This window comes from Elephas maximus, chromosome 25, assembly GCF_024166365.1.
Source record: "Elephas maximus indicus isolate mEleMax1 chromosome 25, mEleMax1 primary haplotype, whole genome shotgun sequence".
NCBI classification, from domain to species: Eukaryota; Metazoa; Chordata; class Mammalia; order Proboscidea; family Elephantidae; genus Elephas; species Elephas maximus.
In genome coordinates this window covers 68,706,764-68,770,444 of record NC_064843.1, presented here as the reverse complement: position 1 = coordinate 68,770,444, position 63,681 = coordinate 68,706,764, and the positions used below count along the sequence as shown (strand labels likewise).

The 63,681-nt window shown below is 41.0% G+C and overlaps 1 protein-coding gene and 2 pseudogenes across 1 annotated transcript; all 3 read left to right on the top strand.

Moving 5' to 3' along the window:
* Nucleotides 1-7,941: 7,941 nt before the first annotated feature.
* On the top strand, nucleotides 7,942-19,448 carry NANP (N-acetylneuraminic acid phosphatase). The gene is made up of 2 exons (XM_049869630.1): nucleotides 7,942-8,516; nucleotides 14,881-19,448. Exons 1-2 carry the CDS (start codon nucleotides 8,427-8,429, stop codon nucleotides 15,535-15,537), a joined length of 747 nt encoding a protein of 248 aa, XP_049725587.1. The 5' UTR covers nucleotides 7,942-8,426; the 3' UTR covers nucleotides 15,538-19,448.
* Nucleotides 19,449-47,145: 27,697 nt separating this feature from the next.
* LOC126067299 (tubulin alpha chain-like) lies at nucleotides 47,146-51,960 on the top strand (annotated as a pseudogene).
* Nucleotides 51,961-56,751: 4,791 nt separating this feature from the next.
* Nucleotides 56,752-61,574, top strand: LOC126067298 (tubulin alpha chain-like; annotated as a pseudogene).
* Nucleotides 61,575-63,681: the final 2,107 nt, after the last annotated feature.

Genomic DNA, 63,681 nt, shown 5'->3' with positions numbered 1-63,681 from the left:
TTTTTTTTTTGATGGTACTTCTATTTCTAGCTTTTTAAGGAAGCACCACATTGATTTCTAAAGTGGTTGTACCATTTTACACCCTCACCAGCAGTGTGTAAGTGTTCCAGTCTCTCCACAACCTCTCCCACATTTATTATTTTGTGTTTTTTGGATTAATGCTAGCCTTGTTGGGGTGAGATGGTGTAATGGATTCAATTGTGTCCCCCAAAAATATGTGTCAACTTGGTTAGGCCATGTGTGGTTGTCCTCCATTTTGTGATTTTCCTATGCATTAAAAAAAAATAAATAAATAAAAAAATAAATCATAATCTCTGCCTGTGGTTAAAGAGGATTAGGGTGAGATGTTACACCCTTGCTCAGGCCACATCCCTGATCCAATGTAAAGGGAGTTTTCCTGGGGCGAGGCCTGCACCATCTTTTATCTTACAATAAATAAAAGGGAAGGGGAGCAAGCAGAAAGCTGGGGACCTCATACCACCAAGAAAGAAGCACCGGAAACAGAACACGTCCTTTGGGCCCAGGGTTCCTGCACAGAGAAGCTCTTAGTCCAGGGGAAGATTGATGAGAAGGACCTTCCTTCAGAGCTGATAAAGAGAGAAAACCTTCCCCTGGAGCTGACACCCTGAATTTGGACTCTAGCCTACTAGACCATGAGAAAATAAATTTCTCTTTGTTAAAGCCATCCACTTGTGGTATTTCTGTTATAGCAGCACTAGATGACTAAGACAGGTGGTATCTCATTGTAGTTTTGATTTGCATTTCTCTAACAGCTAATGATCATGAGCATTTCCTCATGTATCTGTTAGCTACCTGAATGTCTTCGTTGGTGAAGTGCCTGTTCATATTCTTTGCCCATTTTTTAATTGGGTTATTTGTCTTTCTGTGGTTGAAGCTTTGCAGTACCTTATAGATTGTAGAGATTAGATCCTGATCAGATATGTTGTAACCAAAAATTTTTTTTCCAGTCTGTAGGTTGTCTTTACTCTTTTGGTGAAGCCTTTTGATAAGCATAACTGATTTTTAGGAGTTCCAGTTATCTAGTTTCTGTTCTGGTGTCTGGGAATTCTTAGTTATGTTTTATATTGTTTATGCTATGTATGAGAACTCCTAGTCCCCAGTTTTTCTTCCATGATCTTTATTGTTTTTGATTTTATATTTAGGTCTTTGATCCATTTTGAGTTAGTTTTTCTGCATAGTGTATGGATCGTTTCATTTTTTTGCAGATGGATATCCAGTTATGCCAGCACCATTTGTTAAAGAGACAGTATTTTTCCCAATTAATGGACTTTCAGCCTTTGCCAGATATCAGCTGCTCATAGGTGGATGAAATTACATCTGGATTCTCAATTCTGTTCCATTGGTCTATGCATCTGTTGTTGTACCAGTACCAGGCTGTTTTGACTACTGTGGCGGTATAATTAATACTAAAATCCGGTAATGTAAGGCCTCTCACACTGTTCTTCCTCGGTAATGCTTTACTTACCGGGGGCCTCTTCCCTTTCCATATGAAGTTGGTGATTTGTTTCTCCAGCTCATTAAAAAATGTTGTTGGAATTTGGATTGGGATTGCACCATATCTATAGATCACTTTGGGTAGAATAGACATTTTCACAATGTTGAGTCTTCCTATTCATAAGCAAGATATGTTTTTCCATTTATGTAGGTGTCTTGGTTTCTTGCAGTAGTGTCTTGTAGTTTTCTTCGTATGTGTATTCTACGTCTCTGGCTATACTTACTCCTAAGTATTTTATCTTCTTGGAGGCTATCATAAATGGTATTGATCGGGTGATTTCCTCTTCAACATTCTCTTTGTTGGTGTAGAGGAATCCAACTGATTTTTGTACACTTATCTTGTATCGTGATCCTTTCCTGAAATCTTCTATTAGTTCCAGTAGTTTTCTTGTGGACTCTTTGGGGTTTTCTGTGTGTAACATCGTAACATCTGTAAATAGGGATACTTTTACTTCTTCCTTACCTATCTGGATGTCCTTTATTTCTTTATCAAGCCTAATCACTCTGGCTAGAGCCTCCAGCACAATGTCAAATAAGAGTGGTGATAAAGGTCATCCTTGTCTGGTTCCTGTTCTCGAGGGGAATGCTTTCAGACTCTCTCCATTTAGGATATTGGCTGTTGGCTTTGTATAAATGCTCTTTATTATGTTGAGGAATTTCCCTTCTGTTCCTATTTTGCTGAGAGTTTTTATCATGAATGGGTGTTGGACTTTCTCAAATGCCTTTTCTGCATCAATTGATAAGATTATGTGGTTCTTTTATTTATGTGATGGGTTACAATGATTGTTTTTCTAATGCCGAACTATCCCTGCATAGCCAGTGTGAATCCCATTTCGTCATGGTGAACTATTTTCTTGATATGTTGTTGAATTCTATTGGCTAGAATTTTGTTGAGGATTTTTGCGACTATGTTCGTGAGGGATATTGGTCTGTAATTCTTTTTTTGTGGTGTCTTTCCCTGGTTTTGGTATCAGGGTTACACTGGCTTCATAGAATGAGTTTAGGAGTATTCCATCCTTTTCTATGCTCTGAAATACCTTTAGTAGTAGTAGTATTAACTCTTCTCTAAAAGTTTGGTAGAATTCTCCAGTGCAGCTGTCAGGGCCAGGGCTTTTTTGTTGTTGTTGGGAGTTTTTAAATTACCTCTTCAATCTCTTCTTGGTGTTAGTGTAGGTAGGTAGTGTGTTTGTAGAAATTTGTCTATTTCCTCTAGGTTATCACATTTTTTGAAGTAGAGTTTTTCACAGTATTGTTGATTCTTTTAATTTCAGTTGGGTCTGTTGTGATATCACCCATCTTATTTCTTATTTGGGTTATTTGCTTCTTCTCCTGTTTTTCTTTTGTTGGTTTGGCCAGTAGTTTATCTATTTTGTTGATCTTTAAAAAAAAACCAGCTATTTGTGTTGTTAGCCCTTTCAATTGTTTTTGTGTTCTCTATTTAAAAAAAAATCTTTTTTTTCTTATTTTATTTAATTCTGCTGTTATTTTTATTTCCTTTCTTCTGGTGACAGAGTGCTACTTTTGCTGCTCTGTTCCTATTTGTTTGAGTTGTAGGGTTAATGTTTTGATTTTGGCTCTTTCTTTTTGGATATGTGCATTTATTGCTATAAATTAACCTCTGAGCACTGCTTTTGCTGTGTCCCAAAGGTTCTCGTAGGATATGTTTTCATTCTCATTTGATTCTGTGAATTTCTTTATTCCGTCCTTGATTTCTTCTGTAACCCAGTAGTTTCCAAGCAAGCTGTTGTTCAGTTTCCACGTATTCAATTTTTTTTCTTTGCTTTTTTTTGTTATTTCTACTTCTATGGCTTTATGGTCAGAAAAGATGCTTTGTAATATTTTGATGTTTTGGATCCTGTTAAGGCTTGCTTTGTGGCCTAATAGTGGTCTATTCTGGCAAATGTTCCATATATATTGGAAAAGAAAGTATACGTGGCTGCTATTGGGTGGAGTGTTCTGTATATGTCTATGAGATCAAGGTGATTGATTGTGGCATTTAGATTTTCCATGTCTTTATTGAGCTTCTTTCTGGATGTTCCATCCTTCACCAAAAGTAGTGTGTTGAAGTCTACTACTATTATTGTGGAGCCATCTCACTCTTCAATGCTGTTAGAGTTTGTTTTATGTATCTTGCAGCCCTGTCACTGGGTGCATAACTATTTAATATGGTTATATCCTCCTGGTATACTGTCCCTTTAATTGTTATATAGTGTCCTTCCTTATCCTTTGTGTTGGATTTAACTTTAAAGACTATTTTGTCAGAAATTAATATTGCCACTCCTGCTCTTTTTTAATTGTTTGCTGGATATATTTTTTTCTATCCTTTGAGATTTAGTTTGTGTCTCTAAGGTGAGTCTCTTGTAGGCAGCGTAGAGACAGATGGTGTTCTTTTAATCCATTCTGGCATTCTCGGTCTCTTTATTGGTGCATTCAGTGCATTTACGTTCGGTGTAATTATGGTTAGATATGAGTTTAGTGCTGTCATTTTGATATATTTTTTTTGTGTGTGTTGTTTTCTTTGTTCCACTTAAGTGTGCTGAGTAGCTGTTATGTATTTTTTCAGCTTTTTCATTGTGATTTTGTGTTTACTGAGTCTTTGTTTTTCTTGTTTTTTATTTTGATGTGTAGGATTGTTGGTTTCCTTTGTGGTTACCTTAATGCTCACCTCTGTTTTTTCAAGTTTAAACTAATCTTTTATTTCTTGATATCGCCTTGACTTACCTCTCCATATGAAAGATCTCTTACTACATCATTTAGTCACTCTTTTTTGTTTTAATATTGTTATTTTTACATACTGACACCTATCTTTCCCTATTTTCAGTGTTTAAGCTTTATTTTTGTTACTTCCCTATCTGAGTTGGTATCTGGTTGTTTTGTCTTGTGTTCTAGTCTTGTGTTGTCATCTGATGTTATTGATTTTCTACGGGAGGACTCCCTTTCATATTTCTTGTAATTTTTGTTTGGTTTTTACAAATTCTCTAAACTTCTGTTTATCTGGAAAGGCCCTAATTTTGCCATCATATTTGAGAGACAGTTTTGCTGGATGTAATTGTTGGCTGGCAATTTTCTTCCTCAAGGCTTTATGTATGTCATCCCATTGTTTTCCTGCCTGCATGGTTTCTGCTGCGTAGTCAGAGCTTAGCCTTATTGACTCTCCTTTGTAGATGATTTGTTGTTTATCCCCAGCTGCTCTTACAATTCTCTTTCTCTTTGGTTTTGGCAAGTTTGTTTATGTCTTGATGATTATCTTTTGGCATCTACCCTGTGTGGGGTTCAATGAGCCTCTTGGATAGATATAGTCTCATCGTTCACAATCAGAGAAGTTTTCTGCCATAAAATCTTCAAGAATTCTCTCTGTATTTTCTGTTATCCCTTACTGTTCTGGCACTCCAATCACTCACAGGTTATTCCTCTTCATAGAGTCCCACATAATTCTTAGAGTTTCATTTTTTTAAATTATTTTATCTGATTTTTCCTCAAATGAGTTGGTGTCAAGTGCTTTATCTTCAAACTCACTAACTCTGACTTCCATTGCCTCAATTCTGCTCCCATGACTTGCTATTGAGTTGTCTAATTCTGAAATTTTATTGTTGATCTTTTGGATTTGTTTGCTGTCTGTGGATCCTTGCAGCCTGTTATATTTGTCATTATGCTCTTGTATAACCTTCTTAAGTTCCTCTGTTGCTTTGTCTGTGTGTTTCTTGGCTTGGTCTGTGTTTTGCTGATCTCCTTCCTGATCTCTTGAAGAGCTCTGTATATTAATCTTTTGAATTCTACCTCTGGCAATTCCAAGACCTTATCTTCCTCTGGGAAACCCTGGTGACATAGTGGTTTAGTGCTACGGCTGCTAACCAAAAGGTCAGCGGTTCGAACCCACCAGGCACTCCTTGGAAACTCTATGGGGGCAGTTCTACTCTGTTCTATAGGGTCGCTATGAGTCGGAATCAACTCAACGGCAACAGGTTTGTTTTTTTTCTTTTTTGGTTTATCTTCCTCTGGAAGGTTTTTTGGGTCTTTGTTTTGGTCGTTTGCTGAAGCCATTATGGTCTGCCTCTTTATGTGATTTGATGTTGACTGTTTTCTCTGTGCTATCAATGTTATATTTATTTCATGTTTGCTTACAGCGTTCTAGCTTCTTGTTTTGTTTTGATATGCCCCAGATAGGTTGGTCGTGTGAACTACTTTGATTATTGGCGTCTTTGTAGCTCTCACATCCTGTCACCAGGTGGTTAGGGCTGTTACTAGGTATGTGAGCCCATTTACTCTTCTTGTGTGAATTCAGCTCAGGTGTTCAGGTGGTCAGTCACTGAGTGTGTGGTGCAGGCTCTCACCTACAGTCCTGTATAAGCAGGGGTGACTGAAGTAGGCACAGGTATCTCACTACAGTAGGGGGTCATGTGCTGAGCAAGGTAGGGGGCTGCTCTCTGCCTCTGAGTGTCTGGGTGGAAGCATGTCCCTGTTCCCTAGAGTGCACAGGTGGGTAGGTTTTGCAGCTGGACTATGGACATCCAATGATGTTGGCTGTGAGGACTGTGAGGCACCACTTATTCTTGGACCCCTGCTGCACTTGGCTAGATGGAGTGCTTAGAGCCACCAGTCCCCAGACCTCTGATGGGGGGTAGGTGAGGACCCTGCTTAATAGGCAGGGTGGTGTCAAATGTCACAAATATGCCACTCCCTCTTATAGCTGACGCAGCTGAAAATAGGCTTCAGATATATACCCTATTGTACTATGCTAATGAGGGCCTACATTGTTGAAATGGACCCACACAGGTCTATGCAGCGGTGAAAAGCATTCAAAGCCTGTGGATCCTTTATGCCTGTGTATTATAGGCAAAGGGCTGTGCCTGCCTCGAGTTCCTGGCTTAGGGGAGTTGGCAGATTATTTTTTCCTGTTTGTTAATTTGTTCCCTCTCCAAAGCCAGGAGAATGGTTCAGGGCATGCGACAGGTCCTACTTCTGGCCCAGGGGGTGCAGCAATCACCTAAGCCAGTTCAGGACCAGAGCAGAGTGGGGAGGGGGAAGGTAAATGGGAATGAGGTACTTCCCAAATGTGGAAAGGGTTTTTTTGATCCACGCAGTAGGTTAGATGCTGTCATGGATTGAATTATGTCCCCCCCAAAATGTACCAATTTGGCTGGGCCATGATTCCTGGTATTGTAGGATTTTCCTATATGTTGTAAATCCTTCCTCTATGATGTTAATGACGGAGGATGGGTGACAGCTGTTAGTGAGGAAGGACTCAATCTACAAGATTGGATTGTGTCTTGAGGCAATCTCTTCAGAGAGAAAACAAAAAAGTGAGCAGAGACAGGCAGCCCTCACACCACCAAGAAAGCAGTGCTGGGAGTAGAGCATGTCCTTTAGACCTGCGGTCCCTGCATGAAAAAACTCCTAGTCTAGGGAAACACTGATTAAAAGGCCAAGAGAGACAGAAAGACTTCCCCTGGAGTTGACACCCTGAATTTGGACTTCTAGCCTACTTTACTGTGAGAAAATAAATTTCTCTTTGTTAAAGCCATCCACTTGCGGTATTTCTGTTATGGCAGCACTAGATAACTGAGACAGATGCTTGTACTTATCCGTTGCCGATTGAGTGCCGCTGATCCCTGGTTCTGGTGGCTTGAGCAGACTCTCTGCCACTCAGTTTCTCTCAGTGCAGAACCCGCTTGCGTCAGCCGAACCAGCCTGCAGGGTGCTGGTGCCTGCTAGGTAAAGTCTGGCAAATCCTCACTGCTTCTGAACTGTCTCTCCCTCCCCCTGACGCTCAGTCTGACTCCTTAACTTTATCTTTGATGTTCAGGGCCCCTAGATTATATGCAATTGAGTCACTTGCTTTTTTTGGGTCTTTAAGTGTCTGAGTACTCTGCCATCCTGGCCCCACTGCAAAACAAACTTTTTTTTGTTGTACTTCAGGTGAAAGTTTACAGAGAAAATTAGTTTTCCATTCAATAGTTTGCACATAAAGTGTTTCATGACCTTGGTTTCATTCCCCATAATGTGTCAGCACTCTCCCCATTTCCATCCTGGTTTCCCTGATTATCTACACCATCCCTTCTCATCTTATAATCAGTTGTTCTGAGGAGTAGTTCCTCTCAGGTGTTACTGTTTATCTTTTGTGCTCCTGTATTGTTTGGCTGGGAGGTGGTCTCCCGGAATAACTTCAATTTCCACGTCAGAAGGGTGTTTTAGGGCCATAACCTAGGGGCTTCCTCCGGTCTCTGTCAGACCAACAACAACAACAAAAAACCCAACTGGCGGCTGCGGAGTCCGTTCTCACAGTGAGATACAGGTTTATGAGGGCTGCGCCCCAGCACTAACTATCCGCCTCACCACCGGAAAGCCAGGCAGCACAGCAAACAGCCCCACCTACAAAGGCAGAGCAAGAAAAGAGATAAGCAGAACAAGGATAAAAATAAACCTGCAGGGACTCAGTTCTGACTCACAGTGACGCTACAGAAGGCAGAGAAGAACTCCGCCACAGGGTTCGCAAGCCCGTAAATCTTCACGGAAGCCACGGCCACATCCTTCCTCCCCGCCCAGCGGCTGGTGAGTTTAAGCCGCTGACCTTTCAGTCAGCAGCCAAGCGCTTAACCGCTGCACCACCAGGGCTCCTCAGAACGAAGACACCGAGGAGAAAAATGGAGGCTCCGGCCCTCTGCAAACCGAAACCACTCAGAAGACGACCGGCGGAGGACGCCGGACGCCGGCTTTAGGGACTCTCCCGAAGTCTCGCGGGATCTCGCTGTGTCTGGCGCTCCGGGGCAGGGTCTGGAGACATCTCGCGGGAGTTCGGGCGAGTGCTCGGCGGGGCGTTCGCTGCCCTCTGCGTGCCCAGGCGTCTCCCGTTCCCGGTGCTCGGGCCCCGCGGCGTCTGCGGGCGGGTGGGCGCCCTGGGAGCGGCCCGCGGGATGGGGCCGAGCCGGGTGCGGGCAGTCTTCTTTGATCTGGACAACACGCTCATCGACACTGCCGCGGCGAGCAGGAGCGCCACGTTAGAGGTAACGTCCTGGGGGCGCGTCCCTGGGCCGGTCAGCGCGCCCCACGCCCACCCGCGCCGCCCAGGCCTGTGTTCCCCTCCGCCCGCTCCCAGCCCGGGGGCTGCGCGCCACCGACCCCCGCCGCCGACTGCTGGGCCGGCCCCGCCGTCGGGAGCGGCCCGGAGGCCCTGGTCTCTCATCCCATGTGGGTGCCCACGCCCTGCTGTCTCTCGTCCTTCGAGGCCTCGGGAGGCTGTGGGTGCCCACGCCTGCCCCCGGGCCCGAGGAGCGGAAGGAGGGTGCAGCAGGCCCCCGCGTGGGGCGACCCCCTCCGACCCGGTGGCGTGGGTTTCTTGCCTGACTGCGCCCGGGTCTGGGACGCTGAGTTCTAAAAGTTTGTTCCAGCGCTCTTGGACCCGGAAAGATGTCGTTAAAAATTACCACGATGGGAGAAAGACGGCCACACTGGGACACACCAGGCGACGCTGGTGACCAGGCAGGTTTGTCCGGTCGGGGACAGTGCCTGCGTCAGGCTCTCTGTGACTGACCTCGCAGTAGGGTCGTCGCCCCGCGCGGCGTTGGGGGGACCTTGAGGAGACTCAGATGAGGCCCCTCGGTTTCTTGACCTAAGAATTTACACAACTGTCAGTGGCAAGCCTGGCCGCACACCCGGTTTCAGAGTCAACCGGAGAATCTTCTCCGCAGAAACCACTCTTGGGCCTCCGTACTGTGGGTGTGGCCCTCAGTGGGTTTCTGAGATGACACTCAGAGCAGAAGTCTGTACTCAGGGCTCCTCAAACTCCGGTCCCACGCTTGCTTTTCTTTCTCTAACTTCAGCGTCAAGGAGAAAATTAGTTAATTCTGAGAACTCCCAGTGTCCCATCAGTTTTTGTCTGCCTGGATATTCAGCCTCTTCATCCATTCTTGGTATGTTCCCCTCAGATTGCACCTTCAGGTCTGTCTCCTACTTAAAACACAAAAAAGAGAGCCTACTTTGAACCTTTCTTCCTCTGCTAGATGTTACCTGTCTTTCTTGACAGCTGTTTTCCTGGAGAAGTCTATACCATATGTCATGTATCTACCTCCTATTTATTCCTAAATCCATTGCAGCTTAGATTCTGTCTCTTTGCCACTCAAGTGAAATGGACTTACCAGGTCATTAGGAACTTCCTAAAGTGCTGGAATTAGTGGATATTTGTGTCTGTCTTAATGCTTTTGGAAACCGTGCTGGTTTAGTAGTTAAGTGCTACAGCTGCTAACCAAAGGGCTGGCAGTTCAAATCCACCATGTGCTCCTTGGAAACTCTATGGGGCAGCTTTACTCTGTCCTGTAGGGTCACTATGAGTCGGAATCGACTTGACGGCAGTGGGTTTGGTTTTTTGGTAATGCCTTTACTAGGGCATTGGACATTATTGACTGCCTTTGACCTCAGTGGCAGTGCCCTGTGCTACGTTGCCTCCAATATCTCTAGCTGCCTACAGTACATATTTACCTGTGTGTCCTGAGCAGGCAGGTCCAATGTGTTGCAATTAAATTCTTGTTTTCTTTATGCTGTAGGCCAAGAGTTCAGGTTTTAAAATCAGATAGGTTTGAGTTTAAACCACAGCTTTCCCCATGCCTAGCTAAAAGCACTGAACAAATTACTTAATCTAAGCCTCAAATCCTGATTGTAAAACTTGAATAGTGACAGTCCTCAGTGACCCTGTCAGGTAGGTTTAATAGAATGCATGGAAAGTACATAGCATCCATTGTCACTCAGTGAATTGTACCACCATGCACCCTGTCACCCAGTCCATTCTACTTATTGGCACATCATTCGTATTGGTCCCTTCCTTGCACATCTGCTGCCCTTCTTGTAATAAAAGCTGGCCTCTTATCTGGACTTTGGAGTGATTTTCTTACTTATCTCTAGGCTTACCACTTACCACATTCCTGCCACAGTGATGTTCCTAAAACACAGATCAGATTGTATTTTCTCCCTGGTCTTTACACCCTCACTTATATCAGCAGTGTATTTTGTTCATACCTCTTAATGCACTTGTCAAGTGGTATTACAATTAATTTTTGCAACTCAGATGACTGCAGCTAAACAGTAAGCGTCTTGAGGAGGCATAAACTTTTAGTCTGACACGTAATAAATGTGGAATGAATGCTGACTAAAAAAAAAAAAAAAATTTTTTTTTTTTTGCTGACTAGATGGATATAAATCCTGGCTTCCAGATTTCCAGTGTAATGGTTCTACTACTGCCATTTTTATAAATATCCTATGAAATGAGTATGATTGTATTGTGTATTTTTTATTATATAAGAGACACTTAATCACATAAGAATATACCACCACTCATAAATTTGGCCTATTCAAAAGCGACATCCTAGCTTTCTTAAATCATTCTGAAGGGAGAATAGAAGAAGGGAAAGGTTCAGCCACAGCCTTGGGCTTGGAGAGAAGGGGTTATAGACTGATTCTATAGATCAATTTTAGTGTTTTTTTTTTTTAATCACCTGGGAAGGTTGTTTCTCTGCACCCTTTTCAGGCCTGTCTTTCAGTATCACTACTTGCGGCTCTGCAGAAGAAAGACCTGGTGATCTGCTTCCGTAAATATTACAGCCAAGAAAACCCTATGGGGCAGTTCTCTGTCACATGGAGTTGCTATGAGTTGATTCGGTGCCTAACAACAACTCAAGAACCCTTCTACAGAACTTAGGGTTTCTCAGTCAACAAAGCAGAAAAGACCTCTGCATTTGTGAGTTTATTTACTAGTGGGGATGTCGTGAACATGAAAAATGGATTTATAGATGTGCTAGAAAAAGTGAAGGGGGGCAATGAGTTGCAATTTTAAATAGGTTGGTCAAGTTAGGCCTCACTGAGGAGGTGATATTTGAGCAAAGACTGGAGCTAAAAATAACAGGAAGGCTGCTGGAATTGTTAGGCTGCATACAGACAATCCTCCTATTATGTGAGCTTGTGTTTTTATTCTTTTTTTTTAATTGTGAAAATATACATTCCAAAACAGTTACCAATACAACAACTTCCACATTTACAATTCATTGACATTAAATTTCTCTTGTTATGCCACTGTTATCGCTGTCTTTTTCCAACATATTTTACCATCATTAACATAAACTCAGTGCCTCCCAAACAAAAATTCCCCTTTTTCCCCCTTCCTCCCACTCCTGGTAGCCATTAATAATCCTTAAATTTTGTATATTATTTCATATAAATGAGATTATACAGGGTTTGTCCTTTTGCAACTGACTTATTTGCTGAACATAAAGTTTTTAAGTTTCATCCATGTTGTGACATGTATTAGAACTTCATTTCTTGTCATGGCTATGCAATAGTCCATTGTGTGTATATACCACATTTTGTTTATCCATTCCTCTCTTGATAGATATTTCAGTTGTTCCTACCTTTTGGCTGTTGTGAGAAGTGTAGCAGTGAACATTGGTGTAGAGGTTTCTTTTTGTGTTCCTGCCTTCACGTTTTTTGGGTTTATACCTGGAATTGGAATCGCTGGGTCGTATGGTAGTTCTGTGTTCAACTTTTTGAGGAACCTCCAAACTGTATTCCTCAGTGGCTGCACCATTGTACGTTTCCACCAGCAATGGATGAAGAGTCTATTTTCTCCACAACCTGTTATTTTCCATTTTTTTGATCATTACCATTCTAATGGGGTGAGGTGATATCTGTCTCATTGTGATTTTGATTTGCATCTCCTTAATGGCTAGTGGGTTGGTTTTTTTTTTTTTAATGGCTAATGATGTAGAGCATCTTTTCAAGTGCTTCTTGGCCATTTGAATGTCCTCTTTGGTGAAGAGCTTGCGTTTTTTATTTAGAATTCAGCTGTTTCACATCCAAATAATTGGTATTCAGAAAATATTTTTCTAAATCACAGTTTTATAAAGTAGTATGTGGTTCCCAAGCTAGCCCTCGAAGATTTTTTTAAATCACAATTCACTAAACTTTTTTTGTAGTATTAACTGTAGTTCTGGGTTCAGGAAGTAGAAGGTAGAAGAGTAGAGTTCCCTTTTTGTGTGTCTTCAGGTATAGCCTTAGAGTTTGAAGTAGATGAAGTTTGAATTTATGTCTACAAATCTATCCCCCATTTTTCACTATCTTAGGTCTCCTTTTCTCATGTCTGTAGTTGCCTGGTAGACTCATTCTACTCTGAATCCTTTGCAAGCCTACCTTACCCCAGGCACAAAATGTCATAGCACCACCAAGTTTGAGATCTTGTTCCTGCATTCCCAAATCAGTCAAAACTCCCATTCTCTCTGCAGGGTTTGGAGAGTCTGTATGTGAATGACTAATAGATTTTTTGCCAAAGATGTTAATTTTATTAAAATGGTACTTGTTAACCCAAATTAATCTGTAATTAGTTGTAATGGGGAAGTTAATTTAGGGGTGGATGGGAAAAAATTTCGAAACTTGGGAACAGTATGCCGCCCCTTTACAAGAATCTCTTCTTTAAAGTGGGCTAGTTCTCCTTTTTCAATTTCTCCCTCCCTTCGCTTTTGAATACACAGATTTCCTCCGAACACCAAAAATGAGCTCAATGTATAGCCAATTGCAGTAACAAGAAATTGGCTCTTTTTTGGGTACTCTGTTTAGTCGTGAGCCAGCTCCCACTTGAGCTTAAGTACTATGGAGTCCTAAGGGCACATGTCCTTTTACCGTGTAGCACTGAGGCTGCTAACATTTTTGATGCCCTTCCTGTAGCTCAAGAAGAATTCAATTGATGTTGCTAGAAAAGATGGTGAGATAACCATAAAACCCACCCAGTGCCGTCGAGTCAATTCTGACTCATAGCGACCCTATAGGACAGAGTGGAACTGCCCCATAGAGTTTCCAAGGAGCACCTGGCAGATTCGAACTGCCGACCCGTTGATTAGCAGCCATAACACTTAAGCACTATGCCACCAGAGATAACCATAGGGGTTGAAATAACTTACTGATTGTTCATGCTGTTTTTTCTGTCTGGAGTGATTATGGCTGCTAACCAAAAGGTCAGGGGCTTGAACCCACCAGTCACTCCGTGGTAGAAAGATACGGCAGCCTGCTTCCGCAAAGATTTACAGCCTTAGGAAACCAATGGGGCAGTTCTACTCTGTGTAGGGTCACTCTGAGTTGAAATCAACTCAACGGCAGTGGGTTTTAGTTTTGGTGTAGAGTGAGTATATCCTCTTGCCCATCCCCACCAACCAACTTGTCCGTTTGGTAACTCCTTGGTTTAAATGTTAGTTCCTCTGTGAGACTTCACCTAAATACTCTGCAGAACTATGTGTTCCTTCAGTTTTCTTTCCACAGTTCATGTTCACATGACTGTCGTTGCACTTTACCCAGCGTTTTATGGTGATTGTTTTCCCCACCAGGTGATGCCCCTAGGACAAGGAAACAAATATCCAGCACCTAATACAGTAGTGTAAAGGCAGGCTAGTGGGTTTGGAAGTAGTCTGGTATGGATTAAAATCTTAGTTCTTGCAGTTTTTATTATTTGGCTTTGGGCAGGTTGACAATTCTGACCTTCTATTTTCTCATCACTGCGAGAAACTCTCTTAGATAGTTGTAGAAAAAGGTTAGAAGTAGCATATATGAATATTTGGTGAAATGCTTGTCACATTAGGGTCCTTAATAAATGTTAGAAACCGGTCAGATGGGTAAGAACCTAATGTAATAAAAGCCAAGATAAAGAGCTGTGGTAATACGGGAGCGAGATTGCTTAATTCTGACGAAGGATTCTGAGAAAACATAACAAAGAAGGTGACTCAGAACATCTTCATTTTTTTTTTTTTTTTTAATCTGAAAAACTAGGCTTGGTCATTAAATCTCTGAAAGCACAATACATGATTGATTCTATTAGAGTTGTAGAGACATGTTTGTAAAAGTACAGAATTGGCTTCCATTTTGTGTGGTGGTCAGTTTAGGCCTTCAAAATGTGAAGTGGTTGTAGCTGAGAAAAGGTTAGATGAATTAGAGTTATTTTTTCTGGGAAGAGTGTAAGTAAGTTCTGAAATTTAAAATGCTTTACAAAATATAAGCACAAGTTTTATTTTCATGACTTCATGACCAGAATGAAAGATAGTGGATTTAAACTGCTGAATGAAGGTTTTTTATTAGCTATGTGTGAAAAATCTTCATGGACTAGAAATGATAAAAAAAAAAAAAAAAAAAATGAGTTGTCTAGAGAGGTTGTGAAATCTTCACTTTGGTATTCTTTAAAAATAAGGCCAGTTCCCACCAGAAATGGTGTGGTAATAGAGAGCTGCTTTGAGACAGAGAAGTGGAATTTGAATCTCTTAACCACCTTCTCTAGGATCACAACTTCTTAGGACGTGAGTATTAAAGCCATGAAATGTGTTAATGGAGTTATTTTCCTTTATTTAGGTGATAAAACTCTTACAATCAAAATATCATTACAAAGAAGAGGCTAAAATCATCTGTGATAAAGTCGAAGTTAGACTCAGCAAGGAATGTTTTTATCCTTCCAATACATGCATTACTGATCTAAGGACTTCATATTGGGAAGACGCTATCCAGGAAACAAAGGGTGGTGCGGCCAATAGGAAATTGGCTGAAGAATGTTATTTTCTGTGGAAATCTACACGTTTACAGCATATGACACTGGCAGAAGGTGTCAAAGCCATGCTCGCTGAGCTTCGAAAGGAGGTCCACCTACTTCTGTTAACTAATGGAGACAGACAGACCCAGAGAGAGAAGATTGAGGCTTGTGCCTGTCAGCCCTATTTTGATGCCATTGTTGTCGGTGGAGAGCAGAAAGAGGAGAAACCGTCACCTTCCATATTTTACTACTGCTGTGATCTCCTCGGAGTACAGCCTGGGGACTGTGTGATGGTTGGTGACACACTAGAAACAGATATACAAGGAGGCCTCAACGCAGGACTGAAAGCAACCGTCTGGATAAATAAAAACAGAATAGTGCCACAGAAGTCATCCCCTGTGCCCCATTATATCATTTCTTCTGTGCTAGACTTACCTGCTGTCTTGCAAAGTATAGACTGCAAAGTCAGTGTATCAGATTAAGGTACCTAAAAAGCCATGAGTAAGAATTTTTGAGTCAAATTACAGACTTTGAACTAAGGAAAGTTGAGACATTCCGTCTACTATGGCCCAATTCTACAAATAATTATACTCTTCTAAAATCATGATTTAATATGAGTCAGAATCCACTCGATGGCACTGGGTTTAGTTCTTTTGGTTTATTGCTTTTAAGTTTTGACAGCCAACCATTGACTGGTTTTTATATCTGAAAATCCAGATTGCATTAATACAGGTTACTTTTATTAGTATACACTCGTCCAGAAAACTTGAGAAAATACTTTTGTTAGTTTGAGACTTGAGATGTTTAAACTGTTTCATTCATCTTTTAGCATTTTGTCTGCATGAAGGTACCAAACAGGATAGCTTACACATGGATGTACAGGCATAGATTTTATGTTCTGGCTTAAAAGTTGTCAGGTGCTGTTGAGTTGGCTCTGACTCATAGTGACCTTACTTGTAATAGAGGGAAATGCTGCCCAGTCCTGCGCTGTTCTCACAATCATAAACTATGTTTAAACCCATTGTTGTAGCCACTGTGTCAGTCCATCTCATTGAAGGTCTTTTTCAGTGACCCTGTACTTTAACAAGCATGATGTCCTTCTCCAGTGATTCCCTCCCACCCCCACCCCAATGACGTGTCCAAAGTATTTGAGACGAAGGCCATCTTTGCTTCTAAGGAGCATTCTGGCTGTACTTCCTTCAGGAGTGATTTGTTCAATCTTTTGGCGGTCCATGGTATATTCAGTATTCTGCACCAACACCACAATTTGATGAATCAATTCTTCTTTGGATTTCCTTTTTCGGTTTCCAGCTTTCTCGTGCATATGAAGCGATTGGAAAAACCATGTCTTGGGTCAGATGCAACTTAATTATCAAAGTGACATCTTTGTTTTTTAAGATTTTAAAGAGGTCTTTTGCTGCAGATTTGCCCAACGCAATGTGTCGTTGATTTCACTGCCGCTTCTGTGGGCATTGATTATTGATCCAAGTAGAATGAAATCCTTGACTCCAGTTTCTTCACCATTTATCATGATATTTGTGGGCCAGTTGTGAGGACTTTTGTTTTCTTCACGTTCATTTAAAAATACTTAGATACACAAAGACATACATATAGTAGAGATTTATTGGAGTAAATGGGATCTAGTTAATATGAAATAAGTACTAAGTCACATGCAAATCTAGGCATTTTATGGTTAAATTACATTTCTTAAAAATGTATAAACAATATTTTTGCCTACTTTAAATTTATACTTATATGAGGAAGCCCTGGTGCCATGGTGCTTAAACTATGACTGCTAACCAAAACGTCGGCAGTTTGAATCCAGCAGGCGCTCCTTGGAAATCATACGGGAAATCTACTCTGTCCTATAGGGTGCTATGAGTCGGAATTGACCTGACAGCAACAGGTTTTTTTTTTTTTTTTTTTATTCTCTTAAGAATTTAATTTTTCTCCATGATTTTTTTCTCTCTTCTCTTTTTCTGTGTATACATGACAGGAGCCCTTGTGGCGCAGTGGTTAAGAGCTATGGCTGCTAACCAAAAGGTCAGCAGTTAAGTTCTACCAGTCACTCCTTGGAAATCCTATAGGGCAGTTCTACTCTGTCCTATTGGGTCACTATGAGTCAGAATTGACTCAACGGCAACAGGTTTGTTTGTTCGTTTGTTTTTTAGTATACATAACAGAACCTTCAGTAAAAAAAAAAAAAAAAAACTGTTAAAATCAACATGTGCTCCTTTTCCATGACATTTTGAACTCTGTCTAGGGTGAGCATGTAGCTTCCTGGTAGTCTTTACCTCTTTTGAAAGTATTTTTACTTTCTTTTCCTAGGTACATAGTGGGGTTGAGGGGAATAGACTGTCTTGCTGAGGGTAAGTGCAAGCCACATGGCGCTAGAAGTAACTTGTCCTGTGGATCCGTGAGAGGGGAATTGCCTTGGTGCACCCTCATAGGATGAAAACTAATCAATTTACTTTTGCTATGAACCATTTCCAGTACCATTTTAATACACTGGTGACTCCTCTTAGAGTTACCGTCTGACTTATATCTCCTGTTTTTCACATTTTCAAAAATATATCTTTGTTCACAGATTTCTGTATTTAATTTAGTTTGAGCTTAATGGCAGAGTATCTTGCAACCAGAAAAGATTTATCTCCAGACCATTAGGATAGGCAATCTCATGACTTCACCAACCGAACTTGGAGTAAAATGGTTAATCAAGAACAAAAATAATAATATGCTTTGAGGTTTGTGTGTTTTGCCGATAAGAAACTACTAATGTAAAATGTTAGACTCTACGTTGGGATATGTAATAGGTATGACCCTTTCGAGATCAATACACAGAATCAGGTTCTAGATCATGCCTGTCAGTGAACTTAATTTTTTTTAACCAGTTGTTTTCTGTATACTGCCAAGAACAGGATCTCTGCCATTGTATGATTGCCCTGTTGGACTTATTTCTCACTCTTGATTTTAAAAGATGTAATGGTGCTCTTGACTGTCCCAGGGTGCTGTTGCTCTGAAGCTGAAAATTTGTGAGTGGGGTACGTTTGTGTCTAGTTTGAGGTACGGTGCCCGTGTGACCTCAATTATATTTTAGGTATTTGAAAATCGTTCAGTTGGAGGATTCTGACGTAAAAGTAATCATTTGCCTGATTTCTCTAATAGATTGATTTGTGTTGCTGAGAGGTTGTCCTTTTAGCAATCCCACTAGATGGATGTAGAAGGCTTCACTTCGTTATACTAATTGGTGAATTTAGGTTCTCCTAGATCATGGTGCAAATCTCAACAAGATAGTGCCTAGGATATTAAGTCAGCAGTTCTTCAGCAAAAGTTATCTAGGAAAGAAATGAATTGCTTTATTTTTACAGTTTTTATTCTCTACAGTGCAGTAATGCAATATTACACTCCATTTGCAACCTTCCTTGGGGAAAACGTTTTTGATTTTCTGCCTTCTGAGTGGAATGTTACAGAAGACTGTGTTTTAAAAAAATCTTGGCATAGGTCTATGATTTGATTAGTGATGTGTTTGTTTTAAAATAATCTTCCTTAAAAATAAAAATTAAAAAAATGATAATGACAGTGTTTTGTCGTCTTTATTTTTTCATAGTTTTCCCATGCACTGTCCGGTGGCTATCCCAAACATTGCAGTTATGGAGGCTGTCCTTGAGTAGACGGAGTGGGCATTGTATGCATTATACTGACACGGAGACCTGTGTGTTCTGATCATAGCACACGTCCACTCACTGTCTCACAAATTAGTCATCAAAATGATATCTTTGCCTTTTAAGATTTTTAAGAGATTTTTTGCTGCATATTTGCCCGATGCAACATCGTTGATTGCTCGACTGCTGCATCCATGGACATTGATTATTGATCCAAGTAGAATGAAACCCTTGACAACTTAATATTTTTTTCATTTATTATGATGTTGCTTATTCATCCAGTTGTGAGAATTTTCATTTTGTTTATGTTCAGGTGTAATCCTTATTGAAGGTTGTATAGTCTTTTACTTTTATCAGTAATTGATTCAAGCTGTCTTTATTACCAGCAAGCAAGGTTATGTCATCTGCATATCACAGGTTGTTAATAAGTCTTCTCCAATCCTAATGCTGCGTTCTTTGTGTAGCCCAGCATCTGGGATTATTTGTTCAGCATACATATTAGTGAGGTGAAAGGATACAACGCTGCCACACACCTTTTCAATTTCAAGGGAAGGTCAGTATAGTTACAGAGAGCCTTAGCCCTTGCTCCCGTCCAGACTGGTTGGCCTCTACCCAGTGCCTATCACCATTGTGATTGTCTTTTCCTCTTCTGTGGGATTTCCTGTTTTTTGTGCCCTGTGAATTCCCTTTTTTGATTTCCATTTTTCTCGTGGTATGCATCCTTAAGTACATTCCTAATGAATGTATGTAGGAGGTAAAATTTTTGAGATTCTAAATGTCTGAAAATACTTTTATTCTACTCTTCCAGCATTGAAAGTTTAACAGCATATGTAGTTGGATATAATTTTCTTTCAGAATTTAATTACTCTCTGGTCTTCTAGCAGCCGTTTATATATGACCAGTTTCTTTTTCTTTCTTGGTTCTTAGAACCTTATTTTTCCCCAGTGGTCCATGATGGTGTGCTTTCACAATGGTATGCTCTCATTCTATATGCTAGGCACTCTGAACCTTTCAACCGAAACTATGTTCTTCAGTTCTAGGAAATGTAATTACTAAATGTAATTGCCTCCCCTCCATTTTTCTGCTTTCTCTTTCTGGAACTCCTGTTCAGAAGTTGAACCTTATCTACTGATGTTCCAATTTGTTTTCTCTTTTCTGTCCTATTTTCCATCTCTGTTATTTTGTTCCACTTTTCTTGAGATTTCTTCAGCTTTATCTACCATCTTCCAGTCCTCTATTGATTTTTTTCTTTTCCTGCTATTGAGTTTTTTAATTTTTAAGAGCTTTAGATTTTTTTGTTTTCTATATGTTCTTTTAAAACAACATTCTGTTCTTTTATGAATGAAATATCATCTCTCTAAAGAATTTTTTTTTTTAAGTTTTGAAGAAGCCACTGAATCCAATTGTAAAAACAGGTTGGGGACAATGTCTGACCTCCTCTAACTTCACCAGGGGAGGAAGAATCAAGATCAACAGCCCAAGGCTGATTTCTGTGAGGCAGAGATCAGACATGCCTTCTGTCTCCACCATCTTTACTAACTCTGGCACCAGCCGACCCTCCCACAGCACTCTTTACTTCTCTGCTGGGTTTGATAATTCATTTCACTGGCCACGCAGAACTCACAGACCATACTCATGATTATGGGGTTTATTAGGGAAGTAATAGGTTACAGTTCAGGCTCAGGAACACTCAGGATACAGCTCTTCCATCAGGACAGCCTCTTCCCAGCCATGCTCGCAGGCACACCTCTCCTTGGGCCCAGGCCTCTCCCAAAGGCACTCAGCTTTCTCTCTTGTGGGCTTCCAGCCCACTGTGCTGTCTCCTGCTGCTGGACCTCTGCTGTGGGGTCTTTTCTGCCACCACTTTTCACCATCTTTAGGGTTATACCTCACTCACTCACTTTCTCTTAGTCTTCTGTTTCCAGGAGCTTCTTAGCGCAGGGATCCCACGTCCAAAGAATGTGCTGGCTCCTGGCTGTTCCCCCTTGGTGGTGGTGGAATCTTCTTTCCGCCTCTGGGGTGGCTCATTTCCAACCCAGCCGGATGGCAAAACTGAACAGTCACATTGGTGGGTGATTACCCTATCACACAGTCCTGCCCAATCATATGGGTAGGAGTTACAATACCATGGTGAGAAAGGCCACACAAAATGTAATCTATCATGCCACACCAATATTTAAGTTGCACAGATCGGTGTATTTGGGTTTATTTGTTTATACTAAAGAAGGGGCAGCCATGCATCAGGTTGCAGTAGGGGCAAGATCTAGGGATTCATTTGCATCTTGAACACTTCACCCTGTCCTCTTTAATTCAGCTTCCCCTTCTCCCTAAGAACTAAAGAGTTTGGTGGTGTCAGGGCCCAAACCTTTGGAGGAGTCTGCTGTGTAACTCATCCTTTCTCAGCTTTCCCTGCTGCTGGCCCAGACTGAGCTTTCTTGGGTCTATGAAATCCTTTGCCACTTGTCCACATGCCTGCTAGCTTCCAAAATTTTGTTGTCGTTGATGCATGGTCCGTGTGTGTGTGTGTGTGTGTTTGTCTGTGTGGTTTGAGGTAGAAACAACATTAGAGGTGTATTTCCATCTACTGCCTTAACTTGTAAGCTACTCTTTTTATTTTGTGTTCACTGTTGTCAGGTGGCTCATGGACATTACCCATGGCTTGATAAACACTTCTTATTTGAAGTGGAGATTTACAGCATGCTTGCAGCTTCTTTTTTTTTTTTTTCTCAATTAAAAAGAATAATATATTCAGCTTCTTTCCTAAAGTCTCTTTCCCAACTTTCTATGACACTTTGGCTTGAATCCCATCATCGTGGTGGGCCTCATTATTGCCCCGTGTTTCTGAATTTTCAGCATTACTTGGACATAGACATTTATTTTGATTGACATGCTTGCACAGTCTTACTGAATAGAATAGTCTTTGGTCAACATCAGCAACTCTGTTCCTGTGATCACATATACTCTTAGATTTTTTAAGTGAAAATCCATCAGATTTGGACAAATTGGATGTATAGTTTTAAAAAATTAACTTACTCCTCCCAATAGGGCTAAAATTTAGCCAGAATGACACTTTTTTTTAAAACTAGTATTCACGTATATGACAATACAGTTATTTCCACTGGATTTCTTAGAAGATATTGTATCCCCTTCTCCTGGGGAGTCAGCTTGTGCTACTATGGATAAGATCCTTAACTCAAAAATTTAAAAAGTGTCAAGATAAAATGGCTTTAACCACCAGACAACTTAGGAAAAGCTAACTCAGTAATCAAAGGAGTTCCTGTTTAAAATTATAATTTTTAATTCTTAAGGAAATTATATACACCATTCTATCGAAGTTTAGAAGTTAAGCAGACTAGCCAATTTAGAGTCTCAGAAACGTGTCCCTAGCCCACGCATCTCCCCTGAATGCCACACTTCCATCCACCAGCTCCCTGGACATCACCGCTCCAATGCTTACACACGTACAAAAGCCAAACTCCTGGTTTTCCTCCCAAATATGCTCTTCCTGCTCCTCTACATCTCAATAATGATAACGCCATTCTACTGGTGGCCGAGCCAGGACACTCTGGTACCGTTGCTGACTCCTCTCTTTCTCTTACCCCACGTCACCAAACCCTGGAAGCTCTAAAGTATCTGCAGAACCCAACCACTTTTTTCCCACCTTCACTGCTGTCACCTCTTGCGGAGCCACTACCATCTCTAGCTGAAATGGTTATAAAATAGCTTCCTAACAAGTCTGCTTCTACCCTTGCTCCCCTACAGTCTGTTCTTAACAGGCCAGGAGGCGATCTTTTCTAAATCAGATGAGGAAAGTTTCTCTCCTGCCCAAAGCCCTCTAACATCTGTCCTGTCTCATTTGGAACAAAGCCGAAGTTCTCATGGCGGTCCACCAGGCTGTGTGCGCCCCAGCCTCCACTGCCTCTCTGACCTCATCTCCGATCTCCCCTCCTTGCTCCTGCTCCAGTATATGGGCCTTGCTATATCCCTCAACATTCTGAGAAGGTGCCCACCATGGACCTTTCCATTTGCTGTTGCCTCTCCCTGGAATAACTTCCCTCCAGGTATCTCCCTTCTTTTCTGTTTCCTCCTTAGTGAGATTTTCCTTATGACCCTACTTAAAATTGCCACCCCTTCGCCATGGGCCTCTGAATCCCACTTGTCCTACTGTATTTTCTCCACAGTCGTCATCACTGCTGACATACCACCTGTTCACCTCTTTTTTCATCTCCTCCGTGATAGCAGGAACTTTGTTCACTGCTGTATCCTGCACTGGTCATGGCACATGGTAGGCCCTCAATGGATATTTGTTGAATGAATAAGTGATTGGCTATTTCTATGAGCATTATTTAAAATTAAAACTATTACTTCATAACAAGAAGAGCTCATCAATTAGTTGGTTTTTCTTAAAATTGAATTATTTTTTATTTTTCCTTCCTTTCTCATGTGGAATAGTCCTTCAGACTTTGATCAAGCCAAACAAGCAGGATCCTGTTTTGATGTATGTGGTGACAATACCAGTTCACTTCCTGGAATGGGCCGACTTCCAGGCATCAGCTAATAACCTGTATCAGCGCTGTTTGCTGACATGAGAGTCTATGGAAGGGTCACAAATCCCCATTTAATTGACAGATCTGTTAAAGAAAATCTTTTGAGTATATTCAGAAACTCTAGCAGTGACTGCCTCTTTGATATAAAATACTCAATATGGTTTGAAATGTGCCTTTATTTGAAAAGCTTTTTTTTTTTTTTAATGAGTGTTGTTGACTAAATATGGTGCTGCAGGAATTTGTCACACAAAAGAAAAGAGGGCATTAAGTAGCAGTCCTGCTACTACTTTGAGATGGGTGAGCTGACATCCCAGTTTGTTTCAGCACCTGGTCTCCTGTATCAGGCCAAGCCAGAGCTCAGTTGAAGAGAGATTTAGAAAATTGATTACTTACTGTTTCAGTAATCTATTGCTAAAACACACACACAAAACTTAGTGAATTAAAAAAACAATCATTTATTTGAGGCATCAGCTGGGATGCTGGATTGACTGGAAGATTCAAAATAGCCTCACTTACATGGCTAGCTATCAGCTAGGAGCTCAAGCTGGGGCTGTTGAACAGAACGGCTGGAACGACTGGACCAGTTGGACCTTCTGGACCTCTCTTCATGTCGTCCCAGAGCCTTTCCATTGGGCTAGCTTGGGCTTTGTCTCAACATGGTGGCTGGATTCCAGTAGTGTTCCAAGGAGGCAAATCCCCAATGTGTAAATACTTACCAAGCTTCAGTTTCCATCACACTTGCTAGTATCTCATTGGCAAGAGTTAGTCAAATGAAATAAATTGCTATACCTGTGAATGGGGTAGGTACTGCTTTGGCCACATTAGTGTGCTGGGAAGAGTCCCAACAGAGGCAAGAGGGAAGACAGAAAAGAAGGAAAGTATTTCCACTGGACTTATTCTCTTTTCTAATAAAACTGCTGCTATATGTGATGTGGAAACCCTGGTGGCATAGTGGTTAAGTGCTATGGCTGCTAACCAAGAAGTCAGCAGTTCAAATCCGCCAGGCGCTCTTTGGAAACTCTGTGGGGCAGTTCTACTCTGTCCTATAGGGTCACTATGAGTCAGAATTGACTCGAAGGCAGTGGGCTGGGATATGTGATTTATTCAGCTGCTAGGTCTCTCTGACAGTTTAGTTACTTCATTTTATACCAGTGATTTTTACTTCAATCATTGACACTTTGAGAAGTCTGAGAAAAGTTATAGACATTCTCCCCCCAAAATATAATATACTCAAAAATATTACATATTATTTCAGGGGTCCTCAGATTCCCCAAAAGCCCATCCATAGACTGCTCTAAGAAATAAAACTCTGGCTTTTTTGTTTGTTTTATTAGCGACCCATATTACACCTGCTGGGTTCCTAATAATTAAAAAAAATAATTAGCAGTGTCTACTTAATCTTTTGTTTTTTTTATTTTGTTGTTGAAAATATACACAGCAAAGCATACACCAATTCAACAGTTTCTACATGTAGAATATGGTCGCTCTTTGAGTCGTGCCGCCATTCTCACCCTCTTTTTCTAGGTTGTTCCTCCCTCGTTAACATAAACTAAATCTTTCGAGTTAATGTTGTCAATTCTTTGTTAGTTGTGGTAAATATACAGGTAACAATGCGTTTGCCATTTCAACAGTCTTCACGTGCACAGGTCTGTAACATTAATCGTGTCCATCATCTTGTTCAACCATCATCATCAACCATTCTCGTATTTTTCCATCACCCTTAACAGAAGTTCAGTGTCCCCTAGGGATTGTGTGCCTTCCTTCCCGGCTTCTTCCCTCCCACCCCTGGTAACTACTGATAAACTTTGATCTCTGTACACTTTGAACTCAACGCCTATTTTAGATATTCCGTATAAGTGGAATCCTACAAAATTTGTCCTTTTGTGACTGACTTATTTCACTTGGCATAATGTTTTCAAGGTTCATCCATGTTGTAACTTCTATTAGGACTTCATTTCTCTTTATGGCTGAGTAATATTCCATTGTATGTATGTACCACATTGGTGGACATTTAGGCTGTTTCCACCTTTTGGCTATTGTGAATAGTGCTACACTGAATGAGGGTGTACAATTATCTGTTTTCCTGCTATTCTTTTCAGTATATACCTAGGAATGGAATTGCTGGATCATGTGGTAATCCCATGTTTAACTTTTTGAGGAGCTGCCTAATGGTTTTCCACAGCAGCTGTATGTATCATTTTACAATCCCACCACAATGGATGAGGTCTCCACTTTCTCTGCATCCTTGCAAACAACATCTGTTGTTGTTGTTTTTCAGTCAGTCACACTTCAGTATGAAGTGATATCTCTTTGTGGTTTTGATTTGCATTTCCCTAGCAGCTAAGAGATCTATATGCCTATTCCCAAGGAAGGTGATCTCACCAAATGTGGAAATTATAGAACAATATCATTAATATCACATGCAAGTAAAATTTTGCTGTATACTATTCAAAAGTGGCGGCGGAAGTATATCGACAGGGAACTGTTGGGCCGGGAAATTGAGGCCGGATTCAGAAGAGGACGCGGAACCAGGGATATCATTGCTGATGTCAGATGGATCCTGGAACAGAGAATACCAGAAAGATGTTTACCTGTGTTTTATTGACTATGCTAAGGCATTCGACCGTGCGGATCATAATAAATTATGGATAACATTGTGAACAATGGCAATTCTAGAACACTTAATTGTGTTCATGAGGAACCTGTACATAGATCAAGAAGCAGTTGTTCAAACGGAAGAAGGGGATACCACGTGGCGTAAAGTCAATAAAGGTGTGCATTAGGGTTGTATCATTTCTCCATACCTATTCAAGTCTGTATGCTGAGAAAATGATCCAAGAAGTTGGACTATATGAAGAAGAATGGGAGGAAGACTCATTAACAACCTGCAATATGCAGACAACACAGCCTTTCTTGCTGAAAGTGAAGAGAACTTAAAGCACTTATTCATGAAGATCAAAGACCACAGCCTTCACTATGGACTATACCTCAACATAAAGAAAACAAAAATCCTCACAACTGGACCGATAAGCAACATCATGATAAATGGGGAAAAGATTGAAGTTGTCAAGGATTTCATTTTACTTGGATCCACGATCAACAGCCATGGAAGCAGCACTCAAGAAATCAAAAGATGCATTGCATTGGGTAAATCTGCTGCAAAAGACCTCGTTAAAATGTTGAAAAGAAGTGATGTCATCTTGAAGAGTAGGGTGTGCCTGCCCCAAGGCATGGTGAAAGCTGGACAATGAATAAGGAAGACCAAAGAAAAATTGACACCTTTGAATTGTGGTATTGGAGAAGAATATTGAATATACCACGGACTGCCAAAACAATGAACAAATCTGCCTTGGAAAGAAGTACAACCAGAATGTTTCTTAGAAGCAAGGATGGAGAGACTGTGTCTCACATACTTTGGACATGTTGTCAGGAGAGATCAGTCCCTGGAGAAGGACATCACGCTTGGTAAAGTAGAGGGTCGGCAAAAAAGAGGAAGACCCTCAATAAGATCAATTGACACAGTGGCTGCAACAATGGGCTTAAGTATAATAATGATTGTGAGGATGGTACAGGACTCGGCGATGTTTCATTCCATTGTACATATGGTTGTTATGAGTCAGAACCAACTCAATGGTAGCTAACAATGGCACCTAACAATAACAACAACAAGCAGCTAATGACATTGAGCATCTTTTCATGCGCCTGTTGGCCATTTGAATTTCTTCTTTGGTGAACTGTCCAAGTCCTTTTCTCATTTTTGCATTGGATTTTTTCCCTTTTTTATTGTTAAGGTGTAACAGTTCTTTATATATTTTGGATATGAAGCCTTTATTGGATATGTAGTTTCCAATAATTTTTTCCCAATTTGTATGTTGTCTCTTCACTTTTTTGATATATTCCTTTGATGAACATTTTTTTTTTTTGGATGAGATCCCATTTATCTATTTTGTCTTTTGTTGCTCATGCTTTTGGTGCCATATGTAAGAATCCATTATTAAAAATTAAGTCCAGACATATCAAAACAAAACAAAGCAAGAAGCTAGGATGCAGTAAGCAAGCATAAAATAAATGAATATAATAACTTATAGATGGCACAGAGACAACAGTCAATATCAAATCACATAAAGAAGCATACCACGATCGCTTCAACAAGTTCTCAAAACAAAGAATCAAGGGATCTTCTGCACAAACGTGCCCTCCTGGAATTACCAGATGCAGAATACAAAAGATTACTATACAGATTTCTTCAAGACATCAGGAACGAGATCAAGAAGGAGATTGCAATATGCAGAACAAGCCAAGGAACACACAGTTAAAGCAGTTGAAGAAATTTAAAAGGTTATTCAAGAACATAATGAAAAATTTAATAAGCTGCAAGAATCCATAGAGAAACAACAATCAGAAATTCAGAAGATTAACAATAAAATTACAGAATTAGACAACTCAATAGAAAGTCAGAGGAGCAGAATTGAGCAAGTGGAAGGCAGAATTGGTGAGATTCAAGATAAAGCACTTGTTGTTCTTATTGTTAGGTACCATCGAGTCGGTTCTGACTCATAGCAACCCTGTGCACAACAGAACGAAACGCTGCCCAGTCCTGAGCCATCCTTACAGTTGTTGTTATGCTTGAGCTCATTGTTGCACCCACTGTGTCAGTCCACCATGTTGAGGGTCTTCCTCTTTTCTGCTGACCCTGTACTCTGCCAAGCATGATGTCCTTCTCCAGGGAACGATCCCTCCTGACAACATGTCCAAAGTATGTAAGACGCGGTCTCGCCATCCTTATCTCTAAGGAGCATTCTGGCTGTACTTCTTCTAAGACAGATTTGTTCATTCTTTTGGCAGTCCACGGTATATTCAATATTTTTTACTAATGCTGCAATTCAAAGGTGTCAGTTCTTCGGTCTTATTCATTGTCCAGCTTTCACACGCATATGATGTGATTGAAAATACCATGGCTTGGGTCAGGCACACCTTAGTCTTCAAGGTGACATCTTTGCTCTTCAACACTTTAAGGAGGCCCTTTGCAGCAGATTTACCCAATGCAATGCGTCTTTTGACTTCTTGACTGCTTCAATATACTGCTGCAGCCGTTTTTGAATGATCTTCAGCAAAATTTTGTTTGTGTGTGATATTAATGATATTGTTCTATAATTTCCACATTCAGATGGATCACCTTTCTTAGGAATAGGCATAAATATGGAACTCTTCCAGTCAGTTGGCCAGGAAGCTGTCTTCCATATTTCTTGGCGTAGACGAGTGAGCACCTCCAGCGCTGCATCTGTTTGTTGAAACATCTCAATTGATATTCCATCAATTCCTGGAGCCTTGTTTTTTATCAGTGCCTTCAGAGCAGCTTGGACTTCTTCCTTCAGGATGGTCGGTTCCTGATCATATGCTACATCTTGAAATGGTTGAACATTGACTAATTCTTTTTGGTATAATGACTCTGTGTAATCCTTCCATCTTCTTTTGATGCTTCCTGTGTTGTTTAATATTTTCCCCGTAGAATCCTTCACTATTGCAACTCGAGGCTTGAATTTTTTCTTCAGTTCTTTCAGCTTGAGAAACGTCGAGCGTGTTCTTCACTTGTAGTTTTCCATCTCCAGCTCTTTACACATGTCATTATAATTCCTTACTTTCTCTTCTTGAGATGCCCTTTGAAATCTTCTGTTCAGTTCTTTCACTTCATCAATTCTTCCTTTTGCTTTAGCTACTTGACATTCGAGAGCAAGTTTCAGAGTTTCCTTTGACATCCATCTTGGTCTTTTCTTTCTTTCCTGTCTTTTCAGTGACCTCTTGCTTTCTTCATGTATGATGACCTTGATATCATTCCACGACTCATCTGGTCTTCAGTCACTAGTGTTGAATGTGTCAAATCTGTCTTTCAGATGGTCTCTAAATTCAGGTGGGATGTACTCAAGGTCCGATTTTGGCCCTTGTGGACTTGCTCTGATTTTCTTCAGTTTCAGCTTGAACTTGCATATGAGCAATTGATGGTCTGTTCCACAGTCGGCCCCTGGCCTTGTTCTGACTGATGATATTGAGCTTTTCCATCACCTCTTTCCACAGATGTAGTCAGTTTGATTTCTGTGTGTCCCATCTGGCAAGGTCCATGTGTATAGTCACTGTTTGTGTTGGTGAAAGAAGTTATTTGCAATGAAGATGTCATTGGTCTTGCAAAATTCTATCATTTGATCTCCGGTGTTGTTTCTATCACCAAGGCCATATTTTCCAGCTACTGATCCTTCTTCTTTGTTTCCAACTTTCGCATTCCAATCACCAGTAATTATCAATGCATCTTGATTGCATGTTTGATCAATTTCAGACTGCAGCAGCTGATAAAAACCTTCTATTTCTTCATCTTTGGCCCTAGTGGTTGGTGTGTAAATTTGAATAATAGTCATATTAACTGCTCTTCCTTGTAGGCATGTGAATATTATCCTATCACTGACAGCACTGTACTTCAGGATAGATTTTAAAACGTTCTTTTTGACGATGAATGCAACACCATTCCTCTTCGAGTTGTCATTCCCAGTATAGTAGACTGTATGATTGTCTGATTCAAAATGGTCAATACCAGTCCATTTCAGCTCACTAATCAAAGAATTATCTCTACAGCTTGAGCAAATAGGAAGAGAGCAACAAGAGAAACACTTAGGCACCAGAAGAAAGCAAATAATAAAAATTAGAGCAAAATTAAGTGAAATAGAGAACAGACAAACAATTGAAAGAATTAACAAGACCAAAAGCTGGTTCTTTGAAAAAATTAACAAAATTGATAAACCATTGGCCAAACTGGCAACAGATAAACAGAAGAGGAAGCAAATAACCCAAATAAGAAATGAGGAGGGCGATATTACAACGGAGCCAACTGAAATTAAAAGAATCATATCAGATTACTACGAAAAACTCTAACAAATGTGAAAACCTAGAAGAAATGAATGAATTTCTAGAAACACAATACCTACCTAAACTAACACAAACAGAGGTAGAACAACTAAATAAACCCATAACAAAAAAAGAGATTAAAAAGGTAATTAAAAAATTCCCAACAACAAAAAAAAGCCCTGGCCCGGACGGCTTCACTGCAGAGTTCTACCAAATGTTCAGAGAAAACTTAACACCACTACTACTAAAGGTATTTCAGAACATAGAAAAGGACGGAATACTCCGAAACTCATTCTATGAAGCCAGCATATCCCTGATACAAAAACCAGGTAAAGACGCTACAAAAAAGAATATTACAGACCTATATCCCTCATGAACTTAGATGCAAGAATGCTCAACAAAATTCTAGCTGGTAGAATTCAACAACATATCAAAAAAAAAAAATTCACCATGACCAAGTGGAATTCATACCAGGTATGCTCAAATGGTTTAACATTAGAAAAATAATCATTGTAATCCATCATATAAATAAAACAAAAGAAGCACATGATCTTATCAATTAATGCAGAAAAGGCATTTGACAAAGTTCAACACGCATTTATGATAAAAAACTCTCGGCAAAATAGGAATAGAAGGAAAATTCCTCAACACGCTAAAGGGCATTTATAAAAAGCCAATGGCTAACATCATCCTAAATGGAGAGAGTCTAAAAGCATTCCCCTTGAGATCGGGAACCAGACAAGGATGCCCTTTATCACTACTCTTATTCAACATTGTGCTGGAGGTCCTAGCCAGAGCAATTAGGCTAGGTAAAGCAATAAAGGGCATCTAGCTTGGTAAAGAAGAAGTAATAGTACCTGTATTGGCAGATAACATGATCTAATAGTTCAGCAGAGTATCAGGATACAAGATAAACATACAAAAATCATTTGGATTCCTCTACACCACCAAAAAGAACATTGGAGAGGAAATCACCAAATCAATACCATTTACAGTAGCCCCAAGAATATAAAATGCATAGGAATAAATCTAACCAGAGACGTAAAAGACCTATACAAAAAAAACTACAAGACACTACTGCAAGAAACCAAGAGAGACCTACAGAAGTGGAAGAACATACTTGCTCATGGATAGGAAGACTTAACATTGTAAAAATGTCTATTCTACCAAAAGCCATCTATAGATACAACGCAATTCTGATCCAAATTCGAATGACACTTTTTAATGAGATGGGGAAACAAATCACCCACTTCATATGGAAGGTAAAGAGGCCCCAGATAAAGCATTACTGAAAAAAGAAGAACAAAGTGGGAGGCCTCACACTACCTGATTTTAGAACCTATTATACCACCACAGTAGTCAGAACAGCCTGAGACTGGTACAACAACAGATACATAGACCAATGGAACAGAATTGAGAATCCAGACATAAATCCATCCACATATGAGCAGCTGATATTTGACAAAGGCCCAAAGTCAGTTAAATGGGGGAAAAGACAAGTCTCTTTAACAAATGGTGCTGGTATAACTGGATATCCATCTGCAAAAAAATTAAACAAGACCCATACTTCACACCACGTACAAAAACTAACTCAAAATGGATCAAAGACCTAAATATTTAATGTAAAATGATAAAGATCACAGAAGGAAAAACAGAGACAATGCTAGGAGCCCTAATACATGACATAAACAGTATACAAAACATTACAATGCAGAAGAGAAACTGGATAACTGGGAGCTCCTAAAAATCAAACACCTATGCTCATACAAAGATTTCACCAGAAGACTAAAAAGATTACCTACAGACTGGGAAAAAGTTTTTAGCTATAATATTTCTGATCGGTGCCTGATCTCTAAAATCTACATGGTACTGCAAAACTCAACTACAAAAAGACAACCCAATTAAAAAATGGGCAAAGGATATGAACAGACACGTCACTAAAGAAGACATTCAAGTAGCCATTAGATACAGGAGGAAACGCTCACGATCATTAGCCATTAGAGAAATGCAGATCAAAACTACAATGAGATTCCATCTCATTCCGACAAGGCTGGCATTAATCCAAAAAACACAAAATAATAAATGTTGGAGAGACTGGAACACTTACACACTGCTGGTGGGAATGTCAAATGATACAACCACTTTGGAAATCAATTTGGTGCTTCCTTAAAAAGCCAGAAATAGAACTACCATATGATCCGGCAATCCCACTCCTTGGAATATATCCTAGAGAAATAGGAGCCTTTACACGGACAGATATATGCACACCCATGTTCATTGCAGCATTGTTAACAATAGCAAAAAGATGGAAACAACCAAGATGCCCATCAATGGATGAATGGATAAATAAATTATGGTATATTCACACAATGGAATACTACGCATTGATAAAGAACAATGATGAATCCATGAGACATGTCATAACATGGAGGAATCTGGAAGGCATTATGCTGAGCGAAATTAGTCATTTGCAAAAGGACAAATATTGTATGAGATCACTATTATAAGAACTCAAAAAATAGTTTAAACAGAGTAGAAAATATTCTTTGATGGTTACGAATATGGGGAGGGAGGGAGGGAGAGGAATTTCACTAATTAGATAGTAGATAAGAACTATTTTAGGTGAAGGGAAAGACAACATGCAATACAGGAGAGGTCAGCACAACTGGGCTAAACCAAAAGCAAAGACGTTTCCTGAATGAACTGAACACTTTGAAGGCCAGCATAGCGGGGGCGGGGTTTGGGGACCATGGTTTCAGGGGACATCTAAGTCAATTTGCATAATAAAATCTATTAAGAAAACATTCTGCATCCCACTTTGGAGAGTGGCGTCTGGGGTCTTAAATGCTAGCAAGCAGCCATCTAAGATGCATCAATTGGTCTCAACACAGCTGGAGCAAAGGAGAATGAAGAACACCAAAGACACAAGGTAATTACAAGCCCAAAAGACAGAAAGGGCCAGATAAACCAGAGACTACATCAGCCTCAGAGCAGAACTAGATGGTCCCTGGCTACCACCACTGACTGTCCTGACAGGGAACACAACAGAGAACCCCTGAGGGAGCAGGAGAGTAGTGAGATGCACACCCCAAATTCTCATAAGAAGACCAGACTTAGTGGTCTAACTGAGACTAGAAGGACCCCAGAGATCATGGTCCCCAGACCTTCTGTTAGCCCAAGACAGGAACCATTCCTAAAGCCAACTCTTGAGACAGGGATTGGACTCTACTATGGGATAGAAAATGATACTGGTGAAGAGTGAGCTTCTTGGATCAAGTAGACACGTGAGACTACATGGGCAGCTCCTGTCTGGAGAAGAGATGAGAGGGCAGAGGGGGTCAGAAGCTGGCCAAATGGACACGAAAATAGAAAGTGGAGGGACAGAGTGTGCTATCTCATTAGAGGGAAAACAACTAGGAGTATATAGCAAGGTGTATCATAAGTTTTTGTATGAGAGGCTGATTTGGTTTGTAAACTTTCACTTAAAGCACAATAAAAATTAAAAAAAAAAAATTAGGTCCTGAAACATTACCCGTATGTTGTCCTCTAAGAGTTTTTATGGTTTCAAATCTTACACTTAGGTCTTTGATTCATTTTGAGTTAGTTTTTTTATATTATGTGGGATACAGCTCCAGGTTCATTCTTTTGCTTGTGGAAATTCATTTGTCCAAGCACCATATTTTTTAAATTTAATTTTATATACATTTTTTAATTTAAAAGGCTTATTTGCGTTCAGAAAAATTCATTAATTGGGCAGGACATTCCCAGTAAAGCTAGGAAGTACTCCCCTGAACAACAGCAAGTAGGAAATTTACACAAAAAACCAAAGAGGCAGAGAAAGAAAACAGAGCATTTTAAAATATATATTTGACATACCATCAGGTCATGCAGAGAACAAAATGCGCAAAGCACGTCTTATCTATTCAGAAGGGTCTGTTTTAAGGTCTCAGCTAAACACATTTAAGGGAGTAAGCTAGTCAAGATTTGTGCATTAGCAAAAATATTTGTGCATGCCAGTGAGGTCTAAGGAGATAGGAATTTCAAACAGGACCTTCCAAGTGAGATCTTTTAGGCTCTTTACCTCCAGCTGGTCTGAAGGACAAAGTATAAATTTAACAGTAACCTTCACAACTTCTTTTCCTACTAACTCATGTACTAGATGGGAGACCAGTTACTACTAGGTTTTTTAACCAAAAGCCAAACCGGTTGCTGTTGAATTGATTTCGACTCCCAGTGACCCCATACAACAGAGTATAACTGCCCCATAGGGTTTCCAAGGCTCTGATCATCACGGAAGCATACTGCTACGTCTTTCTCCTGTGAAGCAGCTGGTGGGTTTGAACCTCTGGTTAGCAGCCAAGCACTTGACCACCGGGCAAGCAGGGCTCCTTTTATAATGCAAAACCCATTGCCGTCAAGTTGATTCCCACTCATGACAACCCTATAGGACAGAGTAGAACTGCCCATAGGGTTTCCAAGGAGCAGCTGGTGGATTTAAACTGCTGACCTTTTTTGGTTAGCAGCCAAGTTCTTGACCACTGAGCCAACTCATATTGGCCCTATACCTGACCTATGAGGTACAGGATGTGGGAAGAAAGCAGTAGTTCTCAGCCACCTTAAGATTCTACCCCATTTTTTTTTTTTTTACTTTAGGTAAAAGATTACTGCTCAAGGTAATTTCTAATAAGAAATTCATGCATGTATTGTTTTGCGACATTGGTTGCAATCCCCACCATGTGACAGCACACGCCCCCATTCCACCCCAGGTTCCCTGTGTTCATTTGTCCAGTTCCTGTCCCTTCCTGCCTTCTCATCCTGCTTTTGGACAGTAGCTACCTATTTGGTCTCATATATTTGATTGAACCATGTTCCTCACATGGGTTATTTTTTGTTTTATAGGCCTGTCTAATCTTTGTCTGAAAAGTGGGCTTCAGGAGCATCCAGGGGCCATAGTCTTGGGGGTTCCTCCAGCCTCTGTCAGACCAGTATATCTGGAATTTTTATGTGAATTGAACTCTGTTCTACCTTTTTCTCCTACCCTGTCCGGGGCTCTCTGTTGTGATCCCTGTCGGGGTGGTGGTTGGTGGTAGCTGGGCACCGTCTGGTTCTCATCTCAGGCTGGTGGAGTCTCTGGCTCATGTGGTCCTTTAGTCCTTTGGAGTAATACTTTCTAGTGTCTGGTTTTTTTCAGTCTCCTTTGCTCTGGGTGGGATAGTAACCAAACAAGGGTTCTTGTCTTGTCCTATTAGCTGATCGAAATAAGACGGAAGCCACACCACCAGTTGCAAGGGAAACAGAAATTGGAAATTTATGGTTTGTGCAAACAAGGCGCAATGTGGGGCCTAGCAGCTGAAAGACCACATGCTCCCAGCCACAGGGAAGCTTGGAGCTTTTATGCCCTCCAATCCCCAGGGGTTGGGATTGGCGCCCCAAATCCAACACACCTGCCCCTCTCATGTCCATATTTGGGGATCCAGGTGCTTAGTCATTTGTAAAGGAAGGGAACATTCACTTTACAAATGGGCTTGGGTGCCGCTGTGTGCCGGAGAACATCTTCCGGTCCGGGGAAGTTTAGGTCCAGGGTCAAGTTCGGGGCCACGGCTCTTCAGGTCCTGCCCATGTGCCGAGATCTTGATTGATTTGCGCATGCGCGGGATTTCGGTGCCAAGTTCAAACCACAGTTAGGGCCTGCAGTGCGGTTGGACCGAGCCAGAGTTACAAAGTGCGGCTTGGCGGTTGTGAAGGTGGGGGAAACGGCAGCAGAGAAGGGGAAGCCTTGTGGAGGCTTCAGGAGGGGACCAATAGATGTGCCTTAGATGGCCACTTGCAGACTTTTAAGACCCCAGACACTACTCACCAAAGTGGGATGTAGAACGTGTTCTTTATGAACTGTTATGCCAGGAGACCTCGAAGTCCTCCAGACTACGGTCCCCAGCCTCAGCCCCAGCTACTGGATCCCTCAAAGTGTTTGCATGTGTCTAGGAAACTTCGATACTTTTGCTTTGGTCCAGTTGAGCTGACTTCCCCTATGTTGTGTGTTGTCCTTTTCTTCACTGAAGTTGACATTTGTCTACTATCTAATTAGGGATTTCCCCTCCTCCTCGCTCCCTACCCTTGTAAGCATCAATCAACGAATGCTTTCCTCTGTGTTTAAACCTTTTCTTGAGTTCCTATAATGGTGGTCTCATGCAATATTTGTCCTTTTGTGACTGACTTATTTCACGCAGCATAATGCCCTCCAGATTCAGCCATATTGTGAGAAGTTTCGCAGATTCATCATTGTTCCTTTACCATTGCGTAGTATTCCGCTGTATGTACCATAATTTTTTTTATCCATTCATCTGTTGATGGGCATTTAGGTTGTTTCCCTCTTTTTGCTATTGTGACTAGTGCTGCAGTGAACCTGGGTGTGCATATGTCTGTTAGTGTGACAGCTCTTTTTTCTCTGGGGTATGTTCCTAGGAGTGGGATTGCTGAATCATATGGTATTTCTATTTCTAGCTTTTTAAGGAAGTGCCATATTGCTTTCCAAAGTGGTTGTACCATTTTACATTCCCACCAGAAGTGCATAAGAGTTCCAGCCTCCCCACAACCTCTCCAACATTTGTTATTTTGTATTTTTGGACTAGTGCCAGTATTGTCAGAGTGAGATGGTATCTCAGTGTAGTTTCGATTTGCATTTTTTTTTTTTTTTTTAATGCCTAGTGATCTCGGTCATTTCTTCATGTGTCTGTTAGCCACCTGAATGTCTTCTTTGGTGAAATGTCTGTTCATATCCTTTGCATATTTTTTAATTGGACTATTTGTCTTTTTGTTGATGAGGTGTCTTCTAGATTTTAGAGATTAGACCCCTATTGGATATGTTGTCGCCAAATTTTTTTCCCCATTCTGTAGGTTCTCTTTTTACTCTTTTGGTGAAGTCTTTTGATGAGCATAAGTGTTTGATTTTTAGGAGCTCCCAGTTATCTAGTTTCCCTTCTGGTGTTTGTGCATTGTTAGTTATGGTTCGTATCCTATTTATGCCATGTATTAAGTTCCCTAGCATTGTCCCTATTTTTTCTTCCATAATCTTTATTGGTTAAGATTTCATATTTAGGTCTTTGATCTATTTTGAGTTAGTTTTTGTGCATATTGTGAGGTATGGGCCCTGTTTCATTTTTTTTATAGATGGACATCCAGAAATGCCAGCATGATTGTAAAGAAACTATTTTTCCCCCCATTGGATGGACTTAGCATCCTTATAAAAAGTCAGTTAACTGTAGGTGTATGTTTTTTTTCTGGACTCTCAATTCTATTCCACTGGTCTATACGTCTGTCGTTATACCAGTACCAGAATTTTTTGATTAGTGTAGCTTTATAATATGTTTTGAGATAGGAAAGTGTGAGTCCCCTTAGTTTGTTCTTCTTTTTCAAGATTGCTTTGGCTATTTGGGGCCCCTTGCAGTTCCATATAAATTTGAGGATTGGCTTTTCCAGTTTTACAAAAAAAGTTGCTGGAATTTTGATGTGTGTTGAGTTGAATGTGTGCATTGCCTTAGGTAGTATTGACATCTTAACACTATTAAGTCTTTCTATCCATAAGTGTGGAATATCCGTCCATTTATTTGGGTTTTCTTTGATTTCTTTCAGTTATGCTTTATAGTTTTCAGTATACAAGCATACAACTTCCTTGGTTAAATTTATTCTTAGGTATTTTATTATTTTAATTGTTGTTAATGAAATTGTTTTCTTAATTTGCTTTTTATCTTGCTCATTGTTGGTGTATAAAAATCCAGCTGATTTATTGTGTTAATCTTGTATCCTGCCGCTTTGATGAATTCATTTTTATTAGCTCTGGTAGTTTTCTTGTGGATTATGTGTCGTTTGCCAAAAGGGATAGTTTTACTTCCTCCTTGCTTATTTTGATAGCTTTTATTTTTTTTCCTTGCCTAATTGCTCTGGCTAGAACTCCAGTACAATATTGTTCCTGTTCTTAAGGAGAAAGCTTACAGTCTTTCTCCACTGAGCATGTTGTTAGTGGTGGGTTTTTTTTTTTAAATACATGTCGTTTATCATTTTGAGGAATTTCCCTTCTGTTTCTAGCTTCTTGGTTTTATTTATCATGAAATGGTGTTGGAGTTTGCCAAATGCCTCTTCTGCGTCAGTTGAGACGATCATGTGGTACTTTCCTTTATTCTATTAATGTGGTGTATCACATAGATTGATTCTTCTCCTAGTGAACTATCCTTGCATTTCTGAGATAAATCCCAATTCATCATTTTGTATAATCCTTTTAATACGCTTTTGGATTCAGTTTGCTAGTATTTTGTTACGGTTTTTTGTACCTGTATTCACAAGAGATATTGGTCTACAGTTTTCCTGTAGTGTCTTTGTCTGACTTTGGCATCAGAGTAATGCTAGCTTCATAGAATGAGTTAGAAAGTATCTTCTCCTCTTTTATTTTCTGGAAAAGTTTAAGAAAGATTGGGTCACTTTTATAAATGTTTGGTAGAATTCCCCAGTGAAGCTGTCTGGTCCAGGACTTTTCTTTGTTAGGAGGTTTTGATTACTGATTCAATTTCTTCATTTGTTATGGGTATGATAAAAATCTTCTATTTCTTCTTGAGTCAGTGTAAGTCATTTATGTGTTTCTAGGAGTTTGTGGACTTCATCAAGATTGTCTAATTTGTTGCATACAGTTGTTCACAGTATTCTCTTCTGATCCTTTTTATTTCTGTCAGGTCAGTTGTAATGACCCCATTTTCACTTCTGATTTTAGATATGTGCATCTTCTGTCTTTTTTTTTTTTTTTTTGTCTAGCAAAGGCTTTTCAATTTTATTGATTTTTTTTTTTTTTTTTTAATTTCTGGTTTCATTGATTCTCTCAACTGTTTTTCCATTCTCTATTTCATTTATCTCTGCTCTGACCATGTCCTCTCCTTCTGCTTGCTTTGGGTTTGGTTTGGCCTTCTTTTCTTTCTTGTGCTTTGGGTGAAAGTATACAGAGCAAATTAGTTTCTCATTAAACAATGAATACAGAAATTGTTTTGTAACATTGGTTGCCAACCCCATGATGTGTCAACACTTTCCCCTTTTCCACCCTGGGCTCCCTGTTTCCATTCGTATAGTTTTCCTGTCCCTTCCTGCCTTCTCATTTTTGCTTTTGGGTTGCTGTGCCTACTTAGTCTCATGTGCAGGATTGTAACTACCATGCACATTCCTCACTGTGTTATTGTTTGCCCCATAGACCTGTCTAATCTTTGGCCAAAGGGTGAACCTCAGAAAGTGATGTCAGTAGTGAGTTAAAATGGTGTCCAGGGGCCATACTCTTGGCGTTCCTCCAGTCTCTGTCAGACCAGCAAATCTGGTCTTTTTTTGTGAATTTAAATTTTGTTCTATATTTTCACCCACTCTGTCCGGGAGCCTCTATCAGAGCTGTCAGAGCAGTCAATGGTGGTAGCCAAGCACCATCTAGGTGTTCTGGGCTCAGTCTGGCAGAGGTTGTGGTAGTTGTGGTCCACTAGTCCTTTGGAGTAATCTTTCCCTTGTGTCTTTGTTTTCTTCATTCTCCTTTGCTCCAGCTGGGTTAGGACTAGTAGATGTATCTTAGATGGCTGCTCACAGGCTTTTAAGATTCCAGAAGCTACTCACTGCAGTTGGATGTAGAACACTTTTCTTTATAAACCATGTTATGCCAGTTGAGCTCGGTGTTCTCCGAGATCATGATCCCTAGCCCTCAGCCCAGTAACTTGGTCCCTGAGGGAGTTTGGATGTGTCTGTGAAGCTTCTGTGACTTTGCTTTGGTAAAGTTGTGCTGACTTACCCAGTATTGAGTACTGTCTTACCCTTCACCAAGTTACCACTTATCTACTGTCTACTTAATGTTTTTCCCTCCCCAACTGTCCTCTTCCTCATAACCATCAAAGATTGTTTCTTTCTGTGTGGAAACATTTTCATGTGTTTTTCTAGTAGTGGTCTCATACAGTATTTGTCCTTTTGTGATTGGCCCACTTCACTTAGCGTAATGCCCTCCAGATTCATCCATGTTGTGAGGTATTTCACAGGTTCATCATTGTTCTTTACTGTTGCATAGTATTCCATTGTGTTTATGTACCATAGTCTGTTTATCCATTCATCTGTTGACAGGCAGTTAGGTTGTTTCCATCTTTTTTGCTATTGTGAATAATTCTGCAGAGAACATGGGTGTGCATATGGCTATTCTTGTGACAGCTCTGATTTCTCTAGGATATGTTCCTAGGAGTGAGATTGCTGGATCATATATATTTCTATTTCTAGCTTTTTAAGGAAGTGTTATATCATTTTCCAAAACTTCTGTACCATTTTATATTCCCACCAACAGTGCATAAGAGTTCTAATCTCCCTGCAGCCTTTCCAACATTTGTTATTTACTGTTTTTTTGTTTTGTTTTGATTAGTGCCAGTAATGTCAGGGTGAGATGGTATCTCCTTATAGATTTGATTTGCATTTCTCTAACAGCTAGTGATCACAAGCATTTCCTCATGTGTCTGTTAGCTGCCTGAATGTCTTCTTTGACGTGTCTGTTCATATCCTGCCCTTCTTTTCTAATTTCTCAAGTTCTAGGTTAGGTTATTGATCCATGACCTTTCCTCTTTTTTTTTTAATTTTTGTTTTATTGTGCTTTATGTTAAAGTTTACAGATCAAGTTAATTTCTCATACAAAAACTTACACACATATTGTTTTGTGACATTAGTTGCAATCCTTTCCACCCTGGGTTCCCTGTGTCCATTCAACCAGTTCCTGCCCCATCCTGTCTCTGGACAGGAGCCAACCCTTTGGTCTCGTGTATCTGATTGAACTAAGAAGCACACACCTCACATGTATTATTTTTTGCTTTATACTCCAGTGTGATCTTTGTCTGAAGAGTGGGCTTTGGGAATGTTTTCAGTTCTGGGTTAACAGAGCATCCAGGGGCCATGGTTTTGGGGGTTCCTCCAGCCTCTGCCAGACCATTGAGCCTGGTCGTTTTACATGAATTTGAGTTCTGCTCCACACTTTTCTCCTGCTCTGTCCGGGACTGTCTGTTGTGTTCCCTGTCACAGTGGTCATTGGTGATAGCCGGGCACTGTGTAGTTTTTCTGGTCTCAGGCTGGTGGAATCTCTGATTTATGTGGTCTTTTAGTCTCTTGGGCTAATATTTTCCTTGTGTCTTTGGTGTTCTCCATTCTCCTTAGCTCTGGGATGGGACCAATTGATGCATCTTACGTGGCCTCTTGCAAGCTTTTAAGACCCCAGATGCCACTCACCGAAGTGGGGTGCAGAACATTTTCTTTCCTCTTTTTTAATGTAGGTGTTTACAGCTGTAAATTTGTCTGTGATCATTGCTTTCACTGCGTCCCGTGAGATTTGATATGCTGTGCTTACATTTTTGTTCCACTGGAAGTATTTTCTGATTTCTGCTTTGATTTTTTCCTTGACACTGGCTTTTTAATAGTATGTTGGTTAATTTTCATGTATTTGTCTATTTTCCAGTTTTGTTTCTGTTATTTCTAATTTCACTCCACTGTGGTCAGAGAAAATAATTTGTATGATTTCAGTCTTTTAAACCTTACTGAGATTTGCTTTCTGGCCTAACATGTGGTCTGTGCTGGAAAATGGTCCGTGTTCACTGGAGAAGAATGTATGTTGTGCTGTTGTTGGGTGGATTAGTCTATATATGTCTAAAAACGGTCTGTCTTCCTCTAACTTGAGAAGGGGGAAGGAGAATCAAGATCAACAGTGTAAGGTCAGACAAGCCTCCTCTCTCCACCATCTCTACCAACTCTGACACTAACCATCCCTCCCAAGGCACTCTCTATTTCTCTGCTGGGTTTGAAAATTCATTGCAATGGCCACACAGAACTCACAGACCATACTCACGATTATGGGGTTTATTAAGGAAATAACAGGTTATAATTCAGACTTAGGAACACTCAGGATACAGTTCTTCTGTCAGGACAGCCTCTTCCCAGTCATGCTCACAGGCATTCCTTTCCTTGACCCTAGGCCTCTGCCCAGAGGCACTCAGATTACTCTCTCTGTGGGCTGGAAAGCCCACCGTGCCTTCTCTTGCTGTCGGGTCTCTGCTGCTGGGTCTTCCTTGCCACTGCTTCTCACCATTTTCAGGGTTACAGCTCTCTCTGTCTCCCGCTCTAGGAGCTTCTCAGCGCAGGGATCCCGTGTCCAAAGGACATGTTGGCTCCTGGCTGTTCTTCCTTGGTCGTGGTTCTATCTTCTTCTCCTTTCCACTTCTGGGGTGGCTCATTTCCAACCCAGCGGGATGGCAAAACTGACTAATCCCATTAGTGGGCCACAGTTACCCTATCACACAGTCCTTCCCAATCACCTGGGTAGGAGTTACAAGACGATGGCGAAAAAGGCCACATAAAACGTGGTCCATCACACCGCAATGTCTGTCAGGTCTGGTTGGTTTATAGTGTCATTCAGGTCCTCTGTTTCCTTAGTGATCCTCTTTCTAGATGTTCTGTCCACTACTAAAAGCGGTGCGTTGAAGTCTCCAACTATTGTTGTCGAGCTATTTCTCCCTTCAATTCTTCAGTGTTTGCTTTATATATTTAGGTATTCCTATGTGGGGTACATATAATTTATAATTATCTTCTTGATGAATCGATCCTTGCATCATTATGTAATGCCCTTCTTTAGCTGATTTTGATTTAAAGTCTTTTTTGTTTCCTGATATTAAAATTGCCACCCCGCTCTCTTTTGGTTATTATTTGCATGAACTATTTTTTTTCCATTATTTCACTTTCAACCTATTTGTATACTTGGGCCTGAAGTGTGTCTCTTGTAGAGACATACAGTTGGCTCATGTTTTTTTTAAACCATTCTGCCACTCTCTGCCTTTTGGTTGGAGCATTTGGTCCATTTATATTCACTATAATTACCAATAAGGGAAGACTTACTTCTGCCATTTTGTTGTTTTTTGTGTGTCTTAAACCTTCTTTGTCTCTTATTACCTCTTTATTTAGTATTTTATTATGCATCCTTTTTATAGTGTGCCATTTTTATTCTCCTTTCCTTTCGTGTGTATTTTTAAAATATTTTCTTTGTGGTTACCATGAATATTACATTTAACATCTTGCATTTATAACATCTTGGGGTAAATGGATACCAATTTAACTTCAGTAATATACAAAAACTCTGTACTTACACCATTGCTCCCTATCCCATGTATGTTGTTATCACCTTTTACATTTTTATTTATTGTGTGCCCTGTAACATAAATTTTTACTTGTTTTTTATGCATTTGTCATTGTAAAACATGAAGGCTATAACAATTAGAATTATCAAGTATAAAAACCTTAATACTTGTTCTTTTACTTGCCCATTCAGTAACTTTTAATGGAAATCTTTCTTTCTGTGTATGGCTTCAAGTTATTTTCTAGTGCCCTTTCTCTTCCATCTGAAGGACTCCCTTTAGCATTTTTGTAGAGCAGCTCTGGTCTGTATAAATTCAGATTTTGTTTATCTGAGAATGTCTTATTTTATCCTCATTCTTGAAGGACAGTTTCACCAGGTATAGTATTCTTGGTTGACAATCTTTTTTCCTTCAGCACCTTAAATATGTCATTCCATAGCCTCCTGGCCTCCATAGTTTCTGCAGAGAAATCAGCAGTTTATCTTATCGAGGATCCTCCATATATGACTGTTTGCTTCCCTTCAGCTGCTTTTAGGATTCTCTAGTTTTTGAGAGCCTGATTAAAATGTGTTTCAGTGTGGATCTCTTTGGGTTTATCCTACTTCGAGTTTGTTGATCTTCTTAGATTTGTACGTTCATGTCCTTCATCATATTTGGGAAATTTTCTGCCATTGTTTCTTTAAATATCCTTTTTGTCCCTTCTCTCTCCCATCACCCTCTGGGATTCCCATAATGTATATGTTGGTTCACCTGATGTTGTTTCATAATTCCATTAAAATATGTTCAGCAGTCTTGAACCTCCTTTCTTGTTGCTGTTCATCCTCTATAATTTCAACTACCTGCATAGGGACGGGCCAGCATTGTGTTGGCCTGGGGGAGCAGGCTGTCCTGCAGAGTCCACTTCCATAGTTCACAACAACCAATACTTTGTGGTGTTGGGATGGGGAGGAGTGGGAACAGTGGGAGAAGCATTCTTTCTACCATATGCAACTTGTCATTGACTCGTGTCCCACTTCTGTCCTCTGACCACCAATTCAGAGTCCCTCAGGGCTGAGCACAGTTTTCTTGTTGTATTTCTTGGTGTATGTGTGGGGGAGTGTTAGAACCTATACCTGCTTATGCTGCCAAAACAAACAAGCAAACAAAAAAAACTGTTGCTGTCCAATAGATTCTGACTCATAGGGACCCCACTTGTTACAGAGAAGAACTGTTCTATAGGGTTTTCTTGGCTATAATCCTTACAAAAGCAGATCTCCTGTATGGAAGCCTTCTTCTGTATCACTGCTGCATGGGTTCAAACTGCCAACCTTTAGATGAGTAGCCAAGCGCAAATCATTTGTGCCAGTCAGGGACCTGGCCTCACGCTGCCAACTTCCCATAATTCCTGTATTTAATCTTTTTGTATATCTACCAAGCTTGCAATCTGTGCTTGAAACCATAACAAATTTAGTAAAACAACAGTAAAATACACTTTGAAAGCCACAATGCAATGCTTCACTGAGGGTCCAGTAGATGTCATCAGAAGAATGAGATATTAACATTACTCCTCTGAAAACAGCTGTATTATTAAATTTGATGCCTTCAAATGACCAAATTTTGTGGGAATTCAGTGGGTTGACTCCTCCCTCTAATAATGATAAACAACATGGAGCCAAAGACAGTAAAAGTAGATATGCCCAGTGCATACTGAGGCTGGTATCAGTCTAGTGATTTTTTTATTGACTAAATATTTTAATATTCAAAAGACTTTTAGAGATTTCTAACATTTTCATTATATAAATGAGGAAACCAAAGTCCAATTTGCTGAAATGATTTACATAAGGTCATACAGTAGCAGAGTCTGGGCCATCCACTGTCCTACTCTTTCCAGCATGAGTTAATCACCACCACCACCCTTCGGTGAAGTGGTAGGTACTGTGGCAGATGATTTAAAAAAATCCAAGGTTACATTTGGAACACCGTATGATCAGATGTAAAAAATTAGAGAACAACAGGAAACACAAATGTAACCAGTGTGCTAAACAAGAATGACATTGGGATATAATCAAAGTGAAACCTTTTTGTCACCTATTGTTCCTTTAACATCTACTCAGTGGGAGAAGCTTTTTTCCCTGCCAATGAGTAAAAACTAGGCATCCCTCAAGATTTTTCTTCTCATTCCTAAGAAATTATCCTATGATTACTTTAAGTCACAAACACAGTCTTGATTCAGAAATGTAAAGTGTCTGGCACAAGATATTAGTCCACCCTTCAATCTTTGCACAAAAGTAGGTTCCCCACCACCTGCCTGGCCCCCACAGGCCTGCACTGACTGGAGCCTCCCTGTGAAAATGAAGTATGGTTGACTTCTTTTCTTCTACACCCATCTCCTTCTTGTACGTTTGGAGGAGGGGTGGGGAGGCTGGGGTGGACAGGGAGATTCTTACTTGGCTGGAGCCCGGTACTGCCATGAGTTAGCTCCAGAGCCTCCAGGCCTGACAAGTTTTCACACCTGATTATCAAGTGGGCACTTTCAGGCACTCTTCAGAGGTCCCCCCGTCCCCTCCAGCTGGTGCCTCTGTGCCTCTTCTCCAGCGGGCTGTCCCCTCTGCTCCAGGTTCTCTGGAAGGCCTCTCCACTGCTGACTCTCACTAGTGGAATCCCCTTTTTTTCCCAGGTGGTCCTTCATGGAAGGACACTAAACGGTTCCTAGTCAGTCTTTCTCCCATATCATTGCTCCACCATTAATGAGAATCGAGTTATATTCCACTCACAGTTCTTCTCTGTTCCTTATAGTCCCTTTAACTTTCTCATGCTTTCTGCAGGAAACACATGTCAGCCTCTCTCTCTCTCTCTTCTGAATTTTCCCATTGGATCCCACTCTCTAGGTCTGAGATCAAGGAGGTGGTTTTCAACCACCCGTAAAGGGATGGGATTCACATATTGCCATAGCTCTCTCCAAAGAAACCCCATAAATCTCTTCCTATCTCCTTTTCTACTTAATCAATTCCTTTATATTCTTAAAATGTGTGAGAGTAAAAAAAAGTCAGGAAACAAGTTCTTGACTACTTTGAAAACCCTCAGGGAGGCTCACACTCACTTTGGTATCTTACAGCTATTCGATTAAGTCAAAATTTTAATTCTGACACCTGATACCTAAGGAAGAAAGAGTATGGTACAATATAGATGAAAACATCCTAAAAGAACATCAAGGGAGCTAGTGTGTAGTGGCTTGATTGAGGGTGTGAATCTTAAGTTGAGTATTGAATAAAGTGAAACATTTGATTGGGCAAAGAAGGGAGAAGACACTTTGAGAGAGAATTCATTCAGTTCAACCCAAATGTATTACACCCCTACTGAGTGCCAGGCAACCAGGAGGAGTTTACAGTCTCCAAGAAGGAATCTGATCAGCCTGGTTGAAAAAAGGTGTCTGAGTCGGGGCTGGTGGGAAATGAAGTTTGGACAGGTAGGATGGGATCAACAGCTCAGGGATGTGGAGACAACTGTCATCACATTACAAAAGGAAGGAGAAAGTTTGTATGTGTTTGTGGGTTTGTGTGCATGTGTATAAAGGAGTGTGTGAGTATGGGAGGTGTGAATAGTGCAATAAAGGTATATGTGTGTTAGTGTGTGTAGAGGTGTGTATATATAGATGTGTGTGTAGATGCATATGTGTGTGTATAGTAGGGTGTATGTGTAGTGGGGTGTATGCCTGTGTGTGTGGTGGGGTGTGTATGAGTGGTGGGGAGCAAGTATATACATAGTGATGTGTGGACAAGTGTCCATGGATGTGTGTTTAGGGAGTAAAAGAATAGTGGGGGGGGTATAGTGGTGAGTTAGCTTAGTGGTGTGTGAGTAGTTGGTATGTGTTGTGCTGTGTGTGTACAGCGCAGTTATGTGTACAGTTGTATTTATGTGTAAGGGTTTTGTGTGTGTATGTAGTGGGGGTTGTGTGTTTAAGTGGTGGAAGCTTGTGTAGGAGTGTGTGCATAGTACATATGCTAAGTAGTAGGGTGTATATATGTGAAATTGTGTGTGTAGTGAGGTGTGTATTAATGGTGTTTGAATGAGTAGTGAATAATTATGAGCAGTGTTTGTGAGTAGTTGGGTATCTATGAGTAGTAAAGTGTATATGTAGTGGGAGAGGAGGTACATATGGACTGTTTAGTGAAATTATGTGACTGTTTAGTGAGATTATCTGTGAGTGGTGGGGTGTGTACGTAGTGGGGTTGTGTGTGAGGTACATAGTTGTGTGTGCATAGGGGTTTGTAGTAGTATATTTATAGTGGAATATGTTTTTGTACATAAGAAGTGGGAAGTGTGAGAGATAACGTATGGGTGTGAATAGTGGGTATGTGTGTGTTTAGTAAGATATATACGTAGTGGACTTATGTGTGTGTCACAGGTTGTGAAAGTAGTGTGGGGTGTGTCTAGTGGGGCTGTATGTGTGTAGGAAGTAGGCTGTATGTGAGCGTTTGGATATCTGTGTATGTTTGTGTTGAGGTTGTGTGTGTGTGTGCACATGTATGTATAGTGGGGTGCCCTAGGCACTGAGACAACAGCAGGGAACCAAAGGGGCCCAGCCCTATTCTCACACAGCTCATCGGCTCAAAGGGTATGGGATACTTCATGGAGCCTTTCAGTAGATTCCCTCTGCTATTAAAACTCCTGTGCATGAATGTGATTGCAAGCACCCATCAATTCTTGACCAAGACAACAGTCCAAAAGCTCAGGACCATATCTGGATGTATGTTCTGTCTGGTGGACCTCAGAACTTTGTCCTTTACTCCACTGGAGTACAACAGAAACCTTCTTCGGGGGCCAGAATCATTCCAATTTCTCCAGGTGTCTGAGCCCCTCAAATCTTGACCAAAGGCAATCACACATGCTCTCAAAAGGGGGTTTTATTCTAAATCAGAAAATACCAAGATTAAAAAAAAAAATAGCAAGAATACCATATTTTCTTTCATTTCTCAATTTCCTCATCTGTCTTTTTCTCTGAAAATTATAGACCCTCAGATTGACATCTAAAGTGAACTTTCTTCTGTTACTGGCATTTTGATTCAAGAAAAGAGTAGTGTTCTATACTTTGTCTTACTGTTTAAAAGAAAAAAAAAAACCTGTTATGGATTGAATTGTGTCCCCCCAAAATGTCTGTCAACTTGGCTAGGCCATGATTCCCAGTATTGTGTGATTGTCTACCATTTTGTCATCCAATACGATTTTCCTATGTGTTGTAAATCCTACCTCTATAATGTTAATGAGGCAGAATTAGAGGCATTTATGTTAATGAGGCAGGACTCAATCTACAAGATGAAGTTGTATCTTGAGTCAATCTCTTTTGAGATATAAAAGAGAAAAGCATGCAGAGAGACACGGGGACGTATTACTACCAAGCAAAAAGAGCCAGGAACACACACACGTCTTTTGGACTCGGGGTCCCTGTGCTGAAAAGCTTTAGATCAGGGAAAGAATGATGACAAGGACCTTCTTCCAGAGCTGACAGAGAGAGAAAGCCTTCCCCTGGAGCTGGCACCCTGAATTCAGAATTCTAGGCTCCTAGACTGTGACAGAATAAATCTGTTTGTTAAAGCCATCCACTTGTGGTATTTCTGTTATATAGCAGCACTAGATAACCTAGACAAAATCCATTTGGAATGTGTTACTTATCTCTACTCTTAGCTTGTTGAGAATGGTACCTGGGACCCGGTGTCTGCTCCTGTCATCTTCACCTCCTAACCTGTAGCTAGTATGGGTGAGTGCATCTCCATCCACATCAGCCAGGCTAGTGTCCAGATTGGCAAGGCCTGCTGGGAGCTCTACTCTCTGGAACATGGCATTCAGCCCGATGGCCAGATGCCAAATGGCAACACCATTAGGGGAGGAGATGACTCCTTCAACACCTTCTTCAGTGAGACAGATGTAGTAACCATCTGCCCAGGGCAGTGTTTGTAGACCTAGAACCCATGGTCTTTGATGAAGTTCCCACTGGCACCTATTGCCAGCTCTTTCACCCTGAACAGCTCATCACAGACAAGGAAGATGTTGTCAATAACCATGCCCAGGGGCACTACACCATTGGCAAGGAGATCGTTGACCTCACTTTGGACAGAATTCCCAAGCTAGCCAACGAGTGCACAGGTCTTCAGGGATTTTTGGTTTTTACACAGCTTTAGTGGGGCAACTGGTTCTGGGTTCACCTCTCTGCTGATAGAATGCCTCTCTGTTGATTATGGCAAGAAGTCCAAGCTGGAGCTATCCGTTTACCCAGCCCCCCAGGTTTCTAGCTGTTGTTGAGCCCTACAACTCCGTCCTTACCACCCACACCAACCTGGAGCACTCAGATTGTGCCTTCAAGGTAGACAGTGAGGCCATCTGTAATATTTGTCACAGAAACCTTGATATTGAGCACCCAGCCTACCCTAACCTTAAGCACGTTATTAGCTAGACTGTTTCCTTCATCACTGCTTCCCTCAGAACTGATGGTGCCCTGAATGTTGATCCGACAGAATTCCAGACCAACCTGGTACCCTAGTCTGGCATCTGCTTCCCTCTGGCTACATATGCCCCAGTCATCTCTGCTGAGAAAGCTTACTATGAACAGCTTTCTGTGACGGAGCTTACCAATGCCTGCTTTGAGCCAGCCAACCAGATGGTGAAATGCAACCCTCACCACGGTAAATACATGACTCGCTGCCTGTTTAACTCTGGGGACTGGTTCCCAAAGATGTCACTGCTGCCATTGCCACCATCAAGACCAAGTGCGGCATCCAGTTTGTGGATTGGTGCCCCACTGGCTTCAATGTTGGCGTTAGTTACCAGCCTCCTACCGTGGTGCTTGGTGGAGACCTGGCCAAGGTGCAATGAGCTGTGCACATGCTGAGCACCGCCACAGCCATTGCTGAGGCCTGGGCCTGCCTGGAGCACAAGTTTCACCTATATGCCTAGCATACCTTTGTTCACTGGTACATGGGTGAGAGGATGGACGAGGAGAATTTTCTGAGGCCTGTGAGGGCATGGCTGCCCTCGAGAAGGACTATGAGGACGTTGGTGTGGATCCTGTTGAAGAAGAGGGTGAGGAAGAAGAAGAAGAGTACTAATTCCTTTCAGCCCTACAGTATGTCACACTCACAGAGCTTCTGTTAGCTGACAGACAAAGCTTTCCTGTTAGATTGTCTCCACTGTCAACTATGATCATGTTGTATTTTCCCATGTGTACCTGTAAGAATTCCCATTGTGTCTCAAAGTAAAAGTATTAAGAAGGAAAAGGAAAAAAAAATTCTGACTTCTGCTAGCTACTGAATGTTAATAATACCTAATATTTTTGCAAAAACAAGACTGCCATAAAAAAAAAAAACAAACCATTGCCATCGACTCAATTCCACCTCAGCAATCCTATAGCACAGAGTAGGGTTTCTAAGGACTGGCTGGTGCATTCAAACTGCAGACCTTTTGGTTAACAGCCATAGCTCTTAATCACTGTGCCACCAGGGCTCCAAAAGAAAATAGGCCCTATTGAAATAGACTCTAAACAGATCCTAAAACAAACAAACAATACCACCAAAGGCAGGGAACGGAGGGCGAGAAAAGCAAAAATCTGACAATACCAAATGCTGACAAGGATACAGAGAAACTCCTTCATTGAGATACTGCTACTTTGGAGAACAGTTTGGTAGCTTCTAATAGAGTTTAAACATAAATTTACTATACAGCCCAGCAACCTCACTCATAAGTATTTACCAAATTGAATAGAAAACCCATGTTCACACACAAAAAAATCATATGCAAATATTTATAGCAGCTCTATTCATAATGGCCAAAAACTGGAAGTTACCACGATGTCCTTTAACAAGTGAATGGATAAACAAACTGTGGTATATTCATATAATGGAACAATATTCAGTAATAAGAAGGAATGAGCTACTGATACATGCAGTGACATCGATGAATTTTAAACACATCTTGCTAAGTGAAAGAAGCCAAACCCAAAAGGTCACATATTGTATGATCCATTCATATGATATTCAGGAAAAGACAAAATTATAGGGATGGAAAATAGATCACTAGTTGCTAGGGACTGGAGGAGGGGTAGTGGTTAACTGCGAAGAGGACACACAGGGAAAATTTTAGGATGATGGAACTTCTACCATATCATACATGATGTGGTATTGGTGGTGACTATATGGTGGCATTATGCATTTGTCAAATCCATACAGAATGAACTTTACTGTATGCAAATTTTATAGATAAACAGGTTGTCAAAGACCCAGTAAGGAAAGCAGACCATGAAAAATACATCTAACTGTATTACAAATATATAACCTCATTGAAGGGAGTGGGGAAAAAGGGAGAGGACCTAGGTAACTTTGAAAACTAGTATTTAGACTGGAAATTGTAAGGCTAAAGAACTGTACATAAACACTATATTCTAGTTTGTAAATTTGTGTCTCACAGGGGTATGGTAAGACACAAATTTACAAACTAGAATACAGTTTCAGAATTTAACAATTCTGAAAGTATTTTATACCTTTCGTAGGGCTGAACAAATAAGTAAATAAATGATGGGAGCCAGGTTTCTCACTGTCAAAGAAGTTACAAAGAAGCAAAGGAGGAATGTTGGAATGAGCCCTGTGGTGCTGGATTAGAGTTGGACGCATCAACATGACCTCATGTTTAGTTTAATAGGTTGGTAGGTGGGTGGGTGGGTGGGTAGGTGGGTAGATAGAAAAATAATTACAGATATGTACATGAGTTAGTATCCATGCAGGTATTTCCTGAGTCTGTCCACTGATAGCCTAGAAGCAGTGACACCTCCAGCAGCAATGAGCACACCCTCACCCAGATTCTGATTTTTAAATACCATTCTACAGTAAAGGAATCAGGACTTCTTGGATACCTAGCTGATTCTAGGGCTGGAACAGGGGAAATATGAGTCTGGAACATTTTGCAGTGTTGAAAAGTAAGGAAGTGCTTCAAAAACAAAAACGAAAGGATGAGGGTATGTCAAAGGGACACAGGAGCCAACCTGAAAGAATTCCCAATGGGCAAAGCTAGAACAATTTGAGCAGCAAAATAACACTGGATTATAACCCAAAGTATAAAATAAATATACATGAGTCTATAATGATATAAATAAATGGGGGACAAGAGATAAATATTCCTTATATTCTAAATAACATATGTAAGTACTTCCTCCAGGTGGTGCGACTTAATCCTCCCCATCTTGAGTATGGGCTGGATCTAGTAATTTGCTTCCAAAGAACAGTGTGGAAAGGGAAAACGGCAACTTTACAGTGGCCTGGCAGACATTATCTCAACCAAGTGATAAAAGTTAACATCAGCAGTTATGTCATGTGGATATCAGGAGCTCCCTGATATGAGATGATGAGAAGGATATTTCAGGAATCTTCTTTCCCAAAACCCATAACCCAAGTCTAGTCCTGATGAGACAGGGGCAGAAGGCCAGAGAGCCTCAAGGCCGGAATAAGAGGCTCTTTGATCTGGGACTGTATCCTGTGGGTGATGTTACCAGACAAAGCACACATGCAGCCTGTGATGCACCAAGTCCTATATATCTCTCTCAAGTTGTTTTTCAGGGTGGCATCCTGCATATGTCTGTTGTAAGTTCTTTTTCAGGACCCTACCATAGGGGTGGTGTTACAAAATAACCCACACTCTGGACTCTGACGCATGGAGTTCCCCGTATCTTCCCTATGAGCTGCTTTCCAAAGATGAACAGAATCAGCCGATCCCCGGGGCATGCGCAGTGAGAATGGGTGCGACCTTACAGTCGGGTCAAGTGGCCACTGAGACTGCGCGGTGATGACATGACATTGTCCAAACTGACTCCACGTTGGATTCCAGATGCGCACACACCTAATTTCATAGCCCCTCTATTTCTCAGAAAGCCCCACCTTTTTCCCCCCAAAGCAGTGAATAAAACATGAGATCCTTCCCGCCTAAAACCCCTTATAAACTCCAGGAAAACCTCCATTCGGGGAGAGACTGGAGGCTAGGGTAGGCAGAGAAGCCCCTCTCTGTCCCTCCCTGGCAAGACTTAGGTAAAACCTATGTTCGTGTGGAACTTCTGAGCCTCTCCTGGTCATTCTTGGTCAGTAAAAGGTAAGAACCTAAACAGGACTTGTTTCCAAGCTGGGAAGCCTTGTCCTGCAACAATGAGGGAAACATCAGAAAAACCCAAATCGACGGACATTCTATGAAATACCTGACCAGTATGCTTCCAAAATGTCAAAGTCATGAAAAATAAGGAAAGAGACTGAGAAAACTGTTGCAGACCAGAGGGGACTAAGGAGACATGACAACTAGATACAGTGTGGGATCCTGGAAGAGAAAAAGGATATTAGTGGGAAAACTGGTGAAATCCATCTGAAGTCTGGAGTTCAATTAATAGTAGTATAATTAATAGTTAATTTCTTGGTTTTAACACTTATACAGTGGTGATGTAAAAGGTTAACATTGAGGAACACTAGGTGAGGGATATATGGGAACTCACGACTTTTTTTGCAACTATTCTATAAATCTAAAATTATTCCAAAAAAAATTATTAAAAGAAAAAGATAATGGAATTTACTGAAAAGATCAGATATATTCAACCTGAGTAAAACTGAGTATATGTGAGTTTACAAGGCTTTTCAAAGGGTAATGAAGCAGCAACATCTACAAATGAATATATTTTCCAAATGTTGCTGAGGTCAGTGCTTAGCAATGATATCCAGGTAATGTTCTAAAGACCTGAGTGTGGCAGACCCTTCCTCTGAAGAATAAAGTTCTCTGTTAAGCCATCTGGTTTAATGAATGAGAATTAACATTATCAAACAAATATAGTACCTTATGGCCATCCAAGGAATTGCTGGCATCTCTCAACTCCATTCATCACATTGGAATTCACAAATGACAATCTCATGATGGGTTATACAACCAAAATTAGGATGTCTGTATCATAGAAAAAACTATGCTTTCCCACCTCACGTTAATTGAAACCAGTGTCCCTAGGAGTCAGAATCCACTCAACGGCAATGGGTTTGGTTTGGTTTTGGATGCAAACATAAGACTCAAACTAAAATTCAATAAAATAATGAACCCTTACTACCTACTAGGCTTCCTACTGAGTGTTATGAGAACAGTACCAAACCAAACCAAACTCACTGCCACTGAGCTGAATCTGACACATAGTGACCTTATTATAGGAAAGTATAGAACTGCCCCATAGGGTTCCCAAGGCTGTAAATCTTTATGGAAGCAGACTGCTATGTCTTTTTCCTGCAGAGTGACTGGTAGGTTCGAACCGCTGACCTTTCAGTTAGCAGCCGAGCCATTAACCACTGCAGTAAAGATGTAAAAAACACCATGTTTGACTATGGGAGCTTACAATCCAACTGAGATTCAAACAAGTGGAACCTACCAATGGAGCTAAGTGACACAAAACTTAAATAACAGATCAGGTCACTAGAAAGAACGGCACTAAGCAGAATAGGACTAGAGCAAATGCTGTGAGTAACTTCTCACAAGAGGCAAGATCTGAGCACAGACTTGAAGAAAGGACAGACTCAGTGGATAGAACAGAGGCATGGTGTGTTAACATGAAGGCAGGAGTGCCAGGGCACTCTCAAGAGGCAGTCAGCCAGTGGTTTTTCTAGAGCCGGGAGTTCTTGAGTCAAGTGGTAGCAGAATTTGGGAAGGTGGACTGGATGCCCGTGAAGGATTCTGAACTAGGATTAGTGAATCAGGATTCCACCGTATAGTAAACGTGGAGTCATCAAAAACTTTGAGGAAAGGAGTATGTGGTCAAAGAATATTTTGGGGAAGATCAAGCTCATTTTTCACAGAGGACACAGATGAGAGGATAAACATTTCGGAGGCAAGAGCTGTGGGTTTACTCAGGTAAGGAAAATCCTGAGTGATGAGTGGTTCAGAACTCTCCCCCTCCACCACCATTCCCACCCCCACCCTTATGTCCGGAATTTGTAATGTTTCTTCTACCTCTCTCCTCTATCATCAGTCTCCCCTGACATTAGTTGTGCTCCAGAGGTGGAGTGACAAGATGTCACCAGAGACAGATAAGTATTTCCCATAGAATAAGACGTACTAACTATCCTATCGTAAAGCTTCACTTATTGACCTATTGCTGCTGGTTTTTCTTCTGAATCCAGGCTCTAAGCCCCACCAGCAGTTAATCTTACACAATATTCAATTTATAACACAACTATAACTAGATGTTCCACTAGCAATTCATGGTGAGAATAGAGTGCTTAACTTCTCCCTGAAGCACTGGGCAACACTTCTACCTAAGATACCTTAGAGACATTTCTGATTTTCATTTCTCTTTGCCTCTCACTCTACCATTTAGTTAGTACTAAATCCTTCCACTTGTTTTTCTTCACCAGCCGTATCTGTCCCTTTGGCTACTTTCCCAGCTAAAATATCAGTTGGTCACTTTCCACCTGTTTTCCAGCTGAGTTTTCTACTGGCATTTGAACCTACCATGCCCTTCTCTATCTTTATTCATCTTCACTGGCCATGGCTACCCAGAATTGGGCGCTCCCACTTTTCTCTGGCTTCTAAGACCTTATGAAGTATACAGAACAGTTCCCATGTCTGGAAAGTGGGTGGTGATGATTCCCACATTTGGGGTAGAGGGCCAGCTCTGCAGGCAGTTAGAGTTGTGCAGTTGGCTCAACACTGCAGCAAGCAAGAGAGGGAAGGGGGCATCCTTAGCAGCCTTCTTTAAATGACTGTGAAGCTTAAAATAAAACCTGCATATTCTTAAACAGTTGTGTTGAAGACTGCTAGTTGACCTCAGTAGCTGTTTTCTCCTTACAGTTCTAGAATATCTGTCTGGGCACTTGGTCACCCTGATTAAAGACTCTCTATTGTTGTGCAAAGATCCCCAGTGGTGCAAACAGTTGTGCTCAACTACTAACCTACAGGTTGGTGGTTCAAACCCACTCAGCCAAGCTATGGAAGAAAGGCCTAGTCTCCAAGAAGGAATCTGATCAGCCTGGTTGAAAAAAGGTGTCTGAGTCGGGGCTGGTGGGAAATGAAGTTTGGACAGGTAGGATGGGATCAACAGCTCAGGGATGTGGAGACAACTGTCATCACATTACAAAAGGAAGGAGAAAGTTTGTATGTGTTTGTGGGTTTGTGTGCATGTGTATAAAGGAGTGTGTGAGTATGGGAGGTGTGAATAGTGCAATAAAGGTATATGTGTGTTAGTGTGTGTAGAGGTGTGTATATATAGATGTGTGTGTAGATGCATATGTGTGTGTATAGTAGGGTGTATGTGTAGTGGGGTGTATGCCTGTGTGTGTGGTGGGGTGTGTATGAGTGGTGGGGAGCAAGTATATACATAGTGATGTGTGGACAAGTGTCCATGGATGTGTGTTTAGGGAGTAAAAGAATAGTGGGGGGGGTATAGTGGTGAGTTAGCTTAGTGGTGTGTGAGTAGTTGGTATGTGTTGTGCTGTGTGTGTACAGCGCAGTTATGTGTACAGTTGTATTTATGTGTAAGGGTTTTGTGTGTGTATGTAGTGGGGGTTGTGTGTTTAAGTGGTGGAAGCTTGTGTAGGAGTGTGTGCATAGTACATATGCTAAGTAGTAGGGTGTATATATGTGAAATTGTGTGTGTAGTGAGGTGTGTATTAATGGTGTTTGAATGAGTAGTGAATAATTATGAGCAGTGTTTGTGAGTAGTTGGGTATCTATGAGTAGTAAAGTGTATATGTAGTGGGAGAGGAGGTACATATGGACTGTTTAGTGAAATTATGTGACTGTTTAGTGAGATTATCTGTGAGTGGTGGGGTGTGTACGTAGTGGGGTTGTGTGTGAGGTACATAGTTGTGTGTGCATAGGGGTTTGTAGTAGTATATTTATAGTGGAATATGTTTTTGTACATAAGAAGTGGGAAGTGTGAGAGATAACGTATGGGTGTGAATAGTGGGTATGTGTGTGTTTAGTAAGATATATACGTAGTGGACTTATGTGTGTGTCACAGGTTGTGAAAGTAGTGTGGGGTGTGTCTAGTGGGGCTGTATGTGTGTAGGAAGTAGGCTGTATGTGAGCGTTTGGATATCTGTGTATGTTTGTGTTGAGGTTGTGTGTGTGTGTGCACATGTATGTATAGTGGGGTGCCCTAGGCACTGAGACAACAGCAGGGAACCAAAGGGGCCCAGCCCTATTCTCACACAGCTCATCGGCTCAAAGGGTATGGGATACTTCATGGAGCCTTTCAGTAGATTCCCTCTGCTATTAAAACTCCTGTGCATGAATGTGATTGCAAGCACCCATCAATTCTTGACCAAGACAACAGTCCAAAAGCTCAGGACCATATCTGGATGTATGTTCTGTCTGGTGGACCTCAGAACTTTGTCCTTTACTCCACTGGAGTACAACAGAAACCTTCTTCGGGGGCCAGAATCATTCCAATTTCTCCAGGTGTCTGAGCCCCTCAAATCTTGACCAAAGGCAATCACACATGCTCTCAAAAGGGGGTTTTATTCTAAATCAGAAAATACCAAGATTAAAAAAAAAAATAGCAAGAATACCATATTTTCTTTCATTTCTCAATTTCCTCATCTGTCTTTTTCTCTGAAAATTATAGACCCTCAGATTGACATCTAAAGTGAACTTTCTTCTGTTACTGGCATTTTGATTCAAGAAAAGAGTAGTGTTCTATACTTTGTCTTACTGTTTAAAAGAAAAAAAAAAACCTGTTATGGATTGAATTGTGTCCCCCCAAAATGTCTGTCAACTTGGCTAGGCCATGATTCCCAGTATTGTGTGATTGTCTACCATTTTGTCATCCAATACGATTTTCCTATGTGTTGTAAATCCTACCTCTATAATGTTAATGAGGCAGAATTAGAGGCATTTATGTTAATGAGGCAGGACTCAATCTACAAGATGAAGTTGTATCTTGAGTCAATCTCTTTTGAGATATAAAAGAGAAAAGCATGCAGAGAGACACGGGGACGTATTACTACCAAGCAAAAAGAGCCAGGAACACACACACGTCTTTTGGACTCGGGGTCCCTGTGCTGAAAAGCTTTAGATCAGGGAAAGAATGATGACAAGGACCTTCTTCCAGAGCTGACAGAGAGAGAAAGCCTTCCCCTGGAGCTGGCACCCTGAATTCAGAATTCTAGGCTCCTAGACTGTGACAGAATAAATCTGTTTGTTAAAGCCATCCACTTGTGGTATTTCTGTTATATAGCAGCACTAGATAACCTAGACAAAATCCATTTGGAATGTGTTACTTATCTCTACTCTTAGCTTGTTGAGAATGGTACCTGGGACCCGGTGTCTGCTCCTGTCATCTTCACCTCCTAACCTGTAGCTAGTATGGGTGAGTGCATCTCCATCCACATCAGCCAGGCTAGTGTCCAGATTGGCAAGGCCTGCTGGGAGCTCTACTCTCTGGAACATGGCATTCAGCCCGATGGCCAGATGCCAAATGGCAACACCATTAGGGGAGGAGATGACTCCTTCAACACCTTCTTCAGTGAGACAGATGTAGTAACCATCTGCCCAGGGCAGTGTTTGTAGACCTAGAACCCATGGTCTTTGATGAAGTTCCCACTGGCACCTATTGCCAGCTCTTTCACCCTGAACAGCTCATCACAGACAAGGAAGATGTTGTCAATAACCATGCCCAGGGGCACTACACCATTGGCAAGGAGATCGTTGACCTCACTTTGGACAGAATTCCCAAGCTAGCCAACGAGTGCACAGGTCTTCAGGGATTTTTGGTTTTTACACAGCTTTAGTGGGGCAACTGGTTCTGGGTTCACCTCTCTGCTGATAGAATGCCTCTCTGTTGATTATGGCAAGAAGTCCAAGCTGGAGCTATCCGTTTACCCAGCCCCCCAGGTTTCTAGCTGTTGTTGAGCCCTACAACTCCGTCCTTACCACCCACACCAACCTGGAGCACTCAGATTGTGCCTTCAAGGTAGACAGTGAGGCCATCTGTAATATTTGTCACAGAAACCTTGATATTGAGCACCCAGCCTACCCTAACCTTAAGCACGTTATTAGCTAGACTGTTTCCTTCATCACTGCTTCCCTCAGAACTGATGGTGCCCTGAATGTTGATCCGACAGAATTCCAGACCAACCTGGTACCCTAGTCTGGCATCTGCTTCCCTCTGGCTACATATGCCCCAGTCATCTCTGCTGAGAAAGCTTACTATGAACAGCTTTCTGTGACGGAGCTTACCAATGCCTGCTTTGAGCCAGCCAACCAGATGGTGAAATGCAACCCTCACCACGGTAAATACATGACTCGCTGCCTGTTTAACTCTGGGGACTGGTTCCCAAAGATGTCACTGCTGCCATTGCCACCATCAAGACCAAGTGCGGCATCCAGTTTGTGGATTGGTGCCCCACTGGCTTCAATGTTGGCGTTAGTTACCAGCCTCCTACCGTGGTGCTTGGTGGAGACCTGGCCAAGGTGCAATGAGCTGTGCACATGCTGAGCACCGCCACAGCCATTGCTGAGGCCTGGGCCTGCCTGGAGCACAAGTTTCACCTATATGCCTAGCATACCTTTGTTCACTGGTACATGGGTGAGAGGATGGACGAGGAGAATTTTCTGAGGCCTGTGAGGGCATGGCTGCCCTCGAGAAGGACTATGAGGACGTTGGTGTGGATCCTGTTGAAGAAGAGGGTGAGGAAGAAGAAGAAGAGTACTAATTCCTTTCAGCCCTACAGTATGTCACACTCACAGAGCTTCTGTTAGCTGACAGACAAAGCTTTCCTGTTAGATTGTCTCCACTGTCAACTATGATCATGTTGTATTTTCCCATGTGTACCTGTAAGAATTCCCATTGTGTCTCAAAGTAAAAGTATTAAGAAGGAAAAGGAAAAAAAAATTCTGACTTCTGCTAGCTACTGAATGTTAATAATACCTAATATTTTTGCAAAAACAAGACTGCCATAAAAAAAAAAAACAAACCATTGCCATCGACTCAATTCCACCTCAGCAATCCTATAGCACAGAGTAGGGTTTCTAAGGACTGGCTGGTGCATTCAAACTGCAGACCTTTTGGTTAACAGCCATAGCTCTTAATCACTGTGCCACCAGGGCTCCAAAAGAAAATAGGCCCTATTGAAATAGACTCTAAACAGATCCTAAAACAAACAAACAATACCACCAAAGGCAGGGAACGGAGGGCGAGAAAAGCAAAAATCTGACAATACCAAATGCTGACAAGGATACAGAGAAACTCCTTCATTGAGATACTGCTACTTTGGAGAACAGTTTGGTAGCTTCTAATAGAGTTTAAACATAAATTTACTATACAGCCCAGCAACCTCACTCATAAGTATTTACCAAATTGAATAGAAAACCCATGTTCACACACAAAAAAATCATATGCAAATATTTATAGCAGCTCTATTCATAATGGCCAAAAACTGGAAGTTACCACGATGTCCTTTAACAAGTGAATGGATAAACAAACTGTGGTATATTCATATAATGGAACAATATTCAGTAATAAGAAGGAATGAGCTACTGATACATGCAGTGACATCGATGAATTTTAAACACATCTTGCTAAGTGAAAGAAGCCAAACCCAAAAGGTCACATATTGTATGATCCATTCATATGATATTCAGGAAAAGACAAAATTATAGGGATGGAAAATAGATCACTAGTTGCTAGGGACTGGAGGAGGGGTAGTGGTTAACTGCGAAGAGGACACACAGGGAAAATTTTAGGATGATGGAACTTCTACCATATCATACATGATGTGGTATTGGTGGTGACTATATGGTGGCATTATGCATTTGTCAAATCCATACAGAATGAACTTTACTGTATGCAAATTTTATAGATAAACAGGTTGTCAAAGACCCAGTAAGGAAAGCAGACCATGAAAAATACATCTAACTGTATTACAAATATATAACCTCATTGAAGGGAGTGGGGAAAAAGGGAGAGGACCTAGGTAACTTTGAAAACTAGTATTTAGACTGGAAATTGTAAGGCTAAAGAACTGTACATAAACACTATATTCTAGTTTGTAAATTTGTGTCTCACAGGGGTATGGTAAGACACAAATTTACAAACTAGAATACAGTTTCAGAATTTAACAATTCTGAAAGTATTTTATACCTTTCGTAGGGCTGAACAAATAAGTAAATAAATGATGGGAGCCAGGTTTCTCACTGTCAAAGAAGTTACAAAGAAGCAAAGGAGGAATGTTGGAATGAGCCCTGTGGTGCTGGATTAGAGTTGGACGCATCAACATGACCTCATGTTTAGTTTAATAGGTTGGTAGGTGGGTGGGTGGGTGGGTAGGTGGGTAGATAGAAAAATAATTACAGATATGTACATGAGTTAGTATCCATGCAGGTATTTCCTGAGTCTGTCCACTGATAGCCTAGAAGCAGTGACACCTCCAGCAGCAATGAGCACACCCTCACCCAGATTCTGATTTTTAAATACCATTCTACAGTAAAGGAATCAGGACTTCTTGGATACCTAGCTGATTCTAGGGCTGGAACAGGGGAAATATGAGTCTGGAACATTTTGCAGTGTTGAAAAGTAAGGAAGTGCTTCAAAAACAAAAACGAAAGGATGAGGGTATGTCAAAGGGACACAGGAGCCAACCTGAAAGAATTCCCAATGGGCAAAGCTAGAACAATTTGAGCAGCAAAATAACACTGGATTATAACCCAAAGTATAAAATAAATATACATGAGTCTATAATGATATAAATAAATGGGGGACAAGAGATAAATATTCCTTATATTCTAAATAACATATGTAAGTACTTCCTCCAGGTGGTGCGACTTAATCCTCCCCATCTTGAGTATGGGCTGGATCTAGTAATTTGCTTCCAAAGAACAGTGTGGAAAGGGAAAACGGCAACTTTACAGTGGCCTGGCAGACATTATCTCAACCAAGTGATAAAAGTTAACATCAGCAGTTATGTCATGTGGATATCAGGAGCTCCCTGATATGAGATGATGAGAAGGATATTTCAGGAATCTTCTTTCCCAAAACCCATAACCCAAGTCTAGTCCTGATGAGACAGGGGCAGAAGGCCAGAGAGCCTCAAGGCCGGAATAAGAGGCTCTTTGATCTGGGACTGTATCCTGTGGGTGATGTTACCAGACAAAGCACACATGCAGCCTGTGATGCACCAAGTCCTATATATCTCTCTCAAGTTGTTTTTCAGGGTGGCATCCTGCATATGTCTGTTGTAAGTTCTTTTTCAGGACCCTACCATAGGGGTGGTGTTACAAAATAACCCACACTCTGGACTCTGACGCATGGAGTTCCCCGTATCTTCCCTATGAGCTGCTTTCCAAAGATGAACAGAATCAGCCGATCCCCGGGGCATGCGCAGTGAGAATGGGTGCGACCTTACAGTCGGGTCAAGTGGCCACTGAGACTGCGCGGTGATGACATGACATTGTCCAAACTGACTCCACGTTGGATTCCAGATGCGCACACACCTAATTTCATAGCCCCTCTATTTCTCAGAAAGCCCCACCTTTTTCCCCCCAAAGCAGTGAATAAAACATGAGATCCTTCCCGCCTAAAACCCCTTATAAACTCCAGGAAAACCTCCATTCGGGGAGAGACTGGAGGCTAGGGTAGGCAGAGAAGCCCCTCTCTGTCCCTCCCTGGCAAGACTTAGGTAAAACCTATGTTCGTGTGGAACTTCTGAGCCTCTCCTGGTCATTCTTGGTCAGTAAAAGGTAAGAACCTAAACAGGACTTGTTTCCAAGCTGGGAAGCCTTGTCCTGCAACAATGAGGGAAACATCAGAAAAACCCAAATCGACGGACATTCTATGAAATACCTGACCAGTATGCTTCCAAAATGTCAAAGTCATGAAAAATAAGGAAAGAGACTGAGAAAACTGTTGCAGACCAGAGGGGACTAAGGAGACATGACAACTAGATACAGTGTGGGATCCTGGAAGAGAAAAAGGATATTAGTGGGAAAACTGGTGAAATCCATCTGAAGTCTGGAGTTCAATTAATAGTAGTATAATTAATAGTTAATTTCTTGGTTTTAACACTTATACAGTGGTGATGTAAAAGGTTAACATTGAGGAACACTAGGTGAGGGATATATGGGAACTCACGACTTTTTTTGCAACTATTCTATAAATCTAAAATTATTCCAAAAAAAATTATTAAAAGAAAAAGATAATGGAATTTACTGAAAAGATCAGATATATTCAACCTGAGTAAAACTGAGTATATGTGAGTTTACAAGGCTTTTCAAAGGGTAATGAAGCAGCAACATCTACAAATGAATATATTTTCCAAATGTTGCTGAGGTCAGTGCTTAGCAATGATATCCAGGTAATGTTCTAAAGACCTGAGTGTGGCAGACCCTTCCTCTGAAGAATA

What these genes read in the sequence shown, in the direction of transcription:
- NANP (XM_049869630.1), top strand. Translation starts at nt 8,427, where the DNA reads ATGGGGCCGAGCCGGGTGCGGGCAGTCTTCTTTGATCTGGACAACACG. An exon ending in GCAGGAGCGCCACGTTAGAG is followed by an intron (nt 8,517 to 14,880) that starts GTAACGTCCTGG and finishes TCCTTTATTTAG; the next exon opens with GTGATAAAACTCTTACAATC.